This window comes from Vicia villosa, linkage group LG2 (genome assembly GCF_029867415.1).
Source record: "Vicia villosa cultivar HV-30 ecotype Madison, WI linkage group LG2, Vvil1.0, whole genome shotgun sequence".
NCBI classification, from domain to species: Eukaryota; Viridiplantae; Streptophyta; class Magnoliopsida; order Fabales; family Fabaceae; genus Vicia; species Vicia villosa.
Window position 1 is genome coordinate 143194451 of NC_081181.1, and position 72089 is coordinate 143266539.

General features: G+C 38.9%; 4 protein-coding genes and 2 long non-coding RNA genes across 9 annotated transcripts; 2 read left to right on the forward strand and 4 right to left on the reverse strand.

The window, feature by feature from the left end:
* The first annotated feature begins 6353 nt into the window (after positions 1-6353).
* Positions 6354-6860, forward strand: LOC131650209 (uncharacterized). Its single transcript, XM_058919927.1, has one exon. It carries the CDS (start codon positions 6354-6356, stop codon positions 6858-6860), a length of 507 nt encoding a protein of 168 aa, XP_058775910.1.
* A 10941-nt stretch (positions 6861-17801) lies between these two features.
* On the reverse strand, positions 17802-19749 carry LOC131652296 (uncharacterized). 3 transcript variants are annotated; one of them, XR_009298681.1, is made up of 5 exons: positions 19145-19749; positions 18888-18970; positions 18528-18633; positions 18173-18383; positions 17802-18081 (listed from the first exon to the last, which is right to left on the reverse strand). It is a non-coding gene; the product is annotated as an uncharacterized LOC131652296 (long non-coding RNA). The 3 variants fall into 3 exon arrangements; XR_009298683.1 differs by having other exon boundaries at positions 18729-18970; XR_009298682.1 differs by having other exon boundaries at positions 18722-18970.
* A 1206-nt stretch (positions 19750-20955) lies between these two features.
* Positions 20956-22877, reverse strand: LOC131652297 (uncharacterized). Its single transcript, XR_009298684.1, has 6 exons — positions 22458-22877; positions 21831-22224; positions 21602-21636; positions 21385-21441; positions 21097-21166; positions 20956-21020 (listed from the first exon to the last, which is right to left on the reverse strand). It is a non-coding gene; the product is annotated as an uncharacterized LOC131652297 (long non-coding RNA).
* A 2725-nt stretch (positions 22878-25602) lies between these two features.
* Positions 25603-31174, reverse strand: LOC131650213 (uncharacterized). The gene is made up of 3 exons (XM_058919930.1): positions 30845-31174; positions 29935-30627; positions 25603-25812 (listed from the first exon to the last, which is right to left on the reverse strand). Exons 1-3 carry the CDS (start codon positions 31172-31174, stop codon positions 25603-25605), a joined length of 1233 nt encoding a protein of 410 aa, XP_058775913.1.
* A 23528-nt stretch (positions 31175-54702) lies between these two features.
* LOC131652299 (EPIDERMAL PATTERNING FACTOR-like protein 2) lies at positions 54703-55573 on the forward strand. The gene is made up of 3 exons (XM_058922124.1): positions 54703-54962; positions 55040-55074; positions 55170-55573. The coding sequence occupies exons 1-3, from the start codon at positions 54875-54877 to the stop codon at positions 55413-55415; spliced, it is 369 nt and encodes a 122-aa protein (XP_058778107.1). The 5' UTR covers positions 54703-54874; the 3' UTR covers positions 55416-55573.
* A 3358-nt stretch (positions 55574-58931) lies between these two features.
* Positions 58932-63318, reverse strand: LOC131652298 (cysteine desulfurase, mitochondrial). Of its 2 annotated transcripts, none has more exons than XM_058922123.1 (2): positions 61767-63318; positions 58932-59323 (listed from the first exon to the last, which is right to left on the reverse strand). In XM_058922123.1, the coding sequence occupies exon 1, from the start codon at positions 63141-63143 to the stop codon at positions 61773-61775; it is 1371 nt and encodes a 456-aa protein (XP_058778106.1). In that variant the 5' UTR covers positions 63144-63318; the 3' UTR covers positions 58932-59323; positions 61767-61772. The 2 variants fall into 2 exon arrangements, with proteins under 2 accessions (XP_058778106.1, XP_058778105.1); XM_058922122.1 differs by having other exon boundaries at positions 58932-59329.
* Positions 63319-72089: the final 8771 nt, after the last annotated feature.

Sequence of the window (72089 nt, forward strand, 5' to 3'; positions counted from 1 at the left end):
CATATGCTTTAGTAGATCCATATAAAACTTGTCAAATTAGGTTTTTAAATTATTATCGGGAGGTCGGATTCTGATTATGATAGAAGACAAGTATTTGATACGATGAGATTCGAAAGAAGTGGCCAATATAATGAACATATCCATAAAAATTGAAACGTGATGGCACCAGAACAAGAAATTGTGGATGTCCTTTTTAATTTGCGTAAGTAACACAAATCAAATAACACATGGACATTTAGTATGATTTGTGGTATACATAATCATGAGTTGTGTCATAAGTTAGTTGGTCATCCGATTGTGTGTCGTCTAAAGTCTTGATCCCATGGAAGCTACACAATTAGTTAAAGGCATTTGATGTAAACTCTCCTCTTCTATCAGTCTAAGAAATTTGATGTAGAGGCTTGGCTACATTTCTACTAAGGCTTTGAATTGTTTAAAAATACTAAACACACCAGCTTTTCTACTAAGGCTTATGGGTCCATACACATCTGAGTAGATTAGCTCAAGCCTCTGCTTTGCTCTCCATATAGCTTGCTTTGGTATAGCTTCTCTATGTTGCTTCCCCATTAAGCAATCTGAACAAGTCTCCTCCAGGCCTTTCAAGCTAGGCATTCCCTTCAATATTTCCTTCTTGATGAATGTGTCAAGGCCTTTGAAGCTCAGATGCCATGCAATGTCACAAATTTGTGATACTTTCTGACTCAAATTTCATGCACATAGGAAGGAACACAGGTGCAGATGTAACACTCCATATTTTCATAATTTAATTTTAAATTTTATTTAATTAAATTATGGAGAATTATTTGGAATTATTTGGAATTATTGAGAGCTATGGAGAAATTAAGCAAATGGGCTTAAGTCGCGATTAGTAAAGAGGGGGGGTGTATTGGTAGGCCCTATTATTAATTAAAATAGTTTTATTTTATTTTCCACAAAATAGAGGAATCGTGGGAAAGAGGAATAAAACTAAGGAGAAGAGAAAAGCTTGAACGTGAAAAGAGAAGAGGAGTGGAGAAGTGCGACAAGAGGAAGAGCGGAGAATCAACCTTCAGGTAAGGGGGGACTCTTCCGTTTATCTTGTATTATGGGGTTATAGGTAGTATGATAGAATTGATCATGTTAATCGTACCAATTGAGTTATGCTTAGGTTGTAGAAATGTTAGGTTTTGGGAGAATTGATTGGTAATGATTGTGTTGATCATGTATGGTGTTAATTAGATGATTTAAATGTATTATAATGTGTTATAATATGTATTTGTTTCACTGTATGCGAAATTTGGTTGGAATGGGATTGGTTTGGTAATGACTTGGTGAAGGAAGGGCAAAATCGCAGGCTGTTTTTTGCGATTCGGAGTTCTGGAAATTGCCAGTTCGCGCCGCGTCCAGGAGTTGGCGCCGCGAACTGCTTGGCAGAAAGCCAGGAAGTTTGGTTGTGTTCAGTACGCGCCGCGAACCTTCGTTTGCGCCGCGAAGGCGTAGTTCCTATTCGTTCCGCGCCGCGAAGGCGTAGTTCCTATTCGTTCCGCGCCGCGAACTGTGTGTGGCGCTGCGTGCTGTTAGCTGTTGGCGACAGGCCGTTTTTGAAAAGTTTAAAGAGGTGTAACTTTTAAACCGTAAGCCGGATGTTGGAGCCGTTTCGAGTATAGTGAAGCTAATCAAATAATTTATATAATAAAATGGTGTTTTGAGTTGTGACTCGAATTATTTTAAAACATTTGATTTTAATTGGTTGTGGTGGTTTATGCTTATAGGTACACTAATGAATGTTTTACCTGTATGATGTTGTGGTTGTAACCGGTGTTTGTTATACATGTATTGTTGGTATAAAATATGTGTCTTACTATGGTTGAGGAATATCATGATTGTGTGTGGCTATTTATTATGGTAATTGATGATTATGACATTTGGTCGATTTATGTGGGTGATGAGCATATTATGGTTGATGCATGCATTCATAATCATTATGTGGCTGGTCCTTGACGATGGTGGATCAGTGGTAGCTAATTCCCATTGTGTGGAATTAGTGAGTGGGTGTTACCGTATCCTTGACGATGGTGGGTCGGTGAGTTGGGTTATCCCAGATTTTGGTACCACATGCATGTAGTTGCATTGCATTAGGCTGTTTGTGCTATTATAACATGAATGGAAGATTGTCCAATGTTATAACATGTGTTGATTGGTTGTTTGCTTACTAATTGTATGGTTTGAATTTGATCGTAACTGTGATTGGGTGAATGGCATTTGAAATGATATTTTATTATCTATATCTTATTACATTAGTTAAATGTGAATGAGACTCACCCTTACTGTTGTTATTTTTCGGATTGAGGAGTAGCTCTTGTACTTGGTGAGGATTAGCTCGTCAAGTAGTTCATGAGAGTCAGTTGGGTCTGTGTCATGCTCTGGTCGTGTAACACTGGGGACGTTGTTTAGAGTTATTTGTTGAACTCTTTTTATTTCAGTATTTTATTATGGTGGTGTTTTAAGTCTATGACTTTGGATGTTGCATTGTTCAAATGTTAAATATATTTCCGCTGTGTTAACAAGACGATCTGAATGATATTTGGGTTTAACGTTCTCTTTTATGGCATGACATGAGTATTATTTTGATTATATGGAAGTTGTAATGCCCTTTTCATGTTTACTCTGATTACTGTTTAAATAATTATGTGGGGTATTAGAAGGGTGTTACAGCAGACACAACAAACATCTTATTGGATAAGATTTTTATGCTCATGATCAATCCTTTATCAGCCTGATGAACTTTGAAACGTCCATTTTCAAACACTATTGTGAGATTATTTTGCGTTAGTTGCTCAACACTTAGAAGATTATTCTTCAAGCCTGGCAAGTAATACACATCAGTGATCACTTGAGTGATGCCATTCATGTGAAGCTTCAAATTTCCCCTTCCCATCACTTTCATTTTGGACTCACCCCCCAATTTAATAAATTCACAAAACCTGTCATTAAAATTGAATAGTCGTTCCTTTGTTCCAACCATAAGATTACTGCATCTTGAGTTAAGAAACCACACTTCATTATTACTTTTTGTGTTTTGCCTTTGAGCCATGAGTAAAGACTCCTCATTTTCATCACACTCAATAAAGTTGGCATCATTCTCTTTCCAACTTGGAAATTCATTTTGATAATGCCCTAGCTTGTGGCACTTATAGCATTGAATCTGATCTCTACTCAATCTTCCTCTGTCGCGACCTCGAGAACCACCACGCCCTCTACCTCGATTGTTGACACCACCTCGACCATAACTTGCAATCTTTAACACTTGTTCATCCTCTTTCTCTTGATTGATCTTCATTCTTTGCTCATGCACCAAGACAATTCTCTGGATCTCATCAACAGACAGTTCTGAAACATCGTTCGATTCTTCTATAGAGCATACCACATAATTGAATTTTGTGGCCATGGACCTCAACACCTTCTTAACAATGGTGGTTTGCTCCATCTTTTCACCTTGAATAGTCATCTTGTTTAAAATGGTCAAGGTTCTTGCAAATTATTTGATCGTACCTGATCAGAAGAATCGTCGTAGGCTGCTCGGACTGGATCTTCTAGGAAGGAGAAGGGGGGTGTACCTGCAAGGTACTCCAATGCTAAAGTAAGTTGACGAGCAAAGGAGCGCAAGTACTAGCTAAGAGTGAGTAAGAATTGAATACCTGACCCTCTAATCAAAGAGGGTATATATAGCCCCCAGCGCTGGGCCATGATCTCGCTATTGGGTTGGATCCCCAAGCCCAACTAGGAGACTGCCAGGTTTCCTGAGCGGAAATATCAGAGGTGCGTGTATGCCCTCTGTCCTGGTTAACCGCTCCGAAGTTCCAGGGAGACGCGGTCTTTCCGGAGCCACGTGGAATCCGAGTTGTTCGGAGGGTTGAATGTGAAGGAGCCCTGCGCGGAGCAGAGTCCTCGGCAACGAAGGTGTTTGCGGGGTCGTCAGTGCCGAGCATGTCGGGTGTCATATGCTCCGGGGATATAGGACAGCCGAGCATGTCTGAGATGGGCATCCTAAGTGCGTAGGAGGGCCGTAGAGGAACGTGGGCCTCTGAGGTTTATTGGGCTGAAAATCATAGTGGGCCTAACCTTGGCCCAGTCCAGAACAGGAGCCCCCCAAGTCGGAGTTTTCTGGTCAAGAAGCTGTGACTTTACCTGATGCTCGGGCCGGGGAGATGCTCGATGAGATGGCTCCTCGTCGACCAGACGTGCTCGGAGGAACAGCCTGTGGAGGAACGAAACGTCGCGCGTGGGTGGCACGCGCTGACGTGGCATAGGTAATAATGGCCTAGGGTCTAGGAGGCGGCGTTTGTCAGAAGAGGCGACGCTTCGCCTTCCGAGCCCTTTCCCTATAAAAGGCGGCGAATCCTCTCATTTGGAAATTTCCCTCTCTCTGTTTACCTGCTCGGCATCAGATAGGCTCTCCTCGGAAGATACTCTTTCAGATTATTCAGCATACTATTCGTCTACCGAGAAGCTCACCCGGTTATCGTCATCATGTCTTCACGTAAGTTCGCTTCCCTCTTCGTTGCTTTATTTTTTTCCTTAGGGTTTGTGTGCTTTATTTTCGCGGCCTTCGTCATCAACGTAAGCTGAGTCCGACGAGCGGTCGCTGCTTCCTCTTCGGGTTATCCAGGCGATGCCCGGGGGTTAGCTTGGGTCGGCGGACCAGATGATGTTGGCGTTAGACCGTCGTGCCGGTTTAGATACGATTTTTCGCAGTCGTGTCACGTCAATATGTGAGTCCTCGGCTGACGGGCATCTTTCCTCGATGGGGGTTTAGCCGGGGGCTCCGCCGCTCCTGCTCTACCCTTTCGCTTGCATTGCGGTGGAAGGGTGGATTTGATGAACTGTCGAATTCACTTTCTCCCTTCTGCGTGCAGGTGGATCTGATTCGAGCGCCAGCTCGGAGTCCAGCTCGGGGTCTGATTCATGGAGCAGCGAGTCGGACGACTCGACGGCCACTAGCTCTGATGTTGAGATCATCGAAGATCAAAACGCGCCTTCTCTGGTCGACAATGACCATGCTGGTTCCCCGGGTCCTGATGACGAGGGAGGGGTTTCCCCAATGCCCTTGTTTAGTTACGAATGCACGGTTGCGGCCGACTGGGTAGCCGAGGAAGCCTTAACGATCACTTCTCGGTACACTGAATCTCTAGACGGGGCCTTCACAGAAATCGAGGTTTTGAAAGAAGGCGAAGCGCCGAATTACCAAGTCACGTGCCCATCTCGGGACGAGCGCATATGCTCTCGGTTCAACGGGGATGGCTTTGCGATGTATGAATATGTATTCAAGAAGCTCGGCTTCCGATTGCCTTTCTCTGACTTCCAGAAATCGATGATGGCGTGTCTAAATCTGGCGCCGTCCCAATTGCATCCCAATGCTTTTGCTTTTATGCGAGCATTCGAGATCGTCTGTGATTATTTGGGTATTGGTGCCACGACCGCACTGTTTGGCCGGTGTTTTCGTGTTCAAAGGCAGGCGGCAGAGGGGCGATATGGCTGGGTCTCGTTCAAAAATGCCGAGCGGAAGCTCTTCGGGATGTACACTGACTCTGTGAAAGGTTTCAAGGACCGATACTTCGTCGTTCGTTCGCTCAGCCCGACGGCCTACTACGATGTGTCGGATTCCGTGGTCCTTCGCGACGCCGACGGGGAGTTAGTGAGGGGTGAGGACGGGCAGGTAGCAAAGGAATTCTGTACGAGGTTCCCGTTTTTCTGGTGGAAAGGTCACTTCTCGTCTCCCCCTAAACATTACGCTTGGGAAGATGGGGACCTGGATGAGCAGGACGCAGAGTCGTATTCGGTCCTATGCAAATACGTAGACAGCTTTACTATGTCCCGGTGGGTGACGAGGAACGGGAATCCCGTATTGGACGAGAATGGTGTGCCGGTCGTGGAGCAGCGGCCTATTAATACCAAGGCTTTGTTATCTTGTCGGTCTCCCGAGGAGACTCGGGTGTTGTTAGGTTGTGCCTATTCACCCTGCTTTTCCTCTCCTGTCCTGTGTTTTCGCTAACTCCCTTTATTTTTTCTTTGCAGATGCTATGCCGGAGAAGGAGGACCCAGTCCTGAAGATGGCTCTGGATGCAAGGAAGAATCAGAAGAAGAAGAATCGGGGAACTGGTGCTGCAGAGAATTCGGCCTCCGCGGGTTCTCCTCGGATGAAGGAGGACGAGAGGGCGTCCAAGAGGTCTCGTGCCACCGAGGGTGGACGCCATGAGCCGTCGAGCTTAGGTCCCGAGCGTGGCTTTATATTGCCTCCTTGTTACAAGGATGGAGGTTAGTTTGAGAAGTTTCCCCTGGTTACCTCTCCGGATGAAGCTCGTCGGATCGGTGAGATGGACCCTCCGTCCCTTCAGAAACAGCTGGCGTGCGACGGTGCAGCCGTGATGAGGGTTTTGGGGATGGCCCACACGTTAGCCAATGGTGGATCGGGTTCGTCCGAGGCCCTGAAGGAGGCGGAGGCGGCAAAGAAGACTGCCGAGGACAGGGTAAAGACCCTGGAGACCGACCGCAAGGAGTTGAAGAGAAAGATCGATGCGGTTCTCAAGCAGAAGGACGGAGAGATTGCGGCGGAGAAGAAAAAGCTTGCCGACCTTCAGCTTGAGTGGGCTCCCTCGGCTGACGAGTCATCGGATGTGGCCGTTCTGCGGACTAGGGCTGAATTCGTGGAGAAGATAGATAGCCTGAAGATAAGCTTGGCCGACATGGCTGAAGTCGGTTTCGAGCGTGCTGTTCGTCAACTTAAGCTTCTAAACCCTGGCTTGAAGGAGGATAACGTCGGGCTCTCTTCGAAGATTGTGGACGGCGCGTTGGTGCCCGAGTCTCCAGAGAGTGAAGAGTAGGTAGTGGTCCTGGGCCTGCGTGCCCTTCTTCTTCGGCCTGCGTGCCATTTTCTTTTGTTGGGTAATGCCCGGATTACTTTGGGGGCCTGCGTGCCCGACATTTTGATTGTAACTTTTGGACATCGTCGACCATGTTGGTCGGCAACTTTAATGTTTTATAACTTTGCTTGCTTATATCTGTTCATCTGCACCTTCGGTGTTATCGTTGTATGCTCGTGTATTGATAACTTTCCTGTTGTGCTCGTATGACGAGGTATTTCCTCCACACTTAGAATATTTTTCGATTGTTTTAGGTAACTGATGGCTTATGCTCGGATACGCCGGAGAGTTACTTATATACTTGTGATATTATCGGTTTTGTGGAATATGCTCGGCCTAGAATGATTGCCCGGGCGTGTTGAGTACGGCCCGGGTGCGCAGAGCAGGTGTGCGCTGTTAGCGAGTACGAGTCCATGATCATGGCCAAGTCCTCGCGGCGTGAACGGTCCCATCGCGAGCTGGGGTTCTGCCATGCAGGTACTTCCACGTAGGGTCTAGGTGTAGAGTCTTCCGTGTGGTCGGTTCTCCCATTTTGTGGTAGTATCCGACCGTTGTTGTCGTGGAGTTCTCGCGTTCGCACCTACGACGCGGGTCCATGCCCGGTTAGCACCCGTGTTGGATACAGGCGTCCGGGAGTGTTAGGTCGGGTCTAACTGTAGTAACGTCTGAGTTTTTCAGCGTTCCAGGGCCGAGCAAGTCTTACTCCGAGGAGATCCTCGAGGTAGTAGGCGCCGTTCTCTGTTTTATCGTAAACTCGGTACGGGCCTTCCCAGTTTGGGGCTAGTTTTCCCTCGCGCGAGTCTTTCATGTTTCTGCGGAGTACTAGGGCGCCGATTTCAAATTCGCGCTTTATAACTTTGGCGTTATGGCGAAGGGCTATTTGCTGTTTTAGTTTAGCTTCTCGGAGGGAGGATCCTGCTCGGATCTCCTCTACCATATCGAGCTCTTCCCTCATGGCCTCGTCGTTAAGTTCTTCCTCGAGGGGGTATTCGGTGCGCCGAGAAGGTTCTCGGATTTCCACGGGGATTACGGCTTCGGTGCCGTAGGTTAATCTGAAGGGAGTCTCGCCCGTGCTCGAATGGGGCGTCGTCCTATACGCCCAAAGTACACTATGTAGTTCCTCGACCCAAGCTTTTTTAGCTTCGCCGAGCCTCCTTTTCAGTCCTCGGAGGATGACTCGGTTGGCTGCCTCCGCCTGCCCGTTCGTTTGAGGGTGTTCGACTGAGGTGAAGTGCTGTTTTGTGCCAAGCTTGGCCACGAATTCTTGGAACTTCCTATCGGTGAATTGGGTGCCATTGTCGGTGATTATAGCCTGTGGCACCCCGAACCGAGCGAGTATGTTTCGTTTGTAGAAGCGTAGCACGTTTTGAGATGTGATCTTGGAGAGAGGTTCGGCCTCTATCCATTTCGTGAAGTAATCCACGGCGACCACCAGGTACTTATTCTGGTATGATCCGACTGGGAAAGGGCCGAGGAGGTCCATTCCCCAGGTGGAGAAAGGCCAAGGAGAGGAAAGGGATTTAAGCTCGTTGGGGGGAGCTAGGTGCATGTCGGCATGCCGCTGACATCTGTCGCATTTCTGAACATGCTCTTTGGCGTCCAGCTGCATAGTCGGCCAATAATAGCCGGCTCTGAGGGCTTTCCTCGCCAGCGACCGACCGCCGAGATGCTGGCCGTTAATCCCCTCGTGAAGCTCTTGCAGTACTTCTAGTGCTTGCGAGCCGTCGATGCATTTAAGGAGTGGGACGGAGAAGCCTCGTCGGTAGAGTTTGTTTTTGATGACTGTGTACGAGCAGGCTTTCCTCTTAATGGCTGAGGCTTCCTTCGGGTCGTCGGGGAGCTCGTCGTTCGTGATGTATTTGTACACCGGGGTCATCCAGCAATGGTCGTCTCCGATGGCAAACACTTGTATGGCTTGCGTGTTTTTGCCTATGCTTGGATCGGACAAGATTTCTTGTATCACTGACTTGTTCCCTCCCTTCTTCCTCGTGCTCGCAAGCTTGGATAAAAGGTCGGCCCGTGAGTTGTGCTCCCGAGGGATGTGTGCGACGTCTGCCTTTGTGAATCCTTTCATCTTTTCTTTGACGAGCGATAGATACTCGGCTAGTGTGTCGTTTTTGGCCTGGTAATCGCCGCTAACTTGGGACGCGACCAGTTGAGAGTCGGTATAAATCATGACTTCTTGAGCGCCCCCGTCCTCGGCGAGGCGTAGGCCCGCTAGGAGGGCTTCGTACTCAGCCTGGTTGTTCGATGTGGTGAAGGATAGGACTAAGGATACTTCGATGACGAGCCCCTCGTCGTTCTCCAAGATGATACCGGCTCCGCTGCCCGCGTGGCTTGAGGCGCCATCAACATAGATGGTCCACTTATTCTCGGTGGGTGTTGGGGAGTTGGAGATCGTCGTCATCTCGGCCACGAAGTCGGCGAGTGCTTGGGCTTTTAACGCTTTCCTGCCCTCGTATTGTATGTCGAACTCGGACAGTTCGAGGGACCACCTCAGCATTCTCCCGGCCATGTCCGGTCGGCTGAGTAGTTGTTTGATTGGTTGGTCTGTCCGGACGACAATAGTCTAGCGCGATTTTTTCTATCTGTTGATAGCGGACCTCGGGTCCCTGAAGGGCTTTGCTAGTGAAGTACACCGGCTTCTGCCCGTCTTCCGTTTCTCGGATTAGGGCCGCGCTGGCCGCCTCGCCCGAAACGGCCAAGTAGAGATAGAGAACCTCGTTGCTGTCTGGTCGGGATAGCACCGGGGGTTTGGATAGCACTTGTTTGAGGTGGGACAATGCTTGTTCGCATTCCTCGGACCACTCGAAAGCTGCTTCCTTCCGAAGAAGCTTAAAGAATGGAAGTGCATGCTGGGCGGATTTCGCGACGAAGCGGGATAATGCCGTGAGCATTCCGTTTAGTACTTGGATGGATTTTTTATTGGTGGGGGTAGGGAGGTCTGAGAATGCTCGGCATTTATCGGGGTTGGCTTCTATTCCTCGTTCTGTTAAGTAGAAGCCGAGGAATTTACCTGCCCGTACTCCGAAGGTGCACTTCTCTGGATTGAAGCGCATCCTGCAGGACCTGGCCTGCTTGAAGACCCGCTCGAGATGTAGCGTGTGGTCGGAGTCCTCTCGAGATTTGACGATCATGTCGTCCATATATACCTCGAGCGTGTCGCCGATTTCTCCTCGGAAGACCTTGTTCATCATCCGCTGGTAAGTTGCCCCGGCGTTTTTGAGTCCGAAGGGCATTACGTTGTAGTAATAATTGCCCGATTCGGTCATGAAAGCCGTGCATTGCTTGTCGCATTTCGCCATGGGAATCTGGTTGTAACCAGAATAAGCGTCCATGAAGGACAACAGTTTATAGCCGGCCGAGTTGTCGACCAGTCTGTCAATATTAGGTAAAGGGTAGGCGTCTTTTGGACATGCCCGGTTAACATCAGTATAATCAACACACATTCTCCATTTTCCATTAGATTTTTTAACAAGTACAACGTTTGAGAGCCAAGTTGAATACTTGGCCTCGGAAATAAAATTTGCCTCTAGGAGGTCTTTTACAGCTTTCTCGGCAGCCTCCGCTTTCTCGAGAGACTGCCGACGCCTACGTTGTACTACGGCCTTGGCGGTCGGATTGATGGAGAGGTGGTGGCAGGCGACCTCAGGGTCGAGTCCGGGCATCTCTGCGGCGCTCCAGGCGAACAGGTCGGCATTGGCTCGAAGGCAGGCTACGAGTTGCTTCCTCGGCAGGTCAGGGATGCCTTTGCCGATTTTCACTGCTCTGTCGGCGTTGTCTCCCAGGGGGATCAGCTCGAAATCTCCGTCGGGGACAGGCCGGACGGGATGGGGGGCCTTTGATTGTGTCTCTTCCCCGGTCTTCAGTTCTTCTTGTGTGAACCTTGCATCGAGGTCGACTGAGCTGACGTTGGCCGTTGGAACCTGATCTTCCCGGGGGCGTTTGTCTTCGGCTCTCGGTTTTTTGTTGGAGCTGGTCGGAGGGGCGATCAGCTCTAGTCCTTTGACGGAGGCATCGAAGATTCTCCTCGCAGCTTCAATGTCGGCGTTGATGGTGGCCACTTTCCCTGTCCTCGTGTAGAACTTCATCTTCAGATGGACCGTGGAGGGCACGGCGGTTAGCTCGGCCAGTGTTGGGCGTCCGATGATGCAGTTGTACAGTGTTTTGCAGTCGATCACCAAAAACCTGGTTTTGACTTGTCTGGACGCTTCCCCTTCCCCGAAGGTGACAATCAGCTCGACGTAGCCCCATGGTTTGGTGGTGGCTCCGTTAAAACCCTGGAGGTCGGAACCCACATAGGGAGTGAGGTGCGAGTCGTCCAGCTGAAGTGTTCGGAAAAGGTGAGAGTACATGATGTCGACCGAACTACCTTCATCCACCAGGACTCGTCAACATCGAAGTTTGCCATTCTGGCTCGGACGAGGAGGGGAATGGTGGCGTTTGGAGCTCCGCCGGGCAGTTCCTCGAGGTAGAAAGTGATTGGCTCCGACTTTCCTCGGAATTTCCGCAGAGTAGGGCCGAGGTCGGCATTGGCGCTGAGTAGCTCGTCGAACTTTCTCTTGACTGAACTGACGGTGAGGGAGCCGGGGTCGCCGCCGTTGGAGATGACCATTGCGGTGGGGAAATGTTCCCAGGTGCTGAGGGCGGTCGTCACGCCGAGTGAAGGGATGAAGTCTTCCGGTCGGGTCACGGACAACGCGACTTGAAGCGGTCTGCTGTCTGGTGAGTTCCCCTCGTCAGAGTTTCGAGGGATGTCTCTTCTGGAGGGTTCTCCCTTCTTGGTATATTTTGCCAGGTGGCCCTCTTTGATCAGGGTCTCTATGGCATCTTTGAGATGTATGCATTCGTCGGTCATGTGCCCGTGACTCTTGTGGTACTTGCAGTACTTGGACTTGTCCGTCCCCGGTCTTGTAGGATTTGACTTCGGGGGCCTGATGTTGGATTTTTTGAATTCGGCGTTCTGGCAGTCGGCCAGGATTCTCTCCCGGGAGGTGTTCAAAGGAGTGTAGTCGTTGAAACGCCCTGCCGGTCCTCGCCGTTCTTTGACATCTCGGGACCTGTCGTCCCTTCTTTTGTCTTGTCCTCGGCGTGACCCTGGATCCTCGAGGTTTGAGCTGCGAGCGGCATTACTGCCCCTCGAGGCTTTGATCGCGGCTGCCTCGGCTTCTTCAAAGTCGATGAATGCCTTTGCTTTGCGAAGGAGGGCATTCATCGAGTGCACTTCTTCAATCTTGATGGCCTTCTTGAAGTCACTGCCGGGGAGAAGTCCTCGCTCCAAGATGTACCTCTTCATGTAGTCGGCCGTCTGCACTTGGACGGCCTCCTTGTTGAATCTTTCAAGGTAATCCCGAAGAGGTTCGTTGGGTCCTTGTACCACGGCCTCGAGATTGGCTTCTGATTTCGGTTGTCGTCGGGAGGCTGTGAAGTGGCTCAAGAAGAGTTCTTTGAGCTCGGTCCAGGAGTGGATGGAGTTCGGAGGGAGGTTCCTGTACCAATTCATCGCTCCCTTCCTGAGGGTGGTCGGGAAAATGCGGCACTTGATCGAGCCTCTGACGACGTGATAGTCCATGACCGCTTCGATGCTCCGAATATGGTCGTCGGGGTCAGTGGTCCCGTCGTATTGGTCCAATACTGGCGGTTTTTCCATCCCCCGAGGGAGGTGAGCTCTCCGGATATTGGCGGACAAGGGGTTGCGGAAGTCCTCCTCGTCGCTCGGTCCTGGTGAACGGTAGTGCCTGTTTCGTCGGGAATCCTCTTGGTTGTCACCCAACGCAGCCTTGGAGGGGCCCCGACGGCCCTGTTCGGGGGAGGGGCTCCTTTGTTCAGCGGCTTCAGGTTTCTGGTTCTTCCTGTTCTTTCTGGGTGGAGAACGGGAACGGGTCCTCCGGCGGCGATGTCTTCTCGGGGGAGACCTTGAAGAAGATGGAGATCGCCGACGGTATCTTCTCGGTGGTGAGCGCGAGGAGGAATAGGAGCGAGACCTGTGGCGCCTCCGCGGAGAGGGGCGACGTCGTCGCTGTCTTTCCAGTTCGTGAATTCGGTCGTCCTGGATTCTGAGGAGGCTATTCGTCAATTGTATTTCTTTGAGCAAGCGGACGGTGATGGGGTCAGTGTCCTCGGGAATGTTGAGTGGTTCCTCGTCTTCTCCATGACGGGTTCTCCGCCTCTCGGAGGTGTGGGTGAATGAGGAAGCATGCTGCCCGTCTCGGAGGTCGGTCTCATTCACATTCTGGGCATGTTCCGGCCCGTTGGTCGTTCGGATCTGCTCGCCGTTCTGAACGTGTCCCTCTGGAGGAACTTGGTCAACATTCTGGACCTGTTGTAGGACCTGTAGCAGCTGAGTGTCCTGGGTTATATGCCCGGACCTTTGTCGCCGACGACCCCCCCGACGATGATTGGCTAGCTCGCGGGAGGATTCCTCGATCAGCTCGTGAAGGAGGAAAGGGTCAGCACTTGGGATGTTGTTGTCGTTGTCAGCCATGACGAATGGAGATGATTAGCTTTGATCTTTGTTCGTTAAAGATGGGGAAGCAAGTTTCCCACAGACGGCGCCACTAATCGTACCTGATCAGAAGAATCGTCGTAGGCTGCTCGGACTGGATCTTCTAGGAAGGAGAAGGGGGGGTGTACCTGCAAGGTACTCCAATGCCAAAGTAAGTTGACGAGCAAAGGAGCGCAAGTACTAGCTAAGAGTGAGTAAGAATTGAATACCTGACCCTCTAATCAAAGAGGGTATATATAGCCCCCAGCGCTGGGCCATGATCTCGCTATTGGGTTGGATCCCCAAGCCCAACTAGGAGACTGCCAGGTTTCCTGAGCGGAAATATCGGAGGTGCGTGTATGCCCTCTGTCCTGGTTAACCGCTCCGAAGTTCCAGGGAGACGCGGTCTTTTCGGAGCCACGTGGAATCCGAGTTGTTCGGAGGGTTGAATGTGAAGGAGCGCTGCGCGGAGCAGAGTCCTCGGCAACGAAGGTGTTTGCGGGGTCGTCGGTGCCGAGCATGTCGGGTGTCATATGCTCCGGGGATATAGGACAGCCGAGCATGTCTGAGATGGGCATCCTAAGTGCGTAGGAGGGCCGTAGAGGAACGTGGGCCTCTGAGGTTTATTGGGCTGAAAATCATAGTGGGCCTAACCTTGGCCCAGTCCAGAACAGTATTCATCAAGGTTTCATTATTCTTCATGCAAAGAACTTCAAATTCTCGACGCAAAGCCTGCAATTGAGCTATTTTCACTTTCGTGGATCCTTGATACTTCTTGCACATGGACTCAAAGATATATTTGGTTGTGTCTCGATTCAAAATTGTTTCAAGAATTGTTCGATCAATTGCTTGAAATAGATAATTCTTGGCCTTGAGATCTTTAAGTTGCTCTCGTCTGCAAGTTTTCTTTGTTCTAGCGTTACTTCTAGTGGTGCAATCCTGACTCCATTCTCTATCAAATCCCAATATTATTTGGATCTAAGAAGATTCACCATGCGCATGACCCATTGATTGTAAAATCCATCGAATTTTGGAATTGTTGGTGTCAAGAATTTGGATGAATCAACCATAGAAATGATTTAGATAAGAACATATATATGAGGAGCGATAGAGACAAGAATAACAAGTTTCTCAACACGAAAAATGAAACTACGTTTCTTGAAAGAAGAGTTCAACGATGAATTATGAACCTTGCTCTTGATACCACTTGTTAGAATATGAGAATCAAATTGTTATTCAATTGTGCATAGTTTCAGCCAAACATTACAACATGGATCGGTTGCTTATATAGCAAGCAACCACCCTAAAGTCTAACAAAAAGAAAGTGTACCAATGATTTTTCTCTTCTTAAACAAAGAATCCAAAGCTGCAAATGATCTACTACACAACCTTTTTATTAGTCAATTATGGTAATTTTCAATGTTTTCATATGAGTTGACTACTTAAATTTTAAGTTTTCAAACAATTTGTGACTTCAACAGTTCGGTAACAGTGCATTAAATTAGATATATGTAACTTCTTTAAATTCGTTTGAATGTTCATCACTATATATATATTTGGTCATCATTAAATTCGTTTAAATTCCTACACCCAAATTATACAACAACACCGTATATATACTTTGTTTTTTTTATTTATTTTTATAATCAATGTTCACTTTTTTCAATACAAAACAACACATGTTTTGTTGTATTTTTATGGTGTATGTACATGGTGTTGAAATTTTAGTGTAAGCATAGCAATGCTATATATATATATATATATATATATATATGTATATATATATATATATATATATATATATATATATATATGTATATATATATATATATGTATATATATATATATATATATATATATATATATACATATATATATATATACATATATATATATATATATATATATATATATATATATATACATATATATATATACATATATATATATATACACATATATATATATACATATATATATATATATATATATACATATATATATATATATACATATATATATATACATATATATATATATATATACATATATATATATATACATATATATATATATATATATATATATATATATATATATATATATATATATATATATAAGGAGGGATCAAATTACACCCGAAGAGTTACACCACAAGTTACACTCGTTCAATAACTACATCTCGAATTAATATTTTTTAAATTCAACCGTTGGATTGAAACATAATATCATATAGATCATACCTATAAATTTTGAGCTTAATCTATAATGATTTACTATATCATCAAGATATCCAAAGATTAACGTCAAAATGAGCTTTCATATAACGTTAATTTTGATGTGATTCAATGACATAGTAAATCATTATAGATTAAGCTCAAACTTTATAGGTAAGATCTATATGATATTATGTCTCAATCCAACGGTTGAATTTGAAAAATATTAATTCGAGATGTAGTTATTCAACGAGTGTAACTTGTGGTGTAACTCTTCGGGTGTAATTTGATCCCTCCTCTATATATATATATATATATATATATATATATATATATATATATATATATATATATATATATATATATATATATATATATATATATATATATATATATAAATGGAAAGATACTACAAGAAATACAAAATGGATTTTGTATCAATATATCTTATGGGATTATATAATGGTAATGGCCACCATCACAACAACATTCTCACGTGGAAGCTTCAATTTCCTCAAAGTTCATGGCTACCCCATTTGGGGTCTCCTCTGACCAAAAGAAGAAATTTCATCGTCTATAGCAGCATTCAATTGTTCGATCTTATTAGCCAGCACCATATGTATTTTCTGCAAATCATCAAGCCAGGCAAATTTTGTGAGCCATTAAAGGTGTACCGCACTTAAACCAACAAGTTGCAGCAAGAAGATCAAGTGTTCATCCACATGACCAATTGTTTTTTAATATTTGGACCAACTCCATGTTACCTTTTGTGACAGAATGGATGGTGAAAAATGGATTCCTCCAGGAAATATATTTCAGCATTAACATTGTTATAAAGATTTCACAAGCATGTCATAGATAAAATTTATAGGATTTCTTGAAACTAATCCTCATTCAAGTGAGTTCAATCCCAGATTTACACCCAATAACAGCTATTCCAAACTCCAACCAAAAGGAGACAACTAGCAAGATCATGGCAAGGTCCCTTTATCAGTTATACCTAAAGGATGATATAAAAGCACTGCTTAACTCTAAAGCCTTTTCTTCATCACATATAAACTTAAGTTATTAGATGCATATTTAGTATTTTTCTTTTTGGGCTATTGATAGCTTATTGGGCTTAATGTATTTGGTTATGTAAGCCCATTATATTTAAAAAAAATTACTCTGTAGCTCTATATTTTACTTTGTATCTTTATGTGTGAAAATTTTGGACCAAAATATCCTCGTATAAATAAGTTACTTTTTGCATAATTTCATTGTTTTTCACTCACTTGACAAAAAACGGTCTGAAAAAATAGAGAATTTTCAAACCGAACACTTCGCCCAAGACTTTCGGTTTACATTAGATCCAAATCGGAACACTTTGCCCAAGTCTTTCGGTTCATAGCAAAGCACACCAGAACTTTTCTCCATACACTCCAGTTCAGAGCAAAGCACACCGGAACTGATCAAGTAAGACTTCCGGTTTACTCTATCTCACACCTGAACTCTTTCTTAATGTCTTTCGGTTTGTATTTTTAATTTTTTTTAATGTTTTTTTGTATTTTTTTAAAACTTGACAGTGACGCGTAGCCGAGGATTAGACGAGAGGCATGTTGTCCGTCTGCATCAGTTCCACTACCGCCACAAGCGATTTCAGGAAGACTTTAGGTGATTTTTTATTTATTTTCAGGAAAGAGGTCCGAAAACGGAGCTTAAAGTTGCAGGCACTACAAAAAAAAAAGGTCTCCTGCCACGCCCAAAAAACTGAGGCTATATGCAAAATAACCGTGGCGTATCGCTGAGGCCACGGTTTGGCCACGGAAATCCAACGGTGAAGTATACGGCCGTGGCCTAAAGTAAAGTCCACGGTTTTTTGGTATAGACCACACCTTTTTGACAACCGTGGCTTTTTTAGGCCACGGTTTAGGTAGCTTGATTAAGGCCGCGGTTTGTATTTGCCATGACTACAAAACTGTGGCTATATGGTAAAGCCACGGTTTCAATTTAACGTTTACGATACAGTTCTGGTTCAAGATATAGCCACGGTTTGGTTATGACCACATATTTAAAACCGTTGTTATATGTTATGCTTTCTAAACCATTTATCTTGCCACGGTTTAATATAAATTTAATGTAAATAAATTTAGTGGCTTATATTAATCCAACACAACAATCACTTGCGCCAATTTTAAAGAATTTAAAATTTGATTACTATAATTTTATGAATACAAATTATTTTATTGTCTACACATCAATGACAATAGCATCGGTATATGATTGACTAAGTACATTATATATCTAATAAACGTGAACTAAAACTAAATAATAAAAACTTGAGTGACAATGACTTTAGATATGCAGAAGACGTAGTTTAAAACTTGAGTGACAAAGACTTTCGTGATGAAATCACTCAATTCACCACTAAATTCCACCCCTATAAGACCACCTCCAATAACCACACAGTGCAGAAGACGTTTCTTTTCTTCTTCAGATATGCCTGTTAAAATGAAAACATTTTAGCTTAGCCTTCAGAAAACAATTGAAAACTGCATAATTATTATAAACTAGTATGGATATGAAGCACCAACCTGGATTTTCAGAAAGCATCAGGTTAAGAAGTCTCTTCCTTATTTCTTGAGCATGATTCACTTCACGAAGACAAAAGGCATGTTCCTTAACTCCCTTGATACCAAAAGTTGAAGGCTCAACTCCAGATGCAATTACAAGCTCGTCATATGCAACTTTAAATTGGTAAGGCTCTCTAGACAATCCACCGTTGGTAACTGCCTCGCAGTATACCTGTTGAAATTAAGGTTAATTATGCATTTCACGAGAAAAAAAACTTTGTATATACACAAATCATTAGTCTATCAAAATTTGACATTAAACATTCCATAGTAACAATATAGTTATTCTAAAAGAGGGGTAAATCATTTTACTCACTTCGTGTTTGTTTGTGTCAATGGTAGTGCAGGAAGCTAGAAAGAAATGTGAATTGGGATCCTTTGAAAGTGCATCCTATATACTGCCAATAGGCTCGGCAACAGACCTGAATTCAAGTGTACCAACACATTAGCACCATTAAACTGGACACTCTATAATGAACATTACAGTTAGAAGATTCTAACAATTAGTACCACTTACGGCAAGCTCACAAGTTTGAAGCAGAAGTTATTTATAATCAAACAACACACATTGCAATATATATTCCTTTTAGAAGTTTTATCCAATAATGAATGCTAACAAATGCTATAAGATCTTCTAAAATAGATCAAGATCTTCAAAGAAGACGTCAATACTAACTGAACAAGCTGAGAAAGTGATTTTATTTCCAGTTTCTGACCAACAGCCTCCATTATTCATAGAGCATCGTGCAGGTCCAAAAGCTGTCATATGGGAAGAGTAAACATATCATCAACAACATGGAAACTTGCTTATCATTTTGATTACAGATAACAAGCCGGTGACTGCAGTGAATCATGATCCGAAACCAGAATATATATTTTCATATTTGAAAAATAAAATGAAGATGAAACTTTAATATATTCTAGAAGGAATACCTTCACATGTTGTATAACCATCACCCTTATATTGAACACCTTCCACAATAGGACACTCACAAACTCTTCCCCTAAAAGTATCCTGCTAAACAATAAAATGTTCAATATGCAGCTAATCATAGAAAAACGATGTACGATTAACCCTCAGAATCATTCTCCAATTTTATAAAAAATTAAACGGTAGGGAAAAATCAACTAGAACAAGGTATAGGGAATAATCAAATTTGGATATGCATCAAGGCATCTGATGTTCACTGGATCAACAGAGGTCTTCGAAGCTATGGAATCTATGCATCTTCCGACAATCTTTAGATCCTCGGACCAAGGGAAAAGTGATTTAGCAGTTTGGAGAACAATTATAGAATCCTTCCAGCTACGAAAGATACTCGAGGTAAGAAACACATCAATGATAACATGCAATAAAGTTCTTAACATTTTCTCATGCATATAACAAAAACATCTATAAACAAGAAAAGAAACCAAAAAATATTTGAACAGGAAGGAATAGTCTCTTACACTCACAGTGTGAATCTGTTGCTTCATGTATCCATTCTCATAAACCAGATGAGAAACTTGCTTCTGGAAACGGTCATTCTCTTCCATTAACAACTTGTTCATTGCAGAATCCTTACCTTCCTCTTTGGTGGAACAGGTATATCCTTCCCCTTTGGAGGAGCAGGTATATCCTTCCTGTTTGACGGAACAGGTAAACCCTTCCTCTTTATCAGAACAGGCATACCCTTCCTCTTTCCCATGTTGATTTTCTTTTTGGGATATCTCGAAGTTTCATCCACGAATGCACCGAGTTTCCGGAACTTAAGCATGCGATCTTTTAATAGGTCTTCTGTGCTCAACTTGGTGAGTTCCTACACAATGAACAAGCCAAGGTTTCTAATCAGAATATTCTTCAACATTTTTTATTTCGGAGAACACACTATAACAGTAATACTTACATCCACAACTTTATTGATTGCTTTTTTAATCTGTTGAGAGGTCCAATTTGGATCGACATGTGCACCACCGAGGGGCTCCTATTGAAAAGAAAAGGAAACTCTACTTAGATTCCATTTCATAGAGAATGATATTATTAATCTATACATTGTACAGAGGAAACTACAAAACTAGAACAAATCAAAGCATGAGTAGAAGGTTCGGAAAATTTGCCCCAGCACTGAATACTTGTTACAGATGCTTTACCATGGCATGGTTGATATATACAAATAAGATTATTACCGGTATAATGCCATCTGCAATTTGCAATCTGCACAATTCAGGTGTTGTAATCCTCAGTTTCCGAGCAGCCTGCAAGGATGAAATAAATAATTGAATATATAAATTGTAAAACGAAACGTTCAAGTATCGATTTTGTATATATATACCTTTGGAACAGCTTTAGCGCTCTTCCACAAGATTGCAGCACATGCCTCCAGACTATATCATGTAATAAATAAAGGTTAAACTAGTAGAACAGACACAACATCTTCAACTGGTAAATGATTTGAAATAATAACTCGAGTATCCAGCTATAAACAATATATTTGTTCTGCCTGATAACACTATAGCAAATATATTTGATTTGAGTAAATTTCAAATATTTATATAAAGGAGGAAGTAAGAATAGTATTGATGGAAAGGGTTATAGTTACTATGATTGTGCATGTCCAAGATTAGTTAACTTTATTTTAATAGAGTAATAAGGAGAGAATAGTTAGTTAGAGTTACCGAGAGTATGCTTTCTTCATTTGTTCCATGGAGATTTTCCTTTATTAGCTTTAGAAATCCTTAATCTTCTCAACTTCTCTCTCTCATCAAGTGGTTGTTCAGGTACATCAAGCATAATTTCCCTTAGTCTTTACTGCTTCAAAATTGAAAGGACCTGAAAAAGCATAATCAAATGCATTATTTATAAACAAAAAAGAATTACTAGAATTGAGATTAAGAATAATAATTACCATGTTCATAGAAAAAGCCATCAAAGCTAAAGCCACCAGGTTCACCATTAAGCCAAAGAACAACAAGATCCTGAAAAGGATTACCTTGTGACTCAACAATGCATATTCATGTCATATTCTTGATGCTAGACACTACTACATTAAGAAAAATCCATTACAATTAGCATTCTCACTAAACATATTTGACAAGACCATAAAATCAAAACCTATAAATTAAGACATTTTTCCCCTTTTCGTCCAAACCTATAAACTGAACCAAAACAAGATTATATAATAGATAAGCCTCACCTGATTTTCAGGAACCAACTAGACTTGGCAATACACTTCATCAATCACTTCCTCGGCCTGTCAACAAAAATCCAAAACACCCATTGTCTTCTTACATTAGGCATGAGTTTATTATATGAAAACAATTAGAAAATGATTCCTGTCAACGATGTTCCCTTAACAGCCTGTCAACAACTAATCACAAATGATTCTTGTTGAAACTTGGGAAATTGAATACCTGATTAATAAACCGGGCTGCATTTCAATATGATGCTGCATATATAAGAATGCACTATCAAAACCAAATCCAAAAACCCCAAAAAATGGTACTGAAAAAACCCATCTCAAAAACACACTCTTGAATGGAATATAGCGAATCTCACGTCGGGATTTGTTTTCAGTTCAACATTACTACTGAAACAAAAAGTGTGAAGAACAGAAAATGATTAGGTTTTGAGAAGACAAACCTGTTCAGATTCGTGGTGGTGGTGGTTGCTTTGACGGTTAGGGATTTGAAGCAACACATGTTGGGTCGGTGGATGTTGCGGTGGGGGATGTCATGAATTCGCCGAGCCGTCGAGGGCGTGACCACCTAGGTTTGCTGCGTGGTTCTTGAGACATTCTTTGTAAGTGATTGTTGCAAGGCTGTTGTTGCGGTGGTGGTGGATGTGATGGTGGTTTGTTAAGGTGGTGGTGGTGGCCGGTTGTGGAGGCGTTTGAGGACACCGTTGGACAAAGAAGATAGTTCTGTTGTTGTGGTAGTGGGAGTGGTGATTTTAGGGTTTGGAACAAGAAATCTTTCCAAAGCCTTTCTCTTCAATGATAGTCATTTGTAAGAACTGCAACTTCACTAAACTGAAACTAAACAAAAACAACAAAAATGCTAACAATCATAACCTGCAGCGTTGCAACAAGCATCACAAAGCAACAAGATAACACACCAACACAGATAAAACCTCACACTCAATAAACACTTACTCACCAAATTACAACATCAACAGACATGCAGCAGACCAAGAAAATGCAGAAGAAGGAGATGAGCTCGAAGAACTGTAGAGAAGAGGAAGAATCGAGTTAAATAGCAAAGTGTATACCTGAGGATCTTCTGTTATTCGTAGCTTTTCTATTTCTTCTTGCAATTTTCGATTTCCATCGTGTAAAATGTAATCACTATTGAATATTGAATTGGGGTTGGTTTTGATTTGGGATTTAGGGTTTTTCATTGTTGTTTGCGTCTTGTTTGATTTCGCTAGAGAGATTGAGAGGATTTCACTGTTGGTGTTGCGTGTGGGTGTGTGGGATCCTCCGAGTTCTAAGAGCTCCTTTCATGGCGGAAAACAATCGAGAGTGGAGAAATAATGCTCTGTTTCGTGTTCATCGAGAGAAGAAGAGTGAGGAGAGACCGGAGACACCAGTTTGAAACAAAGAGGCGGAGAACACTGGGTTTAGGGTTTCCATAGATAAAGTGTGATGAATAGATAATTTATTAAATTTATGTTTTTATTTTTTTTAATTTAATAAATTAGAAAAGAAAATAATTAAGAGAGGGAAATTAAAAATAAAAGAGGGAAACTAAAAATAAAAGAGGGAAAATCTGGCGGGGTATAATTTTTTGGGCTTGAGCCACAGTTTGAAGTCAAAATTATAGGCTGCGGTTTTACTTTGTGGCTTAAAATATCTGCAGTTAAATAACCGTGGATAGTTGAAGGAAAGGCCACAGTTTCGCAGTCTGGATTCAATATTTTCAAACATTAGTCTACGCTTATAAAACCCTAGCCAAATCATATATATGGCCACAGTTTCTGAGATGTGGAAAATTTTAGCGTGGCCGTAGGCCAAATTTCTAGTAGTGAGGACGACTAAAGCTGAAGGATAGGGTTCCTCATTTGCTACCACCGGAGATGGAGCATTGGGTGTCTAGGTTAGGTCTGACTTCTCTCCAGAGAACCAACTTGACTAAGATATACACAAACCTTGTTACAACATTTGTGGAGAGGTGGCACATAGATAAATCATCATTTCATATGTCATTTAGTGAGATGACGATTACATTGGATGATGTTTCCTGTCTACTGCACTTGCCCATTGAGGGTGTGTTCTGGTACTCCTAGCATGTCACTGATGACATGGTTGTTGAGCTTGGCATTCAATATTTGGGAGTGGACAGGGGCGCGGTTGCCCGACATGTCTGTGAGTGTAGAGGCGCTTATTATGGTTTGCAATGGTTATATGACAGATTTATGGAGCATCAAGTTGTTGGTAGTTGGGCATTTGCGACTAGAGCATATCTTCTGATGTTGGTGGGTTGTATCATATTTGTTGAAAAGACTGTTACAATGGTGTTACAAAGTTTTTAGGCCGAGTGTTTATACTTGCACTACCTAGCCATTACCGATTACATATGTTTTACATTTTGTTCGAATCTCACCTAGTTTTTTAGACTAATATGAGTAGGGTATCTCCCACCCGCGTAGGGGAAAAGGACGACACCCTGCACCTCTTTTAGTAGAATCTAAATGAGACTTTTTACAAATAGCAGAGACATGAACTCGCTTTATACAACAATGTTAGGATTAGTTTTGAAGCATAAATCTGCGTCTTGCCCAACTTTGTGTCAAATTCTTTCTCTGATGAAGTGAGACGCCTTGTCAACTTGTCTTTTTTCAACTTCCGAGTTGTGCAATTCTGACTTTTGTTGAGCATATTTATGCGCCGACTTCTGAGAGTTCAACATCTTTAGATCTTTAGGTTCTTCGATTTCCTAATCCGGGATACCTATACAACCCCGCAAGTGTGAAGCTTGTGGAACATGCTGAAGCGCTTTAATCAAAAGTCATTCCGATTAGATGTTCCAGTTATCTTTAATCATAACTTGCGTTGTCCTCTTTCTCCTATCAATTTGTGCACATCTCATAATTTGATTTTGCCAGAGGTCTCGTTTGATGAATCAATGCTTTAAAGATTAGCTCTGTCAGCTTGTATACGTGATGTAGCATAGCACAATTCGCATCCTCAAAGGTGATTCATTATCTTATGTGTGACAGATTGGTTACACTTTGATAACTATTACCCAAGATGAGTTTCAGGCTGGCCGTATAGCTAAATTAATCACCAACATCTACACATAAAAAGCGCTGACAATTGTAACCGTTAGGCATGCTAATCAGCAATATGGCAAATGATCAAACATATATAATTAATGTAATCAAATGATATCATTCATATCATGATATCATATTATTTCATGATATCAATCAAATATTATTTAAGTATTACTCCCTCCCTCTGATCCCATTTATAAGAAAATATTTTCTATTTAGATATATTGAATAAATAATGTATCTAGACAACATATTGTCCACGTACCTTCAATGTATCTAAAAAAATAATCTTTTCTTATAAATGGGACCGGAGGTAGTATTATTTAGAAGGTATCATATTTATTGTATTCTCATAGATCTTGTATCAATCTCACGGTTGTCCCAATTTTTCGGTGAATCGGCATACATAACTCCATTAACATATTTGGCCACTTCAATCTAATTATGAAATGTAGGGAAAATGCATATCATGGCCACGATAAGACGTGTATTATTTTCTTACCACAACTTCAAATAAACTAAGTAGCTTTATGAATCAAGGCCGCAAGTATTGCCTTACGCAGTCTATGGTATGTAGATACAATGAGAATGATATTTGGTTGCTCTAAGCATGTTTTGATCAACTAGGCAATGCCTGTAGTTCGAATTAACCAGTTAATCAAATGAAACAACATGATGCTACATGATTGTCGTACGCACGCAACATTTAGAGATGTAAGGTATTAAATTGACAAAGTAAGGATATGTCACTTATCTACGGGCTGTCAAGCACTTAAGATGACGACCTTGTTGTCCTTTAGAGCTTATCATATGCATCTGATAACCGCCGTCGTGCCGGTTTTCTGATCCACTTTATTCATCCGATTTGACTCGTCGGCTCCATCGTGTCGGTTTAGCTCGCATAGTCGTAGCAAATGTATCCAAAAAATATTAGATAACATTAATGTTTTTTTAAAATGATTGAATATAGAAGAAGACCGTGATTAACCATATTGGTTCATTGTTCAGTTTCAACCAGCACAGAACTTTTAATAATCAAATGAATCATTTTCAAAATTATGACAGCATGCAAGATATCAGGAATCCTCTAATTAAGAAACAGTAGGCCAATATATGTGGCTAGAGAAATGTGTAGGAATCACTTATCTTTCGAAGGCCGCGTGACCGCGTCATTGTGAGTAGCTTTAGCAGAAGACTGAATCTTCTCCGAACTCTCCAATGCCGACAGATTTGAATGGCGACTTCTGGCTTTCTCGACTTGGTCCGACATCTCGGCAAGCTGAGCATAAACCGTCGTAGATGAACTTAAGCGCGACCAATCCTTGATCGTTGTCGGAGCCGACTTCTCCTGGAGAAGCTTTTAATCCAAACGTTAGGAGGAATGCCGTATGACAGGCGGAGACATTTCCTGCAATTATATTTTCGGTGCCAACATCTGCATTGAGAAGTATCCCAAGTCGGATATGCATACTCGTTACCGACCTAGTATTTACCGTCACTTATGTCGCCTAAACCGAGCAATGTATATCAGGCCCTGCATCAGCTTGTGTACAGTTAGATAAACAAGTTGAAGAAAAGGTATCATGTTATTGATACAATCCCGGACTTTAAACATAGCAGCCCCAAGGGAAACGATGCACATTCATTCCGGATGTATGCTCAACATCAACTCTGCCTATTCCTTTTAGCCTGCAACGTTTAATCATAGCAACATAATCACTCATGAACAACATCAATTGAGTTTGCCTGCAACATTTAGTCAAACATTCGTCATTATGTCTAAGATGGTTAACCGGCAATGTGAAAAACATAGTATTAGTTCAGAATATCAATTCTTGAAAATTATCTAACAGAAACTCAGTAGATGTCTTGTCCCCACATCGAGGTTAGCCTCGTAACAGCTCCGACGTCGAGCTCTTTAAGTAGTCATATTACGTAGATCATCCAATTGAAAACTTCTATGATAATTTCATACATCACGCAAAAGATTGAGTATGTAAGACTTATCTTTGAATGACGGTATGACCCGGATATTCGAGTATCGTTTAGATGTTCGCCGGACCGGAGTTCTTCGAGGTTCCTGTTTTGCTTCTTCTTGTTTTGACACTTTATCGAATGCCTTGTGTGCGGAGTTTTGACACACCATAGACGGATTACTTCAGCCGGATACTCCGTCAGAAATGATTTCGTCTTTCCGAATCCTACGACTGTTGCCATCAGAGAATTTAACCCTCTGTCCTGAGACTTTAACACACATTAAAATTGGTCCGGAGGCAATTTCCAACGATACAGTTACATCAATTTGTTAGCTTTTAATTCGTAACCGTTTCGACTATCAAAATGATGACAAATTATAATAGAAACACATTTATATTTCAGTCTCTTAGTTATTGATATGGCAAGCATTGACTCAGTCATAATAGTGAATCAAACAGACATCAGGAAGAAATTACTTATCTTTCAATGTGGATATTGGCGTTACAATACGTTCCAGTTTGGATATGCATACTTGCTACTGCAAATTCGGTCGACTTAGCTCGAGACCGGACACTTTGCAGCGACATGGATTCGTACGCTGCTGGCGAGTTAAAAGATTGCTTCAGTTGACACCGCTTCGGAGACGGTTTTGTACCGATGAAATACACGGCTGCTTTGGGCGCCAACGTTCTCGTCTGCTGTGATTGGACTGATACCGTCTTCTCCCATCCGGAGTATCGAGCTTTGAAGTCGGAGCCGATGATGCCGACAATATGTATCAAGTTTTGTATCCTCGTCATCCTAGTTACCTGAGCATCATCTCCAGAACATCGATGATTAATAAATCGTGACTATGACATTTCAAATATATGTTTAAGAACAATATTTGTTTATTTGAGTCAAATTATAAAGAATGAGGCCAACGTGGTTTTATCTCTATATGTGTGAACACACTAATTATAAAGATGCAGCAAGTAAAAACGACTTATCTCTCCACGAAGATGCCAATCATCGTTTTGAAATTGCGATTCAAATTTGTAATATGAATGGCTTTAGGACACTGTTTTCCATTGATCGTACCGGCTTTAACGTGAATGTCATGGTAAGATAACGTGAATTACCCATGACAAAGGTGAATGTTCCGGTATGATTTGTGTGGCCCGGGAAAGTTTTACTGGTTCCCACATACGGCGCCAATGTTCTTGTATAAAAACTAGATTTAGGGAGCTTACCCTTGGAGGCGAGGAAAGCTTAGGAACCAGATGGTTTTTCGACTGACTTTAGGGATTTGGAAGCGGTGGACTAAGTTGTACGTGAGCCCTTGTGTAAGTCATTGTCGAGTGATGGATCAGATTAAGTCAGGTTATATCCCTTATCTGAGGTCTTTAGGCTTATTTATATTATAAGTCTTAACCCATATTGAATAGCCATGATTAATGGACATGTAACCGTCCATTAATCACATGTAACTCTTGTAACCGCCCATAATGACATGTAACACCCGGCTTTCGCTCTAGTACCCGACTTTTGTTTATAGGAAGTTCTCGGCTGGACTACATGCTTGTCGGGTAGAGCTTAGTGCTCGGCCAGATGAGTATTCTACGCTATAGGCCGCGTCTTTATAAATATCCCGTGTCCTGAACAACTACATAGGGGTGTTCAAAACCGAACTGGCCCAATAGAAAACCACAAAATTGAACCAAACCAAATCGAAACCTCAAAAAATCGAATTTGGTTTGGATGTGTTTGAGCAATTTTCTAACAGAACCGCGCGGTTCGATTCGATTTGCAATTTGTGTTTTACAGACCAAACCAAAACAAACCAAACCGCATTATGTTACAAAATCTTACTAATCAATATATATTCTTTAATTCTTTAGAAAAACCAATTATGTGTATATTTTATCATATTTTTGTATGATACTTATTTTAAATTACATATCATCAAAAAAAAATATTATTCATTTATAAATGCTATTTTTGACAAAATATATTTCATCGTATTTTTTATATGATATTTATTTAAGAATGCAATTTCATGTATATTATTTTTTATACCTAAAATTAAATTGTAAGACGGAATTTTATGTATTAAATTATGAATTTGTTTTGAAATTTTTAAATTTTTTATGGTAATGTATGAACGATTAAACACAAAATTATTTTTTTTTTATATGTGTATGCATGATTCAATAATTTTTTTTGTAAAAAACCGAACCAACCCAAGCCGCATTAGTTTGGTTTGGTTTAGTTTGATTTTATTTTTAAAAGTCAACCAAACCAAACCAAGTCGCACGTTTTTTTCGCTTGCGGGTAGGATGATTTTTAGCGTCAAAATTGTCGAAACCACACCGCAAACACCCCTATTAATACATTTTTAACCTTTTTAGATTTGAGATTTGTCGAAAAAATATATAAATGTTTTTGAAGTAAAGAAAAAAACATTTTTTTTGCTTGAAACACTTTTCTGAGTTGTCTGACATTATGGTATTAGTGTCATAAGTGAGTCGGACCAGGGCCGGTCCCGACATTTTAGAGGTCCAGGGCAAATAAAATAATGGACCCCTAACAAAAAAAACCACTTTTTACTCGCCTAAAAAATGAAGAAGAATCTCAGAGACAATATCAAAAATATGAAGTCTTGGTTGTTTCTAACAACAAAAAGATTTTCAACGCGAATAAGAAGTCATCTACAAATTATTAAAGAATTCAAAATCGCAATATGATTAACTAAATTAAGAATGATAATCTTTTAAGGGCCTTAATTGTTCCAATTTATAGGCAACATCCATCATCTCACAGAAATAAAACTAGCATTTTCTCATGATTTAATTACGGAAAACCAAGTCATATGATTAGGAAATATAGGAGTAAACCTAAACCATGCTCCGATCCTAATACAAAGGTTTGTCTGATGGTAAGACATTTATTTTTAAGTTAAAAATAATAATAAATCAAAGCATAAATGATAATGAATTTGATAATAAATAAGTAAATGTATGATAAACTTTTAAAATATTTAACTATAATAACATATAAATAGTCTCTAAAATTTATACTAAAATAAATTAAGATAAAATTATAAGAGTTAGAATAAATAATTATCGAAAATAAAATTTGATTTAAAATATTATTATAAATTTTAATTGATTATATAAAATTATTTTATAATTAAAATTTGAAAAATACTAATTATGACAATAATTATATAAGGAATTTATTGAAAAATGCTAATTATTATATATAATTAACTAAGTTATCCTTTTAAAATGATGACTTTAAATGAACCAGAATTTAATTTATTGCCATGTAAAGTGTAGTATATTATTTCTTTTTTTTTTTTTTGACAGAAACAAATTTAACTGCTTTCATTAATCAAATAAAGAGTAATACAAGGAGGAATTACATCAAACATACAGCGTCGAGACCAAGAATTGGCCGCCTTAGCTAAGGTATGGGCAACCATATTCGCTTGACGCTTGATAAACTTAACCTCAAAGTAGGGGAAATCTAATAGCAACAGCTTAATAGAATTAATAATAGAGAAAAACTCAGAGCTACCCGGCTTATTAGATCTAAGGGCTTGGACCACCTGTTGAGAATCACTTTCAAAAATTGTCGGAGCATTATGAAACATAATAACAGAATGAATTGCTTCCTTAAGAGCTAAGGCCTCCGCTTCCAACACCGAAAAGTTACTACCATCCCAAGCCGTACCTGCGGCAACAAAGTTACCATGGTCGTTACGCATACACCACCCTCGATTCGTAGTCCCTACACGCTTGTTGAAAGCGGCATCCACATTACATTTGAAGCTACCAATAGGAGGCGGGTTCCATGAAGCCACTTCTCCGTTATCTAACTGCGGCGCCCGAATATTTTGGGCCATAAACCAATCTTGCCACTTATGGAATGCTAACCAACCAAGTTTGGAAGCATCTTCCTTTTCATTATGCCACACGAAGTCATTCCTATTCTTCCATAACCCTTCCAACATAACCGCCACTCTTCCTACAGTATACCTATCATCCTTCAGGCAAATATCAAAGATAAAGGACTTGAGATCCTGGAAAGAATGGAGACGAGGAGAGATGATATCATTAAGACCAGCCGATTGCCAACAAGAGAAAGTTTCCGAACAACCAACAAAAACATGCCAATCGTCCTCATAATTATGGCCACAAAGCTGACAGATGGGGACTACATGGTACATGATGTTGAATAAGACGCACCTTAGATGGGAGACAATCACAACAAATCCTCCAAAGAAGATGTTTCACTCGAGACGGAGCTGTTATATTCCAGAGATCACTCCAGTTAACTCCTTCCTTAACCAAGCCCACACTTTCTTGATGCTTCCTCCAACTTCTATATCCCGATCAAACACTATAGTTACCACTTACATCATCCTTCCAGATCATACGGTCTTCGATCACTTCTTCTGACAACGGAACTTGTAAAATATCACGAACCATTGAGTAATCAAACAAATCACGTAAAACTCCCATATTCCATTGTTTGACATTAGGCAGCAAAAGATCATTAATAGTTAAAGTATACACACCTTGATTTTGAGGGCCCATCAAACAACATTCTCTAGTCCCTCTTAGCCATGGTTCATTCATAATTCTTATGTTTCTACCATCACCAATCCGCCATCTTACCGGTAAGGGCATCTCTAGCCTTCCAAATACTCCGCCAAACGAAACTGGGATTATAGCCCACCTTCGCATCAAAAAAACTAGATCTCGGGAAGTACCTCGCTTTGAAGATTCTGGACACTAAAGCATTCGGATTAGACATGAGGAACCAGCCTTGCTTAGCCACCATAGCCAAGTTAAACGCCTTAAAATCCCGAAAACCCAAGCCTCCCTCAGCTTTTGAACAAGTCAATCTATCCCAAGACTTCCATCTTATCCCCTTGTTATTGGAACCTCCGCCCCACCAAAACGAATTTAGCATTTTTTTCAATCTCATTTACAACCACATCCGGGAGAATGAAGATGCTCATGATGTACGTTGGAATAGCTTGCAGAATTGACTTGATCATAACTTCTTTACCTGCTCTAGATAAGGATCGCCCTTTCCAAGAATTGATATGATTCAAAATGTGATCCTTAATAAAAGAAAAAATAGACCTCTTGCTCCTTCCTATCATAGATGGCAATCCCAAATATTTTCCTGTTCCCAGCACATGACGAACTCCCATAATATTTGCAAGATCCTCTTGCACCGGCACACTTAAATTGCGACTGAAGAACACTTCTGATTTTGTCAAATTAATCTCCTGACTAGCTGCAACTGCATAGATGTCGAGTAAATTCATCAGGTGACTAACTTCAGTAAGATTTGCCCTGCAAAATAGAAAACAATTGTCAGCAAAAAGTAGATGGGACACAATAGGTGCCCCTCTACAAATTTGAATCCCGTGGATATTTCCGCTAGCCACCGATTTTTTAATCAGGGAAGATAGCCCTTCAGAGATCAGAATGAAAAGATAGGGTGACAAAGAGTCCCCTTGTCTTAATCCTCTTCCTGGTTCAATAGGTCCAATGGCTTCCGAGTTAACAAGAACAGAATAGTGAACCGAAGTAACGCACATCATCATCCAATGTATCCATTTCTCCGCAAACCCCATCCTGTTCAGAACTCCTTTTAAAAAACCCCAATCCACCCGATCATAAGCCTTACTGATGTCAATTTTAAGGGCCAGATGCGCTTTATTGCCTTTCTTCCTTCTTTTGAGGGTATGTATAATTTCTGTAGCAATCATAGCATTATTAAGAATGGATCTACCCTCCACGAACGCGAATTGTTCCTCTGACACACATTTATCAAAAAGCATTTTTAGTCTATTGGCGAGAGCTTTCGAAACAATTTTATAAAGCACATTGCACAATGAAATGGGTCTAAAATCCTTCATAGACACAGGATTGACCCCTTTAGGGATCAGACATATATTAGTATCGCTGATGGAAGGAGGAAAAAAACCACGCTCCAACCACGACGTTGCCGCGTCAAAAATGTCATTCCCACAAACATCCCAAAAGTTCTGGAAGAACGCCGGATTAAATCCATCTGGCCCCGGTGATTTATCCGGGTGCATAGCAGACAGGGCAGCATGGATTTCCTCTCTAGTCAGCGGCTGAATTAACTGATTATTATCACTGTCTTCGATTCTTGGAGAAATAAGATTAAGCACCGTATATATATATTATTTCTAAATAAAGCAAAAATGAAGTGTTTAAATGAACCAGAATTTATATTGTTTCTAAATAAGGCAAAAATAAGGTGTTAAAGAAATTTGGAAAGCAAGAGGAATCGAACCTGTGACAATATGTTTTCCAGGGAATCACTAAGCCACCGAGCTAGAAGCATTACACTGTCAAACAATTTTGCTAACTATTATCTAATATATTTTTCAGTATTATTATTTTTTAATAATTTTCAAAATTGAGGCCCCCATATTTTGAGGCCCTGGGCTGTGGGTCTGTTTGCCCGGGCCCAGGGCCGGCCCGACTGTCGGACATTGATTAATAGAGTGTCGAAGCAACGAAAAAACTAATTTTTAAGGGACACTTGTCTGACTTTTTTGTCACTTGTTTGACTTTTCTAATACGTATCGTACGAGTGTAAGACACCTAATCTTATAGATGTCTGTACTTCATAGGTCAGATATAAGACATAGTTGGCATATATATATATATATATATATATATATATATATATATATATATATATATATATATATATATATATATATATATATATATATATATATATATATATATATATATATATAACCTACAAAAGTTGTTTCCACATAGCCTGCGAGATAGTTACCTAAACTAGTGGTGTTTACCATCATGATCTTATATGATAGTTAGTATGCCTAAAATATAACAAGAAATATCAGTGTAGGTTGTTTAATCATTATAAGCCTATAAATGCCTCATTGTATAAATTACTTAACACACACACAATCAAATCAATTATGGGTGATATTATTCTTGGTTCTTGGTAACACATTAAAGTGGGAAATTGCTTAAAAGAAGGTTTGTTTTACGGTTGAGAATTTTCTCTTTCAAGCTCCCTACATGGTGTCAGTTATCGAGATTAAATGAACTAAGTTCTTATTAAATGTTAATATTAGAAAAGTTACAAAATAATGATGGGTGCATATGTGATCCACTTTTGACACTAATTTGATAGTGCTTGTATAGTTGTATATGTTTTTTTTGAGAATGCTAATAAGTATTCTTAATTCATTGATTTTAAAAACATTGTTTAATAGATTCTATGTTTCACACAATGATTAAACAACATAAACTAAATTAAATAAGGGCTTCACTACTTGTTTAAGAATTCTAATTAAAGGCATTAAACATTTAACAAATTATATATATTTCAATATTATGAATGCATAATTTTTTCATAAAAAGTTACTATTTTAACATATTAAACATTGTCCTCAGTCACTCACTATCATTCCCAATAAAAAAATACATAAATTTCATGCACTCAATAGTTTAATTAATTCCAAGTTCCATTGGTGACACAAAGGCACAGTTTCCCCGGCAGCTATTCAACAAAAATGTAGTTAGTATGTTACTTTCTAATGGGAGCTATTGTTTGTAGTTTACCATTAAACAAAATATTAAAATCGAGTGGTTACAAAAAGTAGGTGCATGTGATCATATTATAACACATCATAGTGTCATAAAATGAAGAAAACAAATAGAAAAGTTTCAAAACTATATTGTCATGCTGGACAAACTTTCACCAGCGTGTGTGATTCATATGCTTTCTCAAAACAATTGCCACCAACTTCCAAGATGCCCATCACTAAAGCCTAATGGGGACAACTTCTCTACCCATCACAAAAAGATGGGTAGTGTACATTCCACCAATGAGATGATACCATTTAATTTTTATATATTTAATTATTTATTATATAGAACAATAGTTTGATGTTTTCAATGCATTTTATACTAAAGGTATCATTACCCACCTTTTTAAGGTGGGTAAATAAGAATTCACCCTAATAAATATTACAAATGTGACACTTTGTTAGAAAAATAAATGAGTATTAATTTACTTTTTGTTAGTGTTATAAAATCCTTCTACAGTTTGTTTTTTTTGTCATTCTCTTTCTTTCATCAAATCATCACTCATAGGCAAAAGCAACTCAGTTTACTATAGAACTGTCTTGTTTATGTTCCTTCTCTTTATTTCACTCCAATTTCCATATATATTCTTCTTTCTAAACATATATTTTGAAGTCTCAATATAATCGTATCCGCAACTGCAACCGCAATATAAAAGATTTTGAAGTCTCTGCAACAATATTGCAACCGCGTTTCAATAGGATATTCAAGAAATATTAAGGTTTGCAGCGTTAACAGAACCGTTGTTAAAAGTGTTTTTTTTTTTGTTAAAGAGAAAATATAGTAAGTGATTCAAATTCTGTGATGCTAGCTAGTGAAATGGGTGCTCTTTATGTAGTTTTTATACTACTAATCTTCTCTAATTCTGGATTTCTTTGTATTGCTGGTGGTTTATTGAATTTCACAAGTTCAACTTCTTCATCTCATAGAAATGTATCTGGAAGTAGAAACACAGAGTTGGAAGACAAGAGAGGTGTGCCATCAGGAGCTAATCCTCTGCATAATCGGTAGCGGTCCGTTACCACGAAAACGCACGCGACAAAAGGATATCAGAAGGTGCTGAGACCGATACTATTATTTATCATTTTTATGGTAAAAAAGATATAGCAGTTAATTCACACTGAGACGGCCGCAATCAGTATCGCAACATCTATACTGACCGAAATCGCAAAACGCGACAGCGGCCGCTTGATAGACACAACAAACAACATGTGTATGTGGGGACCACGGTCTAAAGAGACAGAGATATGTTCTGAGAGTATTAGCTTCAGGGCCTCTCAAAGGGCAAAAAGGAATCTGATATTCCTTTTGTTCTTGTTTGGATGTTAATGAGAAAGAAGAGGAAAAAGTATCGAAAATATATAAGAATTCTTGTAAAATATGGATTCTTTTGAGTGTTGTAATCTGACATGTTTTTGCATGAGCTGTCTCTTTGTTTCATAACAGTTAATGGATGATGTCTTTCACTGCATGCTTGTCATAAATTGATTTTTTTTCTTTCTTAAAAACTGTTTTCGATGCATAACAAATGGATGTTTTGAATGATTAAATAACTGTTTTAATGATTCAATTATCAACGTAAACATACTAATACACCCTTATTCTATGTCATCATCAAATCTCCTAGCAAGTTTTAATTCTCCCTTTGATTTTGAATGAATTTGGTTTATGTTTTGAAAAATACTTGCAAGAATACAAAGATAATAAGTAGCTTTACTAACAACCAATTACAAATTTTTATTAATTAAAAAATAAAAATATTTTTTTCTCTCTCCTACTCAATCACAACCACACATGAATCCAATTAAAAAAGAAATTAAATTTTAAATAAATTTAAAAATTTCTCCTTTCTTATTGGTTGTTCCTAACACTAATGATTTATGTGCGTATCCATGCAAGTTTTTCACGTTTTGGAAAATACTCGCATAAACACAAACATAATAAGTGGCTTAAAAAAAAACAATAATTAAATTAATGTGTATTCAAAAGTGATTCAATAAGATACTAAATATCTCTTCTAACTTAACTAAATTCTACGCATTCAAATTCAACCCACTTTTAATTTAATTAAACTAAATGTTACGCATTCAAATTCAAAAATTTCCACACAAAAAATGTCCCATTGAATTTTTACTCAAATAATCAACTTTCACACGCGATGGGAGCTTCAAGCGGGCCGAGAGATATATAATGGACCTACGTGAACTTCAAAAGATAAAAAAAAAAAAAGGAGAGAATTTCTTTGGAGACCCCTTATGGAGAACCGTAAAAGAAAATCCTTAAATACCTCTGTTTCGGAGATGCATTTTCGAAGTATTTTTTTTCTTCAGAGTTTTTCAAAATTCGGAGATGCATCTCCGAAGTATTTTTTTTTCCAGATTTTTCCAAATTTTAGAGATGCATCTCCGAAAACACATTTTTTGTGGTGTTTTCGGAGATACATCTCCGAAAGCACTTAAATTTCAAATTTAACGTTGGATTTTAACTGTCAGGTATTTTTTCCGAGATGCATATTCGAAAAAATTCTTCCCAAAATTTGGGATATAATTAATTCAAATATGCATATCTGAAATATCTCAATATTCTAAATTTGATATCAAATTTTATTAACACACAAATTAAAATACAAAATAAATAAAATAAATATGATAAACCGTGCATTCAACCAAAAACCAAAAATACATCGTAAAATAAAAAAAAATTATTATTCCAAATATGTGTTTGGTAAATTAATCGATCAATTAAATGCTACTATATATATTAACACACAAATTAAAATACAAACTAAATAAAATAAAGCTGGTAAACCGTACATTGAACCAAAAACAAAAAATACATCGTAAAATAAAATAATATTAATATTTCAAATATAAAGGTGGTAAACCGTACATTCAACAAAAAACCAAAAATACATCGTAAAATAAAAGAATATTAATATTTTAAATATGTCATTGATAAATTAATCGATCAATTAAATGTTATATATATTATATTATAAAATAATTAATATTTATTTTACTTTATTATATTAAATAGATATTTTGATTAAAATAATATATATTTTAATTAATACAATTAATTATATTATTAATACAATTAATTATACTATTGATTGTATTGATTCACCTTGATTTTTATTTTTTAATAATTATTAAATTTTTTCTGATATGAATCTCCGAAACATTTCAATTAATTATTAAATAGATATTTTGATTAAAATAATATATATTTTAATTAATACGATTAATTATACTATTGATTGTATTGATTCACCTTGATTTTTATTTTTTAATAATTATTAAATTTTTTCTGATATGCATCTCCGAAACATTTCAAGACCAAAAATTGAAATATTTCGATATGCATCTCCGAAGACAGCCCCTCTCCGCCAAAAAAAGGTGATTTCGAAAAAGAATAAATAATTTATTATTATTATTATTATTATTATAGTTTTTTATAATCAATGATTTTATAAAAAAAAAAAAGTATAAGGGGTATTCTAAACCACAACAAAACAAAAAAAGCTAACCCCTTGTCCTAAGACAATTCAAATGAGAGGTATATCATTCGTAAAACTTACAAAAAAGAGAGTAGAATTACTGTTCAAATCTATCCATTTCCACGACGTAAATTTAATGGACGATAAACAATCCTCAAAATTAAAAATTCTACCTTGAAAAAAAATAATGTTTCTCATCAGTCAAATATTCCAATTAGTAGTTAGCCAAATCACACATATTTTGTTTCTAATATTCTCTTTCTTCACTTGGTCATATTTCAACAGGAAAGCTTGATATGCCATCAAAATAAGAACCTGATTGATTTCCCATCCACTTGTTCACGGTCTCTCAAATTCTTCTCGACATCGTGTACAAACTAAAAAGATGAATATTGTCTTCACCTTCCTGGAAACAGAAAACACAGCATTTGTCTCTATCGCCAACTAAAATTCCTCTAATGAACAATTGATCTCTAGTTGGTAACTGATCAAGAATCATCCTTCAACCCAACAAATGAATGTTGGAAGGTACCTTTAACTTCCATAAATTTGAAAAGGTTGTTCTCATAACAACAGAAGTCTCTAGTAATCCTGTATCTAAAATAGCATAATAAGGTAGTGTTTGGCCCAACTTTTTATCTACTTTTCTTCTCCTTATAAGGAGATGGAGGGCCAAACACATTTTTTATAAAGCTCTTATGAAAAAAAGTAGCTTTTTTTTCAAAGCAAAAAATTAAATAAAATGAGCTTGTAAAAAAGGCGTTGAAACCAACTTTTTCAGAGCTTATAACATGTGGCCGCAGTTCGAATCCCAACGAAAGCATTTTCTTTATAAAAAATTGCGCTAGTGCAGTAAACGAAAATATTTCAATTTTTCTACGGTTCATAACTAGAGTTATGTTTTATTTTATTTTTTCTCCTTCTGTTTACAACATCATTTTTATATATACTAGTTTTGTCCAACTTTTTATTTGTTTTGTATATTATATCTTATTTTATTGTATAATAATTTTCAATAATAATACTATTAATTTCTTATACTATACACTATAAAATGTTAATACAACAATTAATCAATACGCAATATATATATATATATATATATATATATATATATATATATATATATATATATATATATATATATATATATATATATATATATATATATAACTTTAATGAAAAAATAAAATTAAAAGTAACTCTAAAGCTTAAAAAATAATCATAACCAAACAACTTTAACTTAATTTTAAAAGCTCTTATTTTTAACTTTAACTTTAAAGTAACTTTTAAAACTTAAAAAAGTCGAGCCAAACGAGCTCTAAGACTTAACCGTGAACCTCTCCTGATCATCAGCCAACCATCTAAATGCGTCTGCTACAAACTGCGAAGGTTTAATATCAATTAGCAAAAACCAAATTTCCCCCTCCTGCCAGTTAACTTCTGCAGATGAATTCTCTATGTTGATAATGGACTTTTATCTCCAGACCCTTTCATCCCAAAAATCGGCATCTGCCATGCATCCAAAAGGATCAACAGCCTACTCAAAATCTTTAGGGAATGTGCCTTTCAAAATAAACCGATCACTCGAAAAATAACAAGAAAAATTCATAAAATCTAATTCATCCCCCCCCCCCCCCCCCCCCGCGCGCTCGTTTAGATTGCACTATATAGTTACATGTTTATATATATGATGATCATGCCAAAAGTAAGTGTTTTGTCATTGCTCACTGTTTGACGATAGGATACTGATCCACTGTCGTGCACGAATCAAAAACGAGTATTTTTAAAAACTGTAGTTAACGGTAACGACAACTCGAGTATCGTATCGCAAGGATTCTTGTTTTGTTATTAACTAATAGAAATCGAATTGGGGGTTTATAGTTTTAGATTCGATTATGAAAAACGTAGTAAATAAGTGATTATTGAAATAAATTATTATAACAGGTTAATCTACATGTTCGACTTCCAACTTATCATTGGTCATTACAATTCCAATTCCCTAAGCGGTTCCAATTCCTATTCGATTGCAATATTGAAGAAACAAGCATCAACAATACTACACGAGTTATGTTCCTAATCACTGAATTAAGCAAACGGTTCACCGAATTAAGCAAACGGTTATAGATAGCGTGAATTAACGAAAAAGCTAAGTTAAACACGATTAAGGAAAGGAACATGCATAAATCGAAATTAATCTAATTTATTCTATAAGAACGAATTAAGAAAATTAAAATTATAGAACAAATTAGAAAGGAACTGAATTAAAGTGAAATTGATAAAAGTCTCGAAGTCTTGTGGAATTCGAATTCGGCAGATTGCCCCTTAGGATTAGTTCTCCATTGACCGATTCGTACAAAGCAAATTTTATCGTGAAAAGAAAAAGTAACCTACTGTAGTGGCTGCCAGCCCTTATAAAATAAAATAAGGTTTTCACTAAAAAAATCAGAACCGGGTCGAAAACATAACCCAAACCCAAAACAAATGACTCAAAACAAAAATATATCTAATGCTGAAACATCAAATGAAATTCTGGAAATTATGCACTCTGAATCTGCCTTTGACTCCAACATGAAAGTTGTAGCTCTTTCTCTTAGCTTTCCGGAGATTATTAGAACGCGTCGATCCAATTCCCGTAGCTCTAGTTATGATCATTTTAGAGCAGATTGCTAATGCTGGAAAAAAAAGTGCGAAAATCAAATAAGTGCAAAAATAAACTGATTTATAAAAACACATTAAAATAGAAAAATATCCAAGGTAAAGTATGGAAATGCATAAGTATAAATATAGAGGAATATGCATCAAAATGCACTGATCAGATACGATCTAAAGGGGATGAATAGATCGCAAATGAAATTTTATTATTTAAAAATTTGTTTTAAAAAAATTATTTAACTATGGCTCGTGGAAACAATTTTGGATCGACGATCGTCTATCCCGAACTGTTATCAAAAAGATTGGATATGCATTGAACCGTATAGAACGTATTCGATTGATGAGAAAAATAATCAATATGTTTTCAACAATAATGTTTGAATAAAACCACACAACGATAATCGAGTTCCAATGAAATATTAAACAAAAACTTAATTTGCAATTTGTCGAACACTTGGTGTGCAATTGATTCTATTCATATTTTTCTTTGATTTTGTTGATATGAAAAACCAATTATTATCTTATAGATAGAAATCAACTCAACAAAACATTTTGTAATATTTGACAAAGAAATTATCTCAATGTATAGATTGCACAATCAATTAATTCACAATTTGCAATGAAAGTAAGAGAGAGAGAGAGAGAGAGAGAGAGAGAGAGAGAGAGAGAGAGAGAGAGAGAGAGAGAGAGAGAGAGAGAGAGAGAGAGAGAGAGATAGTGAGTGAAAATTAACCTTTGCAAATGTAGTTTACAAGAGAAAAAGTATAAGTCCAACCTTCTAAAACCTATGTTTGATGTTGATCCTAGCTTCTTTTCTTCCCTTGATATTAAGCTCGATCAAGTAACCTAGTAATTCCAATTGATCCTCCGGTTACCTATACTCCTTCGACAAAACCCTTTTTTTTGAAGCTTTCACTCGGCTAAATCCAAATTGTGAAATATTGTGACCCAAGATTACCAAGATGATCCTCTGATTACTGCTACTCCTTCGGAAAAAACGTTTTTCTCCGAAGCTTGCACTCGAATGAATCCAAATTGCGCAATCTTGTCCCAAGTCTTTCAATTGATCCTCCGTTTATCGTTACTCCTCTGACATAACCTCTGTTCTTCAAAACTTTCACCCAGTTGAATCCAAATTGCAAAGACATGCGCAAAACCCCAAATCAATCCTTGATCTTGGAGGAAAACCCCAAATGGATTTATCTTGAAACCCCCAAAGAATCTTCAACCCAATTGATTACAACAAACCTAATTGGATCTTATCAAACTATCTCTTGATCACACAACAAAAATAATTATGTGTAGTTGTTCTATGTATGCAATGATATAGGATGAAGATGATGAAAATCTCTTTGTATATTTTTTATTCCAATTGCTTGGAAATGATGCATGAATGTGTGTGTGTGTGTATGTGTGTGTGTGTGTGTGTGTGTGTGTGTATATATATATATATGTGTGTGTGTGTGTGTGTGTGCGCGCGCGCGCGTGGTGCTAGAAAGAAATAATAGAAAAAATGAGACTTGTAAAATTACAAAATTGACCATTTTAAGTCAATGGAATCGACTCATAACCTCCTTACCTCCAAACCAACTTGTCTCAATCAAGACAAATATTCTCCCAATGAACCTAATGGATCTTTCTAGCTTCCTCACTTCCCCTCCAAAGAAAAGATTCAAAAAGAGATTCAATTTTAGTAATAAAACATTTTGGATCCTTGAACAAGGAAAGAAAGCAAATTGGGAAAGAATACATGACTAATTTGAGTAAGACAATCCTACCACCCATAGATAATTGACGATATTTCCACCCTGATAACCTTTTCTAATTATATCAATCATGGGCATCCAAAAATATAATTTGTGAGAGTTTCCTCCAATGGGGAGGCTGAGATAAGTAAAAGGTAAATCCACAATCTTATATTTAAGAACATATGTTGCTTCAACTAATCAGAACTAAGAAACATTAACATCCACTAAAAAGGCTTTTATGAAAATTGACTTTGCGTCCTGAAAACAACTCAAACAATCTTAAGGTTGCTTTGATTGTCCTTATGTTTGCCCAACTTTTCTTACCCAAGATCAAGGTATCATCTGTCAATTATAAATGTCATATTCTGATTTGATTGACTGCCTTAACCTGGTACCCTGAGTACAAGTCATTATTGACATAATCTTTCAACATTGATATAAGACCTTCGACACGAAAACTATAAGAAATAATAAAGGAGAAAGAGGGTCACCTTGTCTCAATCCTCTTCCCAACCTGAATTCTTTTATTGTATAATCGTTTACAAGAACTAAAGCTGAAGTTGAACTCAAGCACTCCTTAATCTGACATCTTCACTTATCAGGGAAGTGCATCCTAACCATAACTTCTTTCAAATAGCACCACTCTATGGAATCACAAGCCTTTTTGAAGTCTACCTTAAACATAATAAGATTTTTCTTAGTCTTTTTAGCATTACAACCACTTCATTAGCAATAAGAATACCTATAAAATTGGTCGACATTTCACAAAAGAATATTGCATATTTGAGATGAGATTATCAATTATCATCTTTAATCTATTTACAAAACCTTCACAAGAACTTTTTGCAAATACCCAGATAGAGAAATAGGGCGGTAATATGAAAGACTCTAAGGATTAGATCTTTTCGATATCAAAGTTATAAAAGTATTGTTTAATCCTTTCACAAGTTTACCATTTATGTGAAACTTGTGCAAGAATCTCATATAATCACCTTCAACAACTTCCCAAAACTCTTTAAAAAAAACCAAAATTGACACCATCGGCCCTGGGCTTTTATAACTAGTGCAATCCCACAATGTCTTTCTCACTTGATCTTCACCTAAAAAATTCACCAAAGTAGTAGCCTCAAGGAAGTTAAGGACAATAAAATGAAAGTTTCCCAGCAGAAACAAAGTGATTAGCACATTGACAGAATATTGAACTACAAACTCCTTCCAAATCCAGAGACATTGCATGCTTGCCACTGTTGTTTGATAAAAGTTGATTACTTGAAAAATCAGCTCAACATTTCAACATTTAAAACGGTCGTGATTCCTGATTGGCTACATCAACGCTTAGAATAATCGGACAATGATCAGAGACCCCTGGCGAATGCTTATTGAAAATTTTTACGTCTAGTGTTGCACCACTCAGTTGATAGTAGGAATCTATCCATCTAACCTCAACCAGGTGAACTGCCTCCCTACCAGCGGAAGATCAATTAACTTTGCATTATCAATGAAGAAATTAAAAAGCTATATATCTTCCAACCTTGCATAATCACTTATCCCTTTTATCTCATCTTGTGCGCGAATAATACAACTACCTAACTAATTCCAAAGGAATGACTTGCCTACATATCACATGCATGGAGCGTAGATATGATAGGAAGATTTTCCTATCAAGTCTATGAACTAGGGTTTTCTAACTAAAAGGGGAAGAACACTAAAAGTAAAGGAAATTAAAATAAAATATAACTTGATTTCATTGATGATTTTTCCCACCTCTCAATGAGTACATATATAGTAGTAAAGGATAGCAACTAAAAGCCCAATAACTAATTAAAGACCCAAATACTAATAGAATCCAATAACAATACTAATAACTATTAATATAAATTCTATAATACTCTCCTATCATTGCCGCGGGGTTCACTTGAACCTTGTCCTCAAGGTTCTAAAATCAATATGAGAGTAGAGATATCGTTCCTGGATCCCATTGCTTGAATAACAAATTATCACTGATTATTTGCAACACAAACTCCAGAATTTGAAAAATCAGTTTTCTCATGTAAGATGATTCCACTGCATCCAAAGTTGTCTCTATGGGACATAAAATCCGGCAAAATTTAGTCACTTTCCCAGCAGCTGCTATGCGTACTTCAGCCTCATTATCATGAAGCAATCCAACATAAGCAGGGACCAACTCCGATCCGGTGGGTTCCCGGCCTACAGCTTCATAGAACTCAAACAACTGAATTGCAACCATGTAACAGACACGCCACAATTTATCCTGAGAGGAATTAACCATAACTAGGAGTATATGTGCAACACAATCTTGTGGCTCCAACAATTTTCCAAGAGCAAAATTGTTAAAAATTGACATGATGTCAGCCTTAAAATGAGTATACTCAACAGTTGCAGCAAATTTTCCTAGACTTGTGGCATCAGATCTTCTAACCATAGGCATGTCATCCTGACATAACTGAGTGTATATTGATCTTAACCCTGTCTTTGTAGTTGCTGGTGCAGTAGGGTGAGCAATATGGGACAGAACACATGCAGAGACTTGGGCAGTAAACCATTCACCTGCTGCCAATCTCTTCACCAATGGTATAAAATATTCAACCATATCACTCTCCCTCATTTGAGATCCAATTTGACAAAGCGACTCAACAACTTTATCCCTCACACACGTCTCCTTAGCACTACAAAACGCCTCTAAAGGCGGTAACAACATACTAGTATATTTCACAAGTCTAAGCATTGAAACACCAACAGCCGGACACCGAGTACCATTAGCTGCTACAACTTCAATTTCTGATTCAACAACTTTTCCCTTATTGCCTGTTCTTCCCTCATCATATCTTTCAGCTCCTTTCAATATTCCAAAATTTACGCCGCCTCTTACTGCTAGCTCAATAACTGTATTGTAAATGCTCAGCAGTGGTGAATCAGGTGGTTTAAGTGGAATCGCAAAATCAGCAGCATCATGAAACACACCATGGTTGAAATGATGACGAGCAACATAGTAAGCACTGTCTACCATATCACGGTAAACCTTTCCTTCTTCAATATAGACAGAAAGTCCAAAATCAGTAGCCTTGAGCGCCGAACCCTCATCCTTACTAGACAACAATAAATTACCAGGCTTCAAATCGAGATGCAAAACACCCATAAAATGACAATTATGGACAACATTAACAATATCCCGAAAAATCCTCGCAGCAGCTCTCTCAAAATAATGCCCTTGAGCAATAATCCTATCAAACAACTCCCCACCAGCACAAAGCTCTATCACAAGATGCAGAGAGAATCTATCCTCATAAGCACCTTCAGACTCAACAATATTAGGTTGACCAGACAAATGCTGTAAAATATGAATCTCTCTCTTAATATCTTCCCTATCAAATTTACTAATATTGTCAAATTGGTTGACCACTATGTCAAAATATCCGGGATAAGATCCATACTTACATAAAAAAGTAGAAAAATCCACTTGAGCAAGTTTAGACAATCCAGGCAACAAAGAATCAGGTTTTGAAAGTTCTAACTCAATAAACTTCTCATGAGTTTGAAGATATATACTATTAACAGAACAAGATTGATTGAAAAAAACCATACCGAGTAACCCGAAGCTCTGACCAGCATCAAGAGTCCAAGGCCAATAAACATCCAAGATAACATAACTTGGTGGAGTTTTTGAGGTGGACAGTTTCTGGATAAGTTCAGAAAATGATTTTGATCTAACTCTCCAAAAGGTTTCTTTGTAGATCTCTAAGCTTTCTACTGCTGATAATCCTCCCTCATCATATCCATCTGAGATGCGTTCAACTTCGATTGAAGTAAGGTTTTTGGAGCTAATCGTTTTCCAAAGACTTGTGAGTATTAACTTAACATCAACAGCTCCTCCTTTATCAGCCTCTCTCAAGAACATGTGTTCGTCATTTTTACTTACATTTGAAAGAATATCAGAATTATTAATTGGACCAGGTCTAACAGTGTCGGCATTCAGGCCATAAGAAGACGGTTGAGCGGTGGAAAGCATTCCAAGATAATGCCCCGCATACATCTTCCACCTTGAAAACCTTATATTGGAAATATCACAGTACAAGTTGCCCTGTTTCAATTTAAGTTCTGATTTCTTAATCAACTCAGACACAATTCGTTTCTCTTCCTCTGGTGTAATCGGAAAACAACTCGCGTCGTTATAAATCTGTAAATCGGAATCGGAATCCAACTCCGAATGAGATTCCGAACCCGAAGCTTTCTCTTTGTTGACATCGCCTTCCTCGTCACTTCCTTGAAGGAAATCGTCAGCTAATTGCTCATCCCCGTCGGAAGATAAGTCTGAATCGGAACCAGAGTCGCTGCCGCCGTTGTCGAGTTTGAGGTGCTGTGGCGGTGCTTCTTCTTCGGATTCAGAGGAGGAATCGACTTTGACTGGAACGATTTGTACCTTTATTTCAGCTTTTTGAAGTTTGGTTGGCTTCGAGGAGTTGTTCTTAATTTCTGGTGCCATTGGAGATCGGAAGAGTGTGAAGGATTCGTGTGTGTTTCGGAATCCCCGATCTGGTGGTTTTGGAAGGGGATTTGGAGGAAGAGATGAAGGTGTTGGTGTGGATGCCGGAAATGGGAAGGTTGAAATTGTTTTGAGTGTGATGTTGCTCATTTTCGTTTTCTTCATCTTCCTTTTTTTGTGTTTTTGTTTGTCCTTCTTAACAGATAACCAACATAATTTCTTGTTCACTAGATATGATGGATTTGGAATGGCTGAAGGAGTTGAGTATAATGTTAAAGGTGGTGTATGATAAATGTATGATTGTGGGGAAATTGGAGGAGTGTTCCATAGAGATGAGTAATTAGAATGTGGTGAATATCCATGATTTGGATACAAACTTGGTGATGATGATCCATGAGGGTAGTAAGGTGTAAAGAGTTCCCATGGAAATGATGGAAAGGATGGTGTGGTAGGAGTGGTGTCTTGAGATTGTGGTTGGTGGCTATGGTAACTTGAATGTTCTTGAAAGGTAGAAGATGATTGTTGAGGTGAAGTAGAAATTATGTGTTGCTGATGTGGAATGTATGGAGTGTAAGAATGATAATATGGATAAGCCATGGAAGGAAGGGTTGAAGTTCAAGATGAAAGCACCAATTGATAGGAAGATTTTCCTATCAAGTCTATGAACTAGGGTTTTCTAACTAAAAGGGGAAGAACACTAAAAGTAAAGGAAATTAAAATAAAATATAACTTGATTTCATTGATGATTTTTCCCACCTCTCAATGAGTACATATATAGTAGTAAAGGATAGCAACTAAAAGCCCAATAACTAATTAAAGACCCAAATACTAATAGAATCCAATAACAATACTAATAACTATTAATATAAATTCTATAATACTCTCCTATCAAGATATTTGCCACACAACAACCTTCATCATTATGAATGAACCTCCCTATTGTTATAATTCCACAAGATTAAAGATCCACTTTCTCAAGTTTTATCTCTTGAATACACACAATATCTAGCTTCCTTTTCAATCCTAACTTCTTTCTTCTTAACTGCATCCCTAAGCCTCTAATATTGAAACTGATAATCTTCTACACCCTACATCAACACCTAGAACAATCAACTTTAAAACTTTTCATTCATCTTCCTCTGCAGGGCCGGTTATACACCTGTGCAGTCTGGTCCTCTGCACAGGGCCTCTAAAATTATAAGGGCCTCCATATTCTTATATACTCCGTTTATGTGTGTAACAAATTCAGTGAAAATTAATTTAAACAGAAGTAGATAATAAAGGTATCTAACAAATTCAACCCACAATCAAAAGCATGTACATGTTTCCTTTTCTGCTTTTTCTATAAATTATTTTTAAAGATTTTTAATTAGTAAGGCATTTATATAACTAATTCTTTTATAGATATGTATAGAAATTCTGAATTGTAATAAATTTTTCTCTAAAGATCAATTTAATATTTTAATTATTTTTTCTCATCAATTAATTAAGATATTACACCTTACTCAAACATAATATATTAATATTTTTAAATTTTAAATATTTAAAATGGATTGCACGATTTTACTAAAATATAATGGTGTTTCTAAGAAATATTGATCTTTTATATTTTATAATATTATATTTCTATTATTTTGCATAGTCTTTTTTATTTACAAATTCAAGTGTATAGTCTATATTATAATAGAATTTTTATTTTATTTTATAAGTCTATTTTTTAATTATTAGTTCCTTCTCTTTAATTTGTAATTTTATTTTTAATTAGTAATTATCTCTAATTTGTATTTATCAATTTATTTTTTTTGTTATATTTAATTTAATGGTTTAAATTTAACGTTGTTGTCTATTTGTTTCAAAATTTCAATGTTGTAGATTTTTTTGGTTTTAATTTTTTTTCTTCTTTCAATGTTGAATGTAATTAATGTTGACGTAGACAATTTTAAAATTTTTATATAAAGATTTTTTTTAAAATTTTAGAATAGGGCCTCGAAATTCTTTGGGACGTGCCCTGCTTCCTCTGATTGTCTTCATGTAATAACTTTATATCTGTTTTTTACAGTCAGAACTTTTTTAAATTTATATCAAATCCATTGTTAAAAACTTGCGCAAATTCTTAACTATTGATATATATTAACGTACTCTTTTTTTCTATTATTATTATTATTATTATTATTATTATTGAATTTTTTTTTTGGATTATTGTTTTTTTTTTTTGATAAGCAATGAGTTTTATTGATTCAGCACCAGTAGTGCAGTTCACATTACAAAATTACAAAAATATTACACAGTCAGCTCAAAGACTAATTCTAGTTATAGCATGGGAAAGCAATATAGCAGGTTTGCTAAGACATACATAATAGAGGATAATTATGCCACTCATAGAAAGAACAACCTAGCTTCGTCTTGCTTCCAATGGCCATCCACCACCAGGTGAACATCTTCACCTTGTGCACCATGCCTTCTAGATCTTCATTCCCATTCTCGAAAACTATTTCATTTCTGAGCTTCCAATAACACCAACATACTGCTGCCCAGATTGCCACTGCTCTCTTTACTGGGCAGTGTTGTTTCAAAGTCTCCACAAATTGTAGTAGATGATTCCCACAGTCCACATTCATATCCACATAAATTCCCAACCATTGATAAATCAAATTCCATACCTTTCTCGCTTTGATACAGTCCATGAAGAGGTGTTGGGTATCTTCTATAGTTGGGCACCCAAACACACACCTACAAGCATCATCATCTTCAATAATGTTTCTGTGCTTAAGTTGACTGCGAGTAGGAATCCTGTCTTTGAGCATTCTCCAAGCGAAAATCTTTACTTTCGATGGCATACTTGCTTTCCAAATGATATTGATAGCTGTCCTATTTTCCATTACCATACCATCACCATCCCTATCCTCTTGTAGTTTCCAGTAATAATCTTTAACCTTAAAACCTTCGTGACCACCCAAAGACCAAACATACTTGTCTCGGATTGCAGTGATTGGTTCAACTTCTTTTAGAATGATTAATAGTTCCTCCTTTTCTTGCTGCACTTGTGCATGATCCATGTGTTCCCTGATGTAAATATTCCACTGCCATTCCAGTTCTACTCTCTCCCCCATTGAATCCACACTACCCCCAGGATTTTGCACACATGAGAATAAAGTTGGGAAAGCTGACCTTAAAGTTTGATGTCCTATCCACCTGCTATGCCAGAAAGGTGTTTTAGTTCCATCCCCAATTTTAATGTACAGCATTTGAGCGAAACCGTAATCCTCCGTGTCATCGCCTATCTGCATCAAGTCTCTCCACCACACAGATTTGAGATTTCTGTTTGTTTTTTTAACCTTGAATAAAATTCTCTCGTGCAGCCACCCATATCTTTCTTCTAGGATTGGTTTCCAAATAGCATCTTCTTCACTAATAAATCTCCATAGCCATTTGGTTAGAAGTGCTCTGTTGAAAATCAATATATCCTTTATTCCTAGCCCTCCATCCTCCTTGGATTTATTGATTGTTTTCCAGCTTATCCAATCCACCCCTTTCCTCTCCATAGCATTATGCCATAGAAAATTTCGTTGGATTTTGATTATCTCCATGTTCACCTTCTTAGGAATTTTAAAAAAAGACAAGTGATAAATCGGTACATTGGTTAAGACAGAATTTATTAGGGTGACCCTACCACCAATGGACAGCAATCTGCCTATCCAAGTACTGAGCCTCGCTTTCAGCTTCAACAAGATCGGGTTCCAAAATTTTATTCTCCTTGGATTTTCACCTACAGTCAGACCAAGAAATTTAAAAGGAATTTCATCCAACTTACAAGTTAGAAATTGACTGGCAGCTTGCATAAAGTGGCGTTCAGTCCCAATTGCATAAAGTTTGCTCTTCCACATGTTTATCCGAAGTCCTGATACCATCTCAAATCCCCTCAAAATCACTTTCAACGCCCATAAATTGCTCCAGCTTCCTTCCCCTATTAAAATCGTGTCATCGGCAAATTGTAACAGGTCATAAGATGCTCCACCATTAAGTTCAAAACCTTTGAAACTTCCTCTTTGAACTGACTGTCGTACCAACCCTGCTAACCCCTCAGCCACGATCGCAAAGAGAAATGGCGATAGTGGATCTCCTTGCCTCAATCCACGGTTTGCTCTGAATTCTGTCGTTGGGCTTCCATTTACTAAAATAGACATATTACTTGTAAAGACAGTCGCATCCAGCCATTTCAACCACCTGTAGCCGAACCCCATTTTACGTAACATTTCTTTCAGAAATTCCCAGTCCACACAGTCATAGGCTTGCGCAAAATCCACCTTGAAAAGGATGCACGACTTGTTGTTTCTATTAGCATAGTCGATTAGTTCATTTGTTACCAACACTCCATCTAGTATCTGTCTCCCTGGTACAAAGGCTGTTTGGGATTTTGAAATCAGTTTTCCAATTACTTTGCTTAATCTGGCTGCAAGGAGTTTGGAGATAATTTTGTATATGCAGCCAATAAGACAGATGGGCCGAAAGTCAGATAAAACCTGTGGATTTTCCACCTTAGGAATGAGGGCTAGAAATGAGGCAGTGAAAGCACGGGGTAGATGCGCTTTCAGGTGGAAATCCTGAACACAACGAATTATATCTTCACCTATAATCCCCCAGCAGTTTTTGATAAATCCCATATTATATCCATCAGGCCCTGGGCTTTTATGGTTGTCACACTTGAAAATCACTTCTTGGATCTCTTCCCTGCTGAAAGTGTCCTCTAGTTCCTTACTCTCCTCGGCAGATAGTTTGTTGTAATCGCCTCCTGTTATCCTCGGTCTTGGCCCATTGGTTTTAGAAAATCTCTCTTCAAAGTATCTCCTTGCTTCCTCTTTTACTTCCCCAACCTTTTCAAGGCATCCTCGGGCAGATTGAATAGTAACAATAGAGTTCTTCCTTAACCTGTTTTTAACTGCAGAGTGAAAATATGTGGAATTGCTGTCACCTTCTCTTATCCACTTCAGTCTTGATTTTTGTTTAAGCATGCTCTCCTTTAGATTAATATTTCTCCAAATGTTCTCTTGCACCTGTTTTCTATATTCCATTACTTCCCTGCTCAGTTGACTTGCTGCTGCCAAGTTATCATCTTCTATTCCATTAAGCTCTTCTACCTCCTCTTCAATCTTCAAGTTTACATGACCAAAAACATTTAGATTCCACCACCTCAATCTTTCCTTCAGAATTTTGAATTTTTCTTTTAGTATGAATGCACTTGTTCTCACCACTGTTATCTTTTTCCATTCCTCCTCAACGAATTTCATGAATGTTTCATGTTCCCACCAGCAGTTAAAGACTTTGAATGGTTTGGGTCCCCAGTCCAAGTTACTTGTCTTGATCCATATAGGTCTATGGTCAGAAATGTCACGTTTACCAGTCATCTGCGCCACTGCCTTCCATTGAGTTATGATTCCTTCTGATAAGAGTATTCTATCAATTCTACTCCGGGCTTTCCCATTGGAATTTATCCAAGAAAATCTGTTACCAACAAGGGGCAAATCCACCACTTCCAAAAGTTCTATGAACTTAGAAAACTCCTCCATCTCCACCATACTAGTCTGATTCCTTCCTTGCCTTTCCTCTCTCGATTTGACAGAGTTGAAGTCTCCCCCAACAATCCACTCTCCCACCGGTAATTTGTGTTTCCAATCCAACAGAGCCTTCCACATGATTCTCTTTTCAGCTATGTTACATGATGAGTATACATTGATGAAGTAACAGTTTACACCCATCCACTCTGCATTAATTCCCAACAGGCCTTTTTCTTTGAAGCTAAAGATTGGATTGATAATGCCTTTTCTCCAAATAGTAAGAATACCACCAGATGCACCTTCTGAACCACTTGCCGACCAATCAAACTCCGAAACGCCCCAAAAGCTCTCCACCAAATGCTCCTCCATTTTCTTGATTTTTGTTTCCTGTATAAAGCACAAGTCTGTTTTTGCATCGATCAGAATTTGACGCACTCTTCTTCTCTTGGCTGAATTACCTCCCCCTCTTATGTTAAAGGTTCCAATATTCATTGGAAAGCTGTTGTGTTCTCCTTCCTTGCCTCAAACAGAACTCTCTCCCTTGCTTCGATGTCCCGCACAATTCCTTCAAAAACCTCATCATCTTCCTTGCCTTCAACTCCTAACTCCTTGATTGAACTCCATACTTTTGCCGGTAATCCTTCCGCAGCTCTCCAAATGCGCCTGTTGCCTTGATTTATACCCGAGTCGCCAACGGAATCATCTCCAATGCACTGACCTTGCGGTAGGGATGAAATCGAATTGCAAGAATTTACCCTTTCCGGTGAAGAAGGTGGAAATTTTGTTAAATTAGGGTTGGATTGGGAGTGAAGTAGTGCAGAAAAATAAGATGGGGCGAAAGGAATTTTCAGATTCTGATAGACTTCTTCTATTGGAATGATTCTTTTGGGCCTAAGAATGCTTGCAATACCAATGGGCCTCGATGGTGATCCAGAAATTGGATCTGAACCCACAAAGTCCATAACTTGGGTTTCAATGTTCACGTGACTTGGTCCCACACCCCAATTCTTGTCATGTTGGAGGAATGGTGTCTCCCAGGTTGTCACACCTTCCACGTCACGTTCATTAAATGCTCCCTTACCATCACCTTTTGTTTTTGACTTTTGTGATGCAGACAATTGCAAAGCCTTTTTCAAACATCCTTTTTTCTCAGACTCCCCAACTTCCCATGCATTACTCTTTTCTTGTATTGGCTGCCCATCAACGTCAGAACCATCTATGATATCCTTTTTGTGCTTTTTCAACAGGTCTACTTCATCTTCCTCGTTTCCCGTGACATACTCCTCTTCCCATTTTTCGTCATCCATCTCCGATGAGCTATCGGAATGTTCACTGTGTAGCTTATCATTAGTGATCACAATTCTTTTAGGTCCATGTAAATCTTCTACTAGCTTCACCCTATACACCTCATTATTGACCCCCACGTTAAAACACTCATTTAGCGTCATTGAGTATTTTGTTCGGATCAAGAATCTTGCCACATCTAGTTTTCCTAGTCCTCTTGTTTCCTCATCAGAACAAACATAAGTACCCACTGGTTTTGAAATGAATTCAAAGAAATCATCCTTCCACACATGGCATGGCAAACCATAACATCTCATCCACGTCAACCTTTCGTTGTCCACGTCCGCCGGTGACCACGGATGAATGTCTGAGAACCATTTCCTGATCATGACATCTGCATTCTGAATCATGCTCCTGATTTCACCCTCCTCCGTTTCTTCAAGTAGACAAAGGTTCGCTCCCATTGGTGTTGCTTTTATATTGAAACAACCTTCAGCATGAATCGCATCTTGTACGTTATAGGTTGATCCTGGTATCTCCACCACCCCAACAAACGCAGCCTCGAATCTTTTCATATGGCTCTCATTCACATTGAAGTTAAGGTGGGTGAAAATAGGTTTAGGTTCATGATGGTTCCACCCTAACTTCTTCGCATTCTGCATACCCGGCTTCCTGCTCAAGTTTACCTTAAGGACATTCGCATAACTTTCACCCATATTGGTATTCTTCAGCATCATCCTGTTTCTCATATCTCCCCTAAAGTTTCCTCCTCCACCTTGCACTGGCGCTTGAAACCCTCCTGCTTTCAACGGTACTTGTGCCCTACCTCTTTCACCAGTACCATTATCTTCCCCCCCTCTTTGGAATCTAGGTACATTAGCATGGATCTTTTTTCCTTTGATAAAAATGCTGTCCAACTTTATCTCAAGCATTCTTGCATCATCCACCTTACGATACCTTACGAAACCATATCTCTTACCTCTTTTGTCTCTTTTTGGTGGTATGACTACCTCAACTACCAACCCATAAGCTTTGAAAATATCAAACATTTCCTTTGCTCCTAAGTCATCTGGGAATTCAGAAAAATAGTAGCTAGCCACCTCTTCATCTTCCATGCTATTCTTCCCTCTCCTTGAGTCCCAACGTGTTTGTGGATGTATTCTAGGTTTCCATGTTTTTTTTGTCACTTCCTTCCATTCTCCTTTTTCTCTCAGCTCACCTTTTTCTGTTTCTCTCACTTCTTTCTCTCTCATATTTTTAGGTTTCACTCCACACAATATTAATTTTTTTGGATTATTGTTTGTATAGAGGCTCGTCAACCAAAGAAGTGTTTCCCTTTTCTGTGCTCTCCTCCTTTTCTTGCCCTTCTGCATTTTCTCTTTTGTCTTCTCTGTTCCATCACTTCAACATAAAAAGCCTATTTTTTTTCCAATATATTGCTTCCTACTTTTCTATGCTTTTATTCATTTCTGCTTTTTCCTTCATTCCCTTCACTTCTCACATTCTCTTTTCTTCATCACCTTTCAAATGAGGCTTCAATCTCATCATTTCATCACCATTTCTCTTTTCTTTCTCATAATTTCAAACTTCACCCAAAAGGAACTTGTCACGGAAGGTAACAACATAAACAATATTTATATCTTCCAAACAAATTCATTAACTAACATTCTCTTCTTTTCTTTGTTCTAACAGGTAGAAAGACTTTGAACCATAATGATTCTCACCAGGTAAATTTTATAACCGTTCTCGAAAGAGTTTATTATAAAGTCGAACTTTTATCACTGAACTGACACCGGATTGATTTATATATCGATTCTTGTAGACATTAGGCGATAAGAAGGCGATGATGAGGGCACGAATAGGTTCAAAACCACCAAGATGTGAGACAAGATGCAGATTCTGTGGACACTGTGAGGCCATTCAAGTTCCTACAAATCCTAAAACACTGAATGCAAACATCAAACCTTCAACTTTGTCTACAATTTCTTATGCCAGAAGAGAAGATAATTCAAACTACAAACCCATGAGTTGGAAATGCAAATGTGGCAACATTATTTTCAACCCTTGATTTCATTTGTTCCATAATGTAGTCCATCTGTATATGAATGAATATAGTATCGAATTATTGTAGCTCCTTCATGTGATATTGGCACTGATAACTAGACACTGAAGAGAACCAGTGGATGATATGATAATTGTTATGAACTGCATGGCTAAGCTTTTTCCAATGCCACTATAAAATTTTCTTTACTTTTTTTGCCAAAACCGTGCTATTGAAGTAAACTACTGTAGAGTTTTTTAATGAATGCAGAGAAGAAAACTCTAGTTTTGTGATTTGTATTCAAAGTGACATGACCATGAGGGGTCACATGATGTAACATAGTTTCCATTCTCATGCATATTTTGGTATAACAATAGTAAGAAAACAGATGCTGTTTTGAGTATAGCAAAATCTGCGGGGGAGTTTCACAGGACTTTGCTTTCTTTACTTTAGGAATTTGAAACGATGGATGAGAAATGAGTTCTTTATTATCACTTGGATTCTTTTCTCACATCAAATGAAGAGGAAAATAAAAGAAAATTTGTAATAAAGTAGGTAGATGATTGAATCTCTTGTTGTTTATTATGATGTTTAGACATGGTATGGTATAAATTAATTTTTATTCCCCGATTTTATGTTGGTTGGTAGATGATCAGTTCTTTTGAATGTATGATTAGAGATTTAATCTAGATACCTCTAGAGATTAGTGTATGATTATTGGCAGTGAAACATTTGAGTTCGCCACACAAAAAATTGATTAATGATAAGCTAATTTAATGATCGTTGATATGTTACAGGATATATCAATGATACGCGATGGTGAGTTTTACATTGTTTGAGTTTAGAAATTCGGACACGCCCTTAGTATTACTTCTAAACTATGAAATTTTCAAAAAAGTCCCTCTTTTACTATTTGAGTTTTAAAATTCAGATGCACCAAATATTATAAAATTGCTCAAATTCACCTTAAACGCACCCAGGACACATAGTCTAAACCAAATTTCAAAATTCAACCAGAGTAAGAATTTTGAAATCTTGATGCACCGAATATTATAAGAGAGCTCAAATTCACCCAAAACGCGCCCAATACAAAGTCAAGTTTTCAAATTCACCCAAAACGCGCCCAATACAAAGTCAAGTTTTGAAATCTTGCCGTACAATATATTGAGAGCTTAAGTTCATTCAACACGCGCACAATGCACAAACATTTTAAATTTTTAAAATCCAAACGCACCATATATTTTACGAGAACTCAAGTTCATTCGAAAGCACCCAAAACATTAAACCCTATTTGTCGATTGGATACATTCATATTTTGAAATCCAAACGGTACAAGAGGAGCATTTTCGAAAATTTAAAGGTTTGAGAGTAATATTAAGAGTGAGCAAGCAACGTCCAAAAATAATATCAAGGTCCATTATAGATCAAAATATTTTTGGGCCATACTCTAAATGTTATTTAATGAGTATCCATTAAAATAATCTCTTGGTATTTCATTAATTTGTGCAAGCATATTTTATATAAATATAAGCTACAACACCCTTTTGAAATATCCATTTTGTCATGGAGCATATTTGAAACAAACAAATGTGCATAGATTTGAGTATAACCATAAATTGAACTGATTAAATTCTACGACAGCTGTTGCATGATATTTGGACAGTTTTATAATGACAAAATCATTATAAACAGAAGGAACAAACAATTATCTCACACTCCAAAGAGAAAAGTTAACAGAAAGAACAGAACCTTTAGTTAAAAGCAAATGCATAGATCTAAACAATTTTGTATTGTCATTTTTAAGTTTAAAACCATAACTTGTGATAGAAAAGTAGGTACCAAGGGATGAAGAATATACAACATAGTAGCTAGCAGTCCCGTGAGGTGTGAAGCAAGGAACTCCACGAACACAAGATCTTGAACTAGATATGATAAAAGAGAATGTTGGTACAAGAGTCAAGAAAATAGACAGAACTGAAAAGCTTTATTGTTAGGGACCACTGGAAGAAAAGGAATGGTGATTCCAGTTCCCGTAAACTTTTTGTGTGCTGTAAGTATCAGTTACATGGTTTTGAAATTGCCCTATCCCTGTGGCGTAAGTGTACTGCACTGAACTATACAGGACTCATACTCTAGTTCCTATCTGATGCTGATGGCAATGAAGCTCTGAAGCTCCACTAACTCATAAAGTAAATGGTTTAATAACATATTTGTGTGTGCACGTTTTCATCGCCAAGTAGCAACAGTATGTTTATATTTGGATGGATGGTGAGTTCTGTGCAAAAGTATGGTGACACCGTGATTTCGTTGAAGCTCAAACGTGTAACATTTTTCAAATTCAAACACATAATATATCTTTCTTGATCTGACATTATTCTCATTCTGCAATATTAGACACACGCGCACTTGGGCCCATGATCACCCAAATAACCCATTTTCCTGCAACACACTTGAGCCCGCGATCACCCAATTAACCCCCCTTTGCCAAACACGACGCCGGCTTTTATATTTTGTTTACTTTGCCAAATTCGCTATTATTCAAGACTGGGTCTAGCCCCATCCGAACTGAACCTCTACGCCTAAGGTCCAAATCTGAATATAGAATCTTCTGGAAGATCAAGGGGGCCATAAGATTTCAATCAACCACTGATCTGTACACAACGAGATCCATGTGTCTGATAACACCATCAATGGAGTTTCCTTCCATTTCACCTCAGTGGCTCCAGCACGGTAGCAACACAGGTCAAAAAGTTTGTAGGGACACTAACCCACCAAAGACTTTGACTAGACGTCCTTCACAGCGTTGCATCCCTTCCAGCCCGGGTCGAGATCAACCAGGAATCAATTATGAATTTTATTGTAAACATTTGCAAAAGTCTAACTCAATGAATCAAAGCTTTGACTGGAGCTCTTGTAGATAGCTATAATTTACTATCTCAAGTTTTTTTATTGTTTATTTTATTTACATCTTGAAATTCTTCTTATAAGTTTTAGCAGAACTTTGCTCGGGCCAGACAGTGATATCTCATTTTACATCTATTTTTTCTACTTCTATTATTATAACTCTGAAGGATCAACTTGTGTTGCCGATAATTCTCCTACATTCTTCCTTCTATTTCTTAGGTCCAAGTTTACCCTAGATATCATCAAACCCTGTTTACATTTTCTTTTGATTTTGTATGGTTTCAGTTCTGAGTTTGGAGCTAAACAGAATGTCACAATACCAATAGCACTACACTGTAAAAAGGGCAATACAAATAAGATTTGGAGGTATTGCACCACTAAAAATTAGTGCAAGAAAGGTCTAAATTCAATATCCATCGGAGACTACTGTTTCTTAAATTCTTTTTGACACCTTATTTTAATACCTAATTCTAAAACTGGCTCCTAACGATAGAATTTCCATTTCCAACTTCCCACAATTCATCATAGGAGAGTGATGCACTTGAACTTATATTGCCATCAGCGCATGGGAGATATATTATACAAAACACAATAATCATAACCATATTGACGGTGTAATAAAGAAGCAAGAACAAGAAATGAATGGTAATGCCACACTGCTTTGATTTATCATTCCCCTATTGCTTTGTTAATACAAATTCTGTTCTTATTTGACTTCATTCATAATATAAAATGCCAACATGAGTTCAAAAGTTGCTTTAAGATGTTTCATCAATTTAAAATACAGTGGAAAGCTGCAGAGAACAATAAATTTTGGCCTCAGACTCACCATTACTCAAGCTCCCGCTTGTACTATTTTTTTAATCAAATCCTCCTCAACAAACAAAAGAAGCTCTACGCTATTCTTGTACTTCAAGGTATATCATAAACTGGAAGTTTCATATATGAAAGAATAACATGCTCTAAAATACCATACTGTCCCATTACGTCAATAAGCCAAGGCATTCCCATTATCTTCCAAGCTTGCAACTCTGTTACTATATAGAATAAAGAGGAATTCAAGTAGTTAGAGAAGTTAGTTAATTAGAGGATTATATGTATAAATAGGAGGATACAAAGATCTAGAGAAAGCATTTAATATTGAAAGCTATGAAGCACCGACACGTTTAAGAGTAGGTGTATCGTGGTGTCCGATACGTGTAAGTGTCCGACACTGGTAAGACACATATATAACACGTGTCGGAAAAGTCAAACAAGTGTCCCCAAAAATTGATTTTTTTTTTCTTTGCTTCGACATTTTTGAATCGGTATCCAAAAACCGTATGACACTCACACAACACGTGACAGACAATTCAGACAAGTGTTTCAAAAAAATGTCTTTTACTTTGCATCAATACACCAATCCACTTTTTGGTTCAGGTTTGATAAACCAACCCATTATTATAGAATACCAGTCCCTGCTTGTGAAGCAGTTTCAAACCGTTTTGGACCCGGACCGAACTAGTTTTTTATTAAAACATGGTTTTCAACCCAGTGACTTCTCTGTTTTCAGACTCCATCCAACAGTTCAGAACTGTGTTTCTGTGACACTTACTTCGATTCCAATTTAATCAACTAAATTTTACCTTCAGTACCAACAACTCCAAATCGTCAGAACTGCATGCGTACCAGAATATCCCTCCAGAAGAAAAGATATCACTGAATCAGGATCTCTCGATGGCAAAATCAGTGTGACAGGAGAGTTACTGAGATTTACCTTTCCATTCATGTTCTAGCATCGTGGCTCTAACCAAATGAAAAAAACATCACTGACTGTGACGTCAAATGAAACAGATGTTGAAATCAGATAGAAAACTGTTCTAATTTCTGGCAAGTGCGCATTCTTTTTTAGCAAAAACAGATGACAAAGTGGAACATATTAGATGAAGAACAGGCAACCATGGGAGTGACATGATGGTGGCTGAGAGTATTAGGTTTGAATAACACACCAGGCTTGCCGTTTGGATATTGGTTTTTAATCTGAGTACCAGTTTTTTGTGATTTAATGAAATGGGTTTGGGCCAGTTTATATACAAAACAATTGGGGCTTTTTACATAGGTGCATCGGGTTTTGAAAAATGGTTCTGGTGGACCAATTTTTTGCACAACATAGTCACCGCTCACAGCTCAATTTCTAAATGTTTACAATCAATCTCCTCCAAGGGCTTCACTCCTACAATATAGTCACTTCCAGAGTTATCAATCTCAGATAACGGAGCGAAGCGGACGGCCACAAAAATAGGATAGCGGGATAGCCGCAATTTGACTATTTTTTAGACTAATTATATAAATAATCTATAAAACATACATATATTTAATGTAAAACCAAACAAATAAAAGAGGAAAAGAGGAATAGAGGTCAATACGAACAAAGAAGAGAACAGAAAGAAGAAGAAAGAAGGGAAAGAAAGAAAGAAGAAAAAAATACTTTTAAAAAAACAGAATAATCAAGAAAAGAAATAAGAAAGAACAGAAAAGAAAGAAGACGGAGGCAGCACTGGGAAGAAGATCGTGAGAAGAAAACTGAAAACTGAAATGAAAGCGTGTGAGAACTGAGAAGAAGATTGAATCCTCTATTTTGTGTTCTGAGTTGGGACAAATTGGAAAAATTCCACAAAACTCCTCCAACGTTTATTTATTTTAATGGTAAATATGGGTTTTCGCGTTCAAAACAGTTCAAACATGCTCGGGCCAGAAGCGCTCCACTCCGGCTACTCACTAAACATCAAATAGCGGCAAACTGAGACACGAACCACTCCTCCATAGCAAAGGGTCACTGCTCTGGGCCGCTATCCCGGGATAGTGCCGCTATAACGGGATAGTGCCGCTATCGGTAACTTACTCACTTCTTTATCACTAAATGGCTACAATACTAAATGCTTTCCTGTTATCTGTGTATCCTCCAAATTATACAAAATATTCTTCTAACTAACTAACTGCTCTAACTAGTCTGTAAAGCTACTATAATTCTCCTTTATGTCTATATCATAACACACTCTCGATCAAACTTCTTTTTGCCAATGTCCACCAACTACAGTTTATTACAAAGACAACGAATATTTTACCTAAGCTTTTACGCTACCTTTCATATAAACTTTTATACACATACAACAAATCAGAATACTAATACTAGCTTGAGAAGAGAACGAAATGTGAAATTTACGAGAAAACAAGAATACACTGTATGTAATGGGAAATACATATTCTAGGTTCAACAAGGCACAGTGCAAACAAACAAAATCAAAACATGTCAATAGATTATGAACGTGAGTTTTATTCTGTTTTTTCATCACAATCGAATTTGGGTACTTGTCAATAAAATGCATATAACATCAAACAGTGATTAACTTATTATACAGAACCGTCTATGCTCGTGCTTTATCCTAGTTTATCAGTAATAAAAAAAAAAACTCAAAACGGAAGCCAAAAACTGACCAATAATCAGTGCTGTGACCATTGAATATCCTTGATATTGATTCCTTCCTTCACCATTTCATAAAGCGGACTCATCTCCCTCAACTTCTCGACTTGTGTAACTGTTAGTTGAACCGCCCTGTCAATTTCCTCCTCAGTAGTGAACCTCCCAATACCAAATCTAATAGAAGTATGAGCCATATCCTCTTCAACTCCCAATGCCCTCAAAACATAAGAAGGCTCCAAACTAGCACTAGTACAAGCACTACCACTCGAAACAGCAACCTCCTTCAACCCCATAAGCAAACTCTCCCCCTCAACATAAGCAAACGACAAATTCAAATTCCCAACATATCGGCTTTCCATGCTCCCGTTCACCACCACCCCATCAAGCTTATCTCTAATCCCATTAAGCAGCCTCTGCTGCAACGCAGAAATCCTCTTCTCATCATACTCCATCTCCCTCATAGCCACCTCACAAGCAGCACCCATCCCAACAACCAAAGGCGTAGGCAAAGTCCCACTTCGAATCCCTCTCTCTTGCCCCCCACCATTCATCTGAGGCTCAACGCGAATCCTAGGTCTCCTCCTAAGATACAACGCCCCAACCCCTTTCGGTCCATAAACCTTATGACCACTCAACGACATCAAACTCACATTCCACTTATCAACATCCACAGGAATCTTCCCTAAAGCCTGAGCTGCATCCGTGTGAAACGGAACGTTAAACTCCTTACAAATCTTTCCAATTTCCACCATAGGTTGCACAACACCAATCTCATTATTCACAGCCATAACAGAAACAAGTCCAGTATCCGGCCTAATCGCCGCCTTCAGCTTGTCCAAATCAACCAACCCGTCAGACTCAACCGGAAGATAAGTAACTTCAAAACCCTCCTGCTGAAGATGCCGACACGAATCAAGCACACACTTATGCTCCGTCTGCGTGGTTATCACATGCTTTTTCTTCTCCTTATAAAAATGCATAACACCCTTAATCGAAATATTATTCGACTCAGTAGCCCCCGAGGTAAAGACTATTTCTTTAGGGGAAGCACTTATGAGGGATGCAACCTGTGTACGGGCATGTTCGACGGCGTTATCAGATTCCCAACCGTAGAAATGGGTGCGGGAGTGAGGGTTTCCGTACTGAGAGATATTGAAAGGGAGCATAGCATCGAGAACACGTGGGTCAACCGGTGATGTTGCTTGGACATCTAGGTAAAGGGGTCTGCCGGAGATTTTTACGCCCTTCATCGTGATTCCGGAGGCTTCTTCATGGTTTTGAGGCTCGGTTAAGGCCGCTGCGGTGGCGGTGGAAAGTGGTTGGCGGCGGAGGGGGTTGGTTTTTTTAGTGAGGTGGCGACGGAGGATGGAAGTGATTAGCTTTGAGGTCATTGAGAAGATTTGAATTTTTCTTCGTTATCGATTTGATGGAGAAAGTGGAGTTTTTTATTTAGGTTTTTAGGGTTTTAGAGAGTGTGATAGGAGAAGAAAAGGGTTTCCCGAATTTGAGGGATTGAGTTAAATCAGTTATGTTGTTGTCTATCTACTAGGAATTGAAGGATGATTTTTGGACGCGTCAAGGTACTATAAACCGCGAGATTAAGTGGTGAGATGTCATTCTTACCGGCTGTAGTCGGTTTAACATTCCTTTGTTGGCATTCTTATTTATTTTTAAATAGTTTGATTTACATTGGCATTTGATTTTGAAAAAAATAAGAGTGTTATAAACTAAATAAAACTATATAGAGATCAAAGAGAGGTAGAGAACACATAGAGTAATATTTTATTATTTTTTTTAATTGTGTTTTATATTGTAAAGTGGGTCTCTATTTATTAAGTATAGAATAAGATAAAAAAATTAGGAGAAGAATTGACATCCACTAACATAAATATTCATAACACTTTCCCTTGGATGTCCATTGAGGATATACCTCGTTAAAACCATACTAAAAAAATCCAGTGGGAAAAACTCTAGAAAAAAAGTACAATATCCTTTTATTACTGATCAAAATACTGAATATTAACGGGAACATGAAGTTACTGATCACAATATTGAATATTAACGGGAACCGGAAGTTACTAATTCAAATATTGAATATTAACGGGAACATGAAGTTACCGATCACAATATTGAATATTAACGGGAACATGAAGTTACTGATCACAATATTGAATATTAATGGGAACTTGAAGTTACTGACTAAAATATTTAATATTAATATGAACACGAAGTTATTGATCAAAATATTGAATATTAACGGAAACATGAAGTTACTGATCAAAATATTTTGAAATTAACGGGAACGAAGTTACTGAGCAAAATATTAAATATTAACGGGAACATGAAGTTACTGATCAAAATATTGATTATTAACGGGAACGTGAAGTTACAAAAGGCTATTTAGACACAATTTAATTTTGGTGATTTCAATTTTGTTCCTGATTTTTTTTACACACAATTTAATGTAAATTGTTCTTATTTTTTACACACATCATTTTTTGGAAAGTAAATATGCAATGATGCAAGGTGGTGGGATTTTGGATGTCTCCCACCGGACATGTCTGGATATCCTCAAAGTTATACGATCAAGTTTCAAAGGTTCGGCACCAATTCAGAACTCCCCGTAGATCACGGGCCATAATCAATAGAAACAGAACCATAGTCGTCATAACAGGAACAAAACCACTCGAACAAGAACCATAGTAACCCTCGAACAAGAACAGCGGTAACCCACGAGCAAGAACAGCGGTAACCCACGAACAAGAACAGCGGTCACCAACAATGTACCTGTTATATAATCATTGATTCCCGCCCCACTCACGGGTAAAATCTAGGCCAAGGTAAGGTCATGAAACGCAGTATACGGTCCGTCCGAAGGTAAGCATCATCACAGCGCGTAAGCGGGTGACGATAATACCTCCGTTTGAAACCACTACTCAGCTCGTGTTCACATAATCCATCCCGAGACGTACACCTCGAGACAAACCATGCTCCCACTCTATCCTAGGGTTCCTATGGTTCACATATAGCCTGGGTATTGGGCCTTTTACCTCTTGTAACACCCACCCAACAAACAGAGATCCAGACAGTCCAGAATATGATGCAGAAAAGTAAAAGCGCACATAGAATGCAATGCAAACAGGCAAATATGCAAAGCAATAAAAACACCCAATGATAAACACACAAAAGCGCTAGGATCGACTCGCTGAGTCCGGACCAGCAACAGGTCGAGACGTCTCCAGCAGAGTCGCCAGCTGTCGCTACCGCGAAAATTAACAGAGTCGCCACTAACATATTTATCCTGAAAAGGAAGGGAATGCCAGCAAACCACAAAACAAAACAACGGTCTCACGACCAGAGAAAAAGGGTAACGGAGTCGGTTACGCGAGGGGAAGGTATTAGCACCCCTCGCGCCCATCGTACTCGATGGTATCCACGCATGTGTCTAAATCTATGGGTGTGTAAGCAAACTATGCTAATCTGGACTAAAATGAATGCAGAATGTAGGGAAAAGAAAGGATTATGCTCGCACGGGCCCTACCCCGCTGCCTACGTATCTGTTTTGCAGAATCAGAGCTACCGTAGCTCAGCTAACTAATTTTGTTTGTTTTGTGTTTTTTAGGTGAACGAGTTACATTCACACTCCGCTGCTCGACCTTTGGAGACTTATGTTGGGAATGGAGCGGAAATAACAAGCTCTTAAGAAAAGAAAATCAAAGAGTGTGGTTTGTGTTTTAAGAGATGCATGAGGAAAACCTAAGCTAAGGGGGAAAGCTTGCTACCTAATGTTATCATACAAAGGGTACAAGTCTAAACTAGTCTATCAACCTACGAGGGAAAGGGAAAGCAAACAATAATATCACACAAACGAGCATCCGCTCGTAAAGCAAACAAAACCAACGGTACTGACCGAATGGTAGAAAAGCGGTCCCGCCATAGCCAAGGGGAGCAGCTCAACCCAAGTCAACCAAGCATTAGACCTCGCGAAAATGATCGGGCCATAGACAAGAAGGCGGACCCTTCTCAGCAACCAAGCCGTCACGGATCGTAAAGGAAAACGGTGCGTGCGTACACCGAGCATCAACGTCGAGCGACGCGAGCTATAGGAAAGACGGGGGTCCGATTGCATGAACCCTTTTCATGACATACTCGATAACAAGATCTTTTGCATGTTCGGAAGCGAGCAACGCGAGGCGTGCGCATACCAAACAGACTCGATGAGACTAGGCGGGGGTTGATTACGAACCCTTGACCGCATGCCTTCCATGAGGACTTAACGGAGTGCCATATAGGACTTATTACACCGTGACTCCCTGCCGCAAAGCACAAATATAAACACACCAACAAAAACAGAGCCTCTTTCGAGGGCTTGGCCAGATGCATGTCTAGGTCCTACTTCTCATGTTAAAGGATGATGCGAGAAAGCGATAAAGTGCGAGAGAAATAAAATGAAACGGAATCAATACCAAACGGATGATGATCCGTAAACTAAAGCGAAGAGAGCGAGTAAACTAGAATCCCGCGAGCGAACTAGCAAAGCAAAAACAAATAGTCAGCACACCGATTAGCCATGAAAGCACACAAAGGTCGACATGCGCGTCGAGCATAATCACAATACACCTGCAAGAGGAACAAGCAAACCAAACAAGCAAGTATAAAGTAATAGGAACGTGTCTCCAAGATGAGAACACGATACGAGTGGATGGAAACGTGTCCCGCAAATAAAGCGGAACACTCAAGTAATAAGAATCGATCGGTGACCGTCCAAAAGCCTTGCACACTAGCACACAAGTTAGAGATAACAAACATCGCAATCGGAATTGCGTTATTGCATTATAAGCTAAGATAAAATGAACAATTAACGCACACATAAAGTGGACAACAAATGTAAAGGGGAAAACCAAACATGAATAACCTACAATCAATCAATATCAATCATCTCATGAGATATCACGTTTCACAAGCTTTCCAACGATATAAAAAACGCGCAAATCGGAGTTACGAGCAAAAAGATACGAAAGATTGAAGTTAGAGGAAAAAAACACACAGGGGAACCGGTTCCCCCGTTTGGGAACCCGGGTTCCAGGGCATTCTGCCTCCCGTTTTGGCCTCTGATGGATGGGAACCGGTTCCCCAAAGCTAGGAACCGGGTTCCACTGTTTGAAAATCACTTTTTGCTATTTTTTATGTTTGGGAACCAATTCCACTCAACTTGAAACAATGCCAACTTGTAAGCATCATGAAAAGTCATCAAGACACATTCAAAACACAATGAAACACCCATGGAAACAAAGCACGATATCACGGTAACAATCAATGGCATATGAGGATATGTAAACCAAATATTAATGTGAGGCATGCTATTAGCAATAAGTGAACAATCCTTAAGCACCAAAGCAACAAAACCACACATATATCGATTTCAATGATTAAGCACAAGCCAAAAATGTATCGCTCTCAACGATTAGGCACAAAGCATCTTGGCGAAGGATAGTCATGAATCCACAAGTCAATTAGGCCGAATAACAACAAATCGAGCAAAGTGCGACGCGTCAAGCTAAACCACAATTCAAATATCATCACCAACAATTACATGAATGCAACAAAGGCAACATGTATTTGCACATGCGATAGTGATCAAGCTACACAACATATAGCATCAAGCAAGGCAAATTATCAAGCAAAAAGTTATCACATGCATTTGTACAAACACCTTAAGTGCGACACAAGTCATCTATATGAATTTTAACAATTAAGCACACACAATCATCAACAGAATTACGCATCCGAAGCGCGAATGTCACAATTCATCAACAATGATCATTAATCACATGCAACAAAATTAGATCCGACCAAAATTCACATAAACACTACCAATTCGATCAACAACATACAAATTCACCGAACAATCATCATCAATCAACATTAATCAACAAAAAAATATGGATCTATATTTCAATTCACATAATGATCAACAATTAAGCACTTAATTCAAGATTCGAAGCTTACCGGATGAAGATCTAACCGAAGTGCGAACACGAACTCGATACGAACGCGAACACGACACGAACGCGACACGAACTCGAAAACAAAATCCGAAGGGAGAGAGAGTGGCGCGCAAGATCAAAAAGAGGAAGGAGAGATTCGAACTTGAAATCTTGATCTTCAATCCATGTTGTTCTTGATTCTTGAAGAAAATTGATGAATATTGATGAAAGTTCTATGTGATTTGTGGTTTTGATCCAAGAGAATTGAGAGAGAATTGAGAGAAAGTGTTTTTGATCTTTTGGTGAATTGAAAATTATGAGAGTTCTCTCTGATTTGTGAAGAGCAAAATGTTTATATATTGTCAACGCGAAATGTCCAAATTGCCCTCGGTGCGTCTCATTTTGGCTCGTTTTTTAAGGAAACTCGGTTCAACTCTGAATTCCGGAACGAAACCGATGCCATTATGAAGATGACCAAATTTGTGATCCGTCGCCGCGAGAATCACCTTAATACGATAAGCGATGAAGAAAATACGCCTGTTTGAATGACGAGAAACGTTGATTCATCTGGCGCGACTGTGCGAAATTTTGTGAGTACCGCTCAAAGAACTCGATAAAAACCTATCTTCGGCTCAGAATCTGAACAGGCATGTGTGACGAAGAATCGAAGCTAACAAAATTTCTGAGAGAATGCCTCCGGAATGGACTTCATACGATAAAAATCGAAGAAGTTAGGAATTTTCGAACTCGGCGCGACATACCCGAAAACACACTTTTTACCGAAACAACGCGACGATCCTTAAAATTCTGGGAATTTTCTATGCATATTTGGCCTTCGGTCCGAACATATGAAATCTTGGTAATGATGCCACGGAGCTCCAGTTAAATTTTCAAGCGAATCCGGCGAGCGGATTAGGAGATATGAATTTTCCGAGGCGCAAGACCTTACATTCAGCACTATTTTTCACTATGAAACCTCAAGTAATTTGCCAATTTGAAAGCCTTCCTCAAAGAATTGGCTCCCGAGCCGAACACGAAAGTTGTAGATCTTGTCGAAACAATGGGGACAACGAGGGAACTTAACTCGTATCACCTTTCAAATAGTATTTATGAATTTTATCGTACTTTCACCGTTTAAACCACTCTTTCACACTTTACCCTCCTAAACCCATGAAAACTCTTTATTATTTTTCTTCCATTTTTGGATGACGAAATAAACGTCATCATTAACTTATAGCTCCAATAAAGAGGGCAAATTTTGGGGTGCAACAGCTGCCCCTATTCAAACTTCTTGAACCTGGCGAGTGAGAAACGAAAGTTTCGAACCGTTGAGGTGGAAGGAGATTGAATACCAGAATGAACTCGAAAATTTGCACTCTTGATCAATAGAAGATTCCATCTTGTAATAAGAAGGAATGTACCACCCCGCGAGCAGGGGAAAAAACTTCAACTGATCTGGATAATAAATATGCTCCAACTTGTGAAAAAGGAGGAACGGGCACCCACAGGCAGGGGAAACACTTCAAATGATATGGGCATCAAGAGAAGGAACATCTCGACTGATCTGAGTATCAGGCGTTGCAGATGTCTCCGAACATGCATCGGGATAGATGTCTTAAGTCGATCTGGGAATCGAAGGAGATACGCCGGTTGATCTGGACATCAACGGGTAAAAGTATCTCTGATCTGGGAATCTGGGCAGACATCTCTTCTGATGCAATTAAATCATCAGGTAGATATTCCGACTAATCTGGGAATTAGCGGCTAGCTCCTTCGTAAGACCACGGGGATCCGGAGGCGGTTCCTTCAACTGAACTGGAAATCAGGATAGGAACAATATCTCTTCCGAACTGTGTGCGCCGGGGAAAGAATGCCTTTAAACTGATATGGACATGATGCCAGAAAATAAGTAGGACAATCTTCATCTGAAAGACAAAGTCGATCAGGCAAACATCTCCATCTGATCTGATGATATCAGTGGCTTGCTCCTTCGTAAGATCACGGGAGATCCGGAGGCGGTTCCTTCAACTAATCTGAAACTGGATATTAGGATAGGAACGGATGTTTCTTCCGAACTGTGTACGCCGGGTAAAGAAAACGTCTTCAACTGATGGTTAGGCATCAGGACTGGGCAGGCGAGTTTCTTCTTCTGAACGAACTAAATCGTCAGGGAGTAGATATTTCCAACTGATCTGATGTATCAGAGGGCTTGCTCCTTCGGAAGATCTATAGAGATCCGGAGGCGGTTCCTTCAACTGAGCTGGATATCAGGATAGGAACAAATATCTTCCACCGATCTGGGGGCATCGGGAATAGGAATGTCTTTGAACTGATCTGAGCTATGCCAGAAAATAAGTAGAACAATCCTCTTCTGATTCAAAACATCAGGATAACCGCCTGTAATGACTAGGCGAATATTGCTCTCTAGGGAGCATTTGAATCTGGATAACTGTCCTGCAGAAAGAAACAGATATGATATGATTTATGCATGATGCATGTATGAATGTTTATAGAATAACGCTCCCGAGAAGGAAGACGCTACACGCTTTTGAGAATGCTATGCAAATGATGCATGATCCGAACGTTGCTTAGGGAGGCAACAGATGAGCACTGAATTGCTGAAGAAGTCCTGGAGAGAGAATACGGAACTCTGCGGGGAGGACAAGATGAGTGACCAGGGTCACAAACTGCGAGCTGGCAAAGATGAATCAGGAATCTGCTGGAGACGATCAAATATGGATGCGAGCTCTGCTTGGGGAATAAATCCTGCTTGGGGATATGAACATCCCAAATGACTGCTTGGGGAATACCTTGGCGACTTCATTGGAGAAGCAAATTCTCGACATACTGGGGATGAAGAGATAAGAGCAAGTAATGGAGATAACTCTGATGGGGAGTAACCGACTTGCTTGTGTATGACGCATTCCGCTGGGAAAATCCTTGAAGGAAACAGATTCTGCTGAGGATGCATGCGAATCTCTGCTGAGGAAAGACTCGGTGGGGAAGATGAATACTTCTGCACAAAGATCCACTGATGAGATGAGGAATCCGTTGGGGATAAGGACTTAGCATAAGAACCTTTTGTTAAGACAACTCCACTGGGGAACAAGATGACTCTCCTGGGGAGAACAGGTCAATCTGTTGGGGAGAGAAAACGCTCTACTGGGGAGAACGAGGAACTCGGGCAAGGAACCTCATTAAGAGCTAGCTGGGGAATCAGACACCATTCCATCATGATTCAACTGGGGAGAAAGCATTCCGTCAGGAATAAGGCTTCTGGAGCATAGAGAATGCATTAAGATGTGCTTTACTGAGGATATGAGAATCCTGGAGCAAGGAAAGTCCCATCTGAAAGTACTCAGCTGGGGAATGAGAATCTTTCATTAAGAAACACTCGGCTGGGGAGTGAGAATCTCTCATGATTAAGTCCGCCGATATGCTGATACGAAGCGCTTGCAAGCATGTACCTGCGAGACAAACAAATGCAAATGCCCCAGGATATAGCATGGTATCTTAGCCTGCCATCCCAGTTACACAAAACTTCGAAGTAGATTCAAAGGTTTCATTTCTAATCATGTATTGTAAAAGCAATGCAGTTTTCATATGCAAAGTTTAACACAAACTTAGGACGTTTTATGCAAACAAAACGGTAAAAGAAAACAGTTGTTTAAGATAAAAAAGATCTTTATTAATTGCAAAAAGAATGCTCATAAAAGAGCGAACACTTTTCAGAAGTAGTTCCTAGTAAGAGGTAACCACACATTTATTGAGTACAAGAGAAATGGCAATGTGAAACGGATATCCATTGGTTTCGATCCCGCTATCACTTTTATAACTCCGACGCTCTCATCTCCTTGCTTTGGAAGACCGTACTCATTAGGATTGATCACTGCCCAATTTAACAACTGATTGATATGACATCACCAAACTTGTGGACCCGACGGGGTTTGTGAGCGCCTTTAGGGATTTGAGTTGCCAGCGATGCAAACTCAAGAACACGGAGTCTTGCTTATCCCTCGGTCGGGAGCCCTAAACAAAGTGAGTGGATGTTGTGAATGCTTTAGGGATTTGAGCTGCCCGGTGCAAACTCAAGAACACGGAGTCTTGCTTATCCCTCGGTCGGGAGCCCTAAACACGACGATTGGAATTAGAAAATGCTTTAGGGATTTGAGCTGCCAGGTGCAAACTCAAGAACACGGAGTCTTGCTTATCCCTCGGTCGGGAGCCCTAAATATAGCTACAGAAACAGAAAACACCATTATGAATGGAGGAAACTTGTATTGCTATCGGTGAACAACAATAACCTCTGACGCTTGGCTATCAAAGTCAATACTTGGAACACACAACAGT

Bases quoted from the DNA above. Each gene is read 5' to 3' on its own strand.
- LOC131652298 (XM_058922123.1), bottom strand. From the start codon at position 63,143: ATGACCTCAAAGCTAATCACTTCCATCCTCCGTCGCCACCTCACTAAA.
- LOC131650209 (XM_058919927.1), top strand. From the start codon at position 6,354: ATGGACCCTCCGTCCCTTCAGAAACAGCTGGCGTGCGACGGTGCAGCC.
- LOC131652299 (XM_058922124.1), top strand. From the start codon at position 54,875: ATGAGGCTTCAATCTCATCATTTCATCACCATTTCTCTTTTCTTTCTC. The intron at 54,963-55,039 runs GTAACAACATAA...TTGTTCTAACAG, and splicing joins AAAGGAACTTGTCACGGAAG to GTAGAAAGACTTTGAACCAT. The intron at 55,075-55,169 runs GTAAATTTTATA...CGATTCTTGTAG, and splicing joins ACCATAATGATTCTCACCAG to ACATTAGGCGATAAGAAGGC.
- LOC131650213 (XM_058919930.1), bottom strand. From the start codon at position 31,174: ATGCGAAGGTGGGCTATAATCCCAGTTTCGTTTGGCGGAGTATTTGGA. The intron at 30,628-30,844 runs GTAAGTGGTAAC...CCCATCTGTCAG, and splicing joins GTATGATCTGGAAGGATGAT to CTTTGTGGCCATAATTATGA. The intron at 25,813-29,934 runs GTTAAGTTTATC...AAGCTTCTCCAG, and splicing joins TAGATTTCCCCTACTTTGAG to GAGAAGTCGGCTCCGACAAC.